The sequence below is a fragment of the Gossypium hirsutum genome, chromosome D10 (assembly GCF_007990345.1).
Source record: "Gossypium hirsutum isolate 1008001.06 chromosome D10, Gossypium_hirsutum_v2.1, whole genome shotgun sequence".
Lineage (NCBI taxonomy): Eukaryota > Viridiplantae > Streptophyta > Magnoliopsida > Malvales > Malvaceae > Gossypium > Gossypium hirsutum.
Window position 1 is genome coordinate 58,330,531 of NC_053446.1, and position 72,089 is coordinate 58,402,619.

At 31.7% G+C, this 72,089-nt stretch overlaps 5 protein-coding genes across 15 annotated transcripts in view; all 5 read left to right on the forward strand.

The window, feature by feature from the left end:
* Positions 1–6,949: 6,949 nt before the first annotated feature.
* Positions 6,950–8,697, forward strand: LOC107915746 (cytochrome P450 83B1). Its single transcript, XM_016844886.2, has 2 exons — positions 6,950–7,928; positions 8,020–8,697. Exons 1-2 carry the CDS (start codon positions 7,008–7,010, stop codon positions 8,629–8,631), a joined length of 1,533 nt encoding a protein of 510 aa, XP_016700375.2. The 5' UTR covers positions 6,950–7,007; the 3' UTR covers positions 8,632–8,697.
* Positions 8,698–12,060: 3,363 nt separating this feature from the next.
* On the forward strand, positions 12,061–17,756 carry LOC107915745 (glutamate--tRNA ligase, cytoplasmic). 2 transcript variants are annotated; one of them, XM_016844885.2, is made up of 7 exons: positions 12,061–13,462; positions 13,574–13,744; positions 13,874–13,970; positions 14,109–14,262; positions 14,568–15,670; positions 15,908–16,375; positions 17,356–17,756. In XM_016844885.2, exons 2-7 carry the CDS (start codon positions 13,599–13,601, stop codon positions 17,572–17,574), a joined length of 2,187 nt encoding a protein of 728 aa, XP_016700374.1. In that variant the 5' UTR covers positions 12,061–13,462; positions 13,574–13,598; the 3' UTR covers positions 17,575–17,756. The 2 variants fall into 2 exon arrangements, with proteins under 2 accessions (XP_016700374.1, XP_040959362.1); XM_041103428.1 differs by lacking the exons at positions 12,061–13,462; positions 13,874–13,970 and having other exon boundaries at positions 13,604–13,744.
* A 10,641-nt stretch (positions 17,757–28,397) lies between these two features.
* Positions 28,398–31,931, forward strand: LOC121222501 (uncharacterized). Of its 7 annotated transcripts, XR_005919815.1 has the most exons (5): positions 28,439–29,212; positions 29,548–29,684; positions 30,001–30,118; positions 30,276–30,409; positions 30,678–31,276. XR_005919815.1 is itself a non-coding variant. In XM_041103430.1 (4 exons), exons 2-4 carry the CDS (start codon positions 29,548–29,550, stop codon positions 30,340–30,342), a joined length of 306 nt encoding a protein of 101 aa, XP_040959364.1. In that variant the 5' UTR covers positions 28,439–29,212; the 3' UTR covers positions 30,343–30,871. The 7 variants fall into 7 exon arrangements, 3 of the variants coding, with proteins under 3 accessions (XP_040959364.1, XP_040959365.1, XP_040959363.1); XR_005919817.1 differs by having other exon boundaries at positions 28,398–29,684; positions 30,678–31,931; XR_005919814.1 differs by having other exon boundaries at positions 28,439–29,684; positions 30,292–30,409.
* Positions 31,932–35,859: 3,928 nt separating this feature from the next.
* On the forward strand, positions 35,860–40,525 carry LOC107915744 (ethylene-responsive transcription factor WRI1-like). Of its 2 annotated transcripts, NM_001399837.1 has the most exons (7): positions 35,860–36,297; positions 36,402–36,484; positions 36,714–36,722; positions 36,933–37,021; positions 37,095–37,219; positions 37,650–37,726; positions 39,643–40,393. In NM_001399837.1, exons 1-7 carry the CDS (start codon positions 36,047–36,049, stop codon positions 40,323–40,325), a joined length of 1,317 nt encoding a protein of 438 aa, NP_001386766.1. In that variant the 5' UTR covers positions 35,860–36,046; the 3' UTR covers positions 40,326–40,393. The 2 variants fall into 2 exon arrangements, with proteins under 2 accessions (NP_001386766.1, NP_001386767.1); NM_001399838.1 differs by lacking the exons at positions 35,860–36,297; positions 36,402–36,484; positions 36,714–36,722; ... (1 more) ...; positions 37,095–37,219; positions 37,650–37,726 and adding an exon at positions 38,965–39,462 and having other exon boundaries at positions 39,643–40,525.
* A 22,010-nt stretch (positions 40,526–62,535) lies between these two features.
* Positions 62,536–72,089, forward strand: part of LOC107915743 (ubiquitin carboxyl-terminal hydrolase 5) — a 13,017-nt gene continuing 3,463 nt past the window's right edge. The window contains exons 1-10 of one of the 3 annotated variants that reach the window (XM_016844881.2): positions 62,536–62,898; positions 63,025–63,297; positions 64,482–64,626; positions 64,726–64,797; positions 64,889–64,984; positions 65,703–66,119; positions 67,709–67,849; positions 67,935–68,105; positions 71,443–71,700; positions 71,790–71,938. In XM_016844881.2, the coding sequence (XP_016700370.1) occupies positions 62,729–62,898; positions 63,025–63,297; positions 64,482–64,626; positions 64,726–64,797; positions 64,889–64,984; positions 65,703–66,119; positions 67,709–67,849; positions 67,935–68,105; positions 71,443–71,700; positions 71,790–71,938 (1,892 nt within the window). In that variant the 5' untranslated portion in view covers positions 62,536–62,728. The remainder of the gene's footprint in view (positions 62,899–63,024; positions 63,298–64,481; positions 64,627–64,725; positions 64,798–64,888; positions 64,985–65,702; positions 66,120–67,708; positions 67,850–67,934; positions 68,106–71,442; positions 71,701–71,789; positions 71,939–72,089) is intronic. The other 2 variants (XM_016844882.2, XR_001689268.2) reach the window with 2 other exon arrangements.

The following is a 72,089-nucleotide window of genomic DNA, read 5'->3' on the forward strand; positions in this document are numbered from 1 at the left end:
GTTTGATTGTGAATTTATTGGTATGAAAGGTGAGAATTGGAGTAAATTGAAAAGTGATGGTCATATGTGTAATATATGCTCGTGTGAACTTATTTAAGGTTAGGATACGATTGGCATGCCCATAGGGTCTTGTACACGCTTGTACGGGATTGATTATAGATATTACCGAGGTGCAACATTTGTTGTGGATTACATATGACACAAGTTTAGCGCGGACGAGTAACCTGATATGTCGTTTTTAAGGTTTAGCCCGGATAGGTAACCTGACAAGTATAAATATATATATATTCAGCTCAAACGAGCAACTGGTGTGGTGTAGTTACCTGTGTATCTGAGTCTGTTTACTAAGGTTCAACCGGCGAAACAATTAAGGTGAAAATGAAAAATTGAAATGGGATGAAATGAACTTGTTGTTCAAAAGGAGAATGTTGAATTAAGCATGAACAATGTATTGGAATAACGTCTTGGACATGTATGCAATTATATTATCCCTTGATTGATTGAGCTTGAGATTAGTTATACAAAATAACATGAATTGCCTTGTAACATATTTGTGTAATCACAATAAGGATTCGATCAATGTATGCTAAGATTTAATTATATCAATTTACATTTTCATTATTCAAATGCCAATCTCACACACTAGCTCATTTAATAACCAACTGAAACATTCCCGTGTGGAAGTGCCCGTGTTCAAAAGGCTATGTAGAGGTCTACATGCCTGTGTGCAAGCTGCACACACCCGTGTGGAGGAGACACATGCCCGTGTGACCGAGTTACATGGCTGTGTGAGTAGTCCGTGTAACTCACTATCCAAAAGTGTCAAAATAAGGTGCAGAGCAGACACAACCATGTGGAAATCTCACACGACCGTGTGGCTAAGGGACACAACCGTGTGTCCCAGGCACACGCTCGTCTGAAAATTGAAAAAAATCCCCAAATCATAGCCACACGGTCGTGTGGTACCAAAAATTACCTAAAACCCTAATTCCCAAAGTCACACGGCTGTGTGCGGCACACGCCCATGTGGCCACGAAACCACACCGAAACAGACCATAAATCGTGAATTTGCATCAGCAAAGCAATCCCTAATTACTAAATGTTCAAAAATACACCTGATTTGCAATTCCAAACACAACAAATAATTGGAATGCCTCAATCCCACCAATTCTGAAAACTAGCAAACCAATCACACTCGGTTAACAACAATTTGAATCATTACAACGATCTAACTACGAATTAATCTAAAACTCAACATGAACCGTTAACCCACATTGAAACTTACCCAATTCAAAACCCTATTAGACGAAAATGCGAGGACAATGATATGTGGAAATGGAAGAAACAAGAAAAAACAAAAGTATAATGGTTCAAAAAAATAACAAAAAAACGAGAGAGAATAGATGAGGTAACAAAAAAAATAAATGTGCAAGAGAGGGAGAAGAGAACAGAGTAACGTTGAAAAGGATTTTGGGATAACTCCCTATTTCATATTAAAAAAATAAAATAAAATAAATAAGTATTGAAACTTTAAACAAAACTAAAATAAATTAACCCCTCTAAAACACTCACAAGGATTCAAACACAAGGCCCAGAGATGAATTTCCACACCCACAACCACCAAACTAGAAGGCTTATTGTAACACTAAAACATGACAATAAACCCAATTTCTCAATCTACTCACTGACCCTAACCACAAACCTCAAAACTTCTAACCCCAAATTTTAGGATGTTACACGAACAGTTGATCCAATTTCATTTTACAATCAATTCATATATCATAATCTCATTTCAATTCATCTTCACTTTATATATGTATGATATCACATAGCATGGTTCATGCCATATGCATATCACATATCATATATCAATTATATCACTATTTTATACTATATTCAATTTAGTCCAATTTTTAGACATTCAACTTCATTCAATACGAATAGTTTCATATGACAATATAAGCTTACCTCGATAGTTAACCATGCAATCAAAATGCAAATGTATGTATATAATAATCTCGAGTCATAAAAAAACAAACCGATAGGTTAACTACTCGTCAATGACTCTCAACTTTCCTTACTCTTGCGACAGCTTGACATCGTATTTAGCTACGTTCAATATTTCAATAAATAAAACAATATCAGTTTACACCCAATTCACATCTAAATACATACATACCCACTCATATTTTACATTTTATTCAATTTAGTCCCTATACTCAAATTATGCATATTTTTCGATAAATAGCATCAAATCAAAATATGATTTCACATTCTTTCATTAGGGACTCTATACTTTCTATTTACAACATAATCTCATGATAGTTTTCAATTTATTCAATTTAGTCCCTAATGTTTCAAAATTATCTAATAAGCTTAATTAGCTTTACAATTTAGTCCTTATCATGATTTAAGCTTATTAACTATCAAATCCAATCCCAATTCATCAATGTCTCTATAACGACAACTTGCAAAAAGCTTAAAAATTCAATAAATTGATACATGGGCTAGCTAAATCAAACTCTCATGATCATAAATCTATAAAAAATTGATGAAAATAACTTGATTACCTTGGTAATTTTGGTATGGTCGAATGAATGAAAAACTTTGAGTTTTTTTCTTCTTTTATTTCTTTCTTCATCTTCAACCTTCAATCAGGTCAATCCAACCCAGTTTAGACCCAATTTTATTAATCAACCATCTCCCAATATATACACAAAAAATTTAAAACATCAAGACATAAATAAAAATGGGTCTCATATCAATTGTTAGAAAATCTATAAAAATATTAGATACCTCTAATATTTTATATAAAATATAAACATACTCATATATATTAAAACATGAAAAATTAACTAAAAGTGGAATATAAATTTAATCTCTAGTCATCGATGTTTATTTTATGTACTCTTAACGACTCACTTTGATGGTATATGTTTTTACGAATTGCTAAGCATAGGGACCTTTTCATAGCTTTTATATATATGGGCATGTATATGCACATTTTCTCATAACAAAACGTATTGTATTCATACATTTTATGCTTATTTTAAGTGAAGCATTAACATCTTCAATAAATACATGAGTTATTGAATAAACTTAAGCATGATATGTTAATTTTGGTTACACCATACCATCATTAATAATGTTTTTTATTAACATAACTTAAATAAAAAATAAGGGTAACATTTGAGAGTTTTATATATACTTAACACTTAAAAAGAAGAAAAAAAACTTACAGCTTTTGGTAAATTTTGGGAAGTTATGGACTTAGGTACGGCAGCGGCCAACAATTACAGCGACGTTTATGGTGGATTTTCTGATAGTTGTTCTTTATGTATGAACAGTAGAGACATGAAAGAGATGAAGAGAGAAACAAATGGTGCTACCTCAATTATGGTGGTTGACCAGAAACTGAAAAAAAATAAGTTATAATTTATGGGTTTAGGAGCAATAGACATTCAAATAAAAATAAAAAAGGAGATGGACATGAAAAAGAGAGAAGGGTACATGAGAGAATGGAGAGGGAAAACAAAATGGATGATTGTATAATCATGATTTAATAATATTAATTTATACAATAATATTAATTATAAAAATTAAATAATTAATAATTATATATATTTTTTAAAAATTTAAACCTGTTCTTATAAATTATTTTTTAAAAAAATTACATCTAATTATTGTTCTTTTAAAAATAACATTTTTATTAGCTTTAAGAAATTATATAAATTAATATTATTTGTTTTGTTCCAAGGGTTAAAAAGATAATTTATAATTATTACTGAACTATTCCGTAACACGTATCAATCAAACAATAATTTATTATTCTTTATCTTACTAAACATAGTATTACCTATTACTTCTCTATTCTATTCTCACGTAATTCTTGTATCTTCTACAAATCCTCAAATTTTCATTTTTCTTCTCTTCCTATGATTTTTTTATGTTCCTTTTATAGCATATTTGGTTTGTAAGTTCTAAATTGATTTATCTACGTTTCCTATAATTGTCGATAAATATTGTTTGCGTTAAACACCAACAAAGTTCTTTTGGTATTTAGTTTATTTTTTTATACAATATTTAGAACTACTTATAATTTCTCTTCAAATTAAAAAAAAAAGAACAAACGTGCTTAAACCCATGGTCTCCTACACTGATAACATTGTTGATACCAACTAAGTTAGGACTCAATTGACCCACTTGGTTGACCTTATCAATGAATGATAAATTGGTTATCATTTGGCAATTCGCGTTTTTTTTTGTATTTTTCATATTCATTTTATTGTCTATGTTCGAGATTCATGATTATCTCTCTCAACAATGTTATCTTTAAGATCATGTGTTTCTTTTTTTCATCATATTTAAAATGTTATATCTATATAACTATATATAAAAGGAAGGTCCAAACACGTGTAAAGTCCCTTTTTTTTCATTTTATATGAAAATAATTAAATATCATTTTTATCCCTCTATTATACCTACAATTAAGATGTATATACAATTTGGTCCCTATATTCTTATAATGTTATTAATCAGTCTAAATAGTTAATATCATCAACTTTTTGATTAAAACATTACGCTGTTATATATAATTTGAATACATTAAGAGTCTTAGAAACTAACACGTGGTTTCCAATTTCTTTTAAGTTTGCGTACGTCTTACCTTTTCTTTATGCAGTTTTAGAAAAATGATTAAATTTCAATTTTGGTCTCACTCTTATGCCTAAATTTGAAATTTAACTTCTACACTTCAATTTCTAATGTAGTTTGATCATTGTATTTTTATATTGTTATTAATTAGTCCAAATAGTTAATATCATTAATTTTTCGATTAAAATATTACGTGGTTATATATAATTTGAATGCCCTAAGGGTCTTAGAGATAGATAAGTAGCTTTCTATTTCTTTTAGGTCTGCCTTGCTGTATTTATTTTACATTATAAGGCAATGATCAAACTTTAGTTTAAACCTTATATTATTCTGAAACTTTAGGTTTAATCTATATACTTTATTTTTTGACATAATTTGATCTTTTTTCTTTTATAATGTCATTAGTTAGTCAAATATTTAATATTATTAACTATTTCAATAAAATTGTTGACGCCAATTTTTCTTAGGAACAATATTCTAACACGAGTTCGAATGAATGTTTTTAAGAAAAAAAGTCCATATAAACATTTTCAATGTTATTTTTGTTGTTACATGATTACTAAGTGATTTTTATTTTATTTTAAAATGTCATATTAGTGTATTTAATAGAAGAACTTTAACCGAGGTAATAATTGGTTTTAAAATTTTTAAATCCAAAAAGTAGAAAATCTAAATTTCTGAAAAAGATTAGAATATATTTTATCATTCAATTTTGTTCTCCGTATTTTGACACAAATAAATAATCAACCTAACACGGAGCGAGGGAATGATACTGATATATATATATAAATAGATGCATTGTTAATTCCAGTAATTATATAGCTTTTGATATGTTTGTGTATACATTTCTCTGATGTTTTCAATTAAACAGATATATCTTAGTTTTTGAAGGGTTCGCACCATGTGTGGACCATTATTGTTTAGCTAGGTGATGGACATGTGAGATGTTTATGGTGGTTGAAAGATAATATGTCTTCAGGTCTATCTTGGCATGTGGTGTCTTCAGTTCCAAGCCAGCTCATGCTGTGCATTGTAATTATGTGTTTTATGGCTATGTTTCTATGCTCAGAGGTTCGGCTTTACTGCAGTTTGTAGGTTTGTGGTGATAAAAACACGTGACATGTGACATGTTTATGGTAGTTGAAAGGTCAGATGCCTTCTGGTTTATGCTGCTTAGCAAATTGCAAGTGAAAGACCAATTTATCATTGCTCAGAGGTTAGGCCTTACTTCGGCTTTTAGGGTTGTTGTGCTGATGAATATGTGAGATGTCTCCACATAAACCAAAGATGCAGGTGAATGCCTACAACACTAATAATTGCACACATTCACATATAACTTACATAAAATCCAAGAGTAAAGGTGATGACAAATGCCTGAATAAGACATCACTGCCAAACAATCCACCGGATGCTCCATTATACATCATGCACATTATCCTCTAACCCCCATCTACCATCGATGTCAACCTCTAAGAACTGAAAAGGGACATGATGACATAAAATCAATATGTATGCATGTACGACAAATGTCATCTTCAAACAAAATACAAAGCTACATACAAACACATGTTTCAATTTTCTTTTTTTATATGTATTGAAGGAGTAATATTGGCTTTTAAGTTGGTAATTTTGGTTTAATAATTTTTTTAATTTAAATTAGACTCTGAATTTAATAATTATTCCGTATTGAGATTAAACTTTTTTTTATTCAAGTTAGACTCTAAACTTAACAATTGTTCTCACATTGAGACATAAACTTTTTTTGTCCAAGTTAGTCCTTGGAAACCCTAAAAATTCAAGTCCCAATGTGAAAATAATTGCCAAGTTTAAAGGCTAACTTTGATAACAATAAAAAATTCAAACCCCAATGTGGGAACAGTTGCTTAGTTCAAACCTCAATGTGAGAATAATTGTCAAGTTCAAGCCTTATTCGGACAAAAATAGTTAAGTCTCAATGTGAGAAAAGCTGCCAAGTTCAAGCCTTTATGGTGATTTAATTTAATAATATTTGATGCATTATCGATGTATAATTTCTCAAGCACCATTAGTGAATAATAACATAACACATTATCATTAAATTAAAAAAAATAAATATTCTCAAATTTAGGGTTTGAATTTAAGGGTTTAAGATTTCAAATTTAAAATTTAAGATTTTAATATTTATTTAAATTAATTATTTTTTAATTATGTTTAAATTAAATTATCAGTATTTATTTATAAATTTATTTATTATTTATTATTTTATTTAATAATAAGATATCATTTATTATTTACTCATATTTTATGAGATTTATACAGTGCATCAAATATTTAAGAAATATAAAAAGTGTGGATAAAAGGACCTACTTTCTCTCATGTTTCAGAAAGAAGTTACAATGGCAATAGCACTGTTTGTGAGTATCTTTCTTCTAGCTCTTCCCTTCTTGTTGTTCGTTCTCCTAAAACATAGGATTAGCAACAATGGCAGTTTTAATCGTCTTCCCCCAAGCCCTCCAAGTCTTCCTTTGATTGGTCACTTGCATATGTTGATTTTTGATAACTCAGCCCCTCATCTTTTTCTTTATAAACTCTCCCAAAAATACGGTCCCCTCATGTTTCTGAGATTTGGATTTAGGCCAACCCTTGTGGTTTCTTCGGCAAAAATGGCTGAAGAGGTTATGAAAACCCATGACCTTGACTTCTGCAGCAGGCCTAATCTATGTGCTGCACGCAAATTATCTTACAATGCTTCTGACTTGTCTTTTTCACCATACAATCACTACTGGCGTGAGATGAGGAAAGTTTGTGTTGTACATCTCTTTAGCAGAGTGCAAAAGAATCGACATATCCGAGAAGACGAAGTTGCACGCCTTATTGAGAAAATATGCCAATTCTCCATTGATTCTAAGCCTATCAACTTGAGTGAGGCAATAATGTGCTTTTCCAGTTTAATAATTTGTAGAGTAGGCTTCGGCAAGAGGTATGACGAACAAGGAATTGAAAGAAGCAGGTTCCATAGGCTGCTTAAAGAAAGTCAAGCCATACTTTCAAGCTTTTGCTTTACTGACTATTTTCCTTTCATGGGTTGGGCGGATAGATTTATGGGTTTTCTTAATCGTCTTGAAACAACTTTTAAAGAATTCGATACCTTCTTTCAAGAACTCATTGATGAACATCTTGATTCAAATAAACTAAAATCAGAGCAAGAGGACATAGTTGATGTGTTACTACGGATAAGGACGGATCATAATTTTTCATTTGATCCTACCATAGATCACATAAAAGCTATTCTTATGGTCATTTCCTTTTCCCTCAAAACTTCTATCGTTAACTTCACAGTTTACGTATATACAACCTTATTTTCTTTTACTTTTCCTTTTTATGCAGGATATATTTATTGCTGGAACAGACACAGCTGCGGCCACTATGATCTGGGTCATGAGCTTCTTGATGAAAAACCCAAAGTGTTTGAAGAAAGCTCAAGTAGAAGTGAGGGATTTGGTTGGGGAAAAAGGGTTTGTAAATGAAGATGATGTTCAAGGTTTAATATACCTAAAAGCTGTAATAAAAGAAACATTCAGATTGCAACCAGTAGCTCCATTGTTACTACCACGAGAAACACGTCGAAAGTGCAGCATCGGTGGGTACGAAGTCCCTGCCAAAACCTTAGTTTATGTGAATGCATGGGCAATAGGAAGAGAGCCTGAAGCTTGGGAAAATCCACAAGACTTTCGTCCTGAAAGGTTTATCGGTAGCTCTATTGACTACAAAGGGCTAAACTTTGAGCTCATACCATTTGGTGCGGGTAGAAGGGTTTGCCCTGGAATGCACATGGGAGTTGCAGAAGTGGAGCTTGGCCTTGCTAATCTTTTGTACAAGTTTGATTGGGAAATGCCGAATGGGATGAACAGGGAAGACTTAGATTTTGATGCCGTACATGGTCTCACTACACACAAGAAAAATGCTCTTATCCTTCAGGCTAAGGAGATTAATGATTAATCCTATGATTTAGTCATTAAAATTTAACATTTTAATTTTATTTATTAAAAATTAATTTTTGTGGTAGATGGAATTTTAATTATTAAATCATTTTAAAATTCGTGGACATTTCTTCTCACAATAATAAAGAATGTTATATCTGGAACTCAAATATAAATTTTTTTATTACGGTATAATGTATTTTATCATTACACTCAATACATCTTGATATTAAAAGTTGCCAAGCCATGTAAACATTGTTAAGTCATTATTTATCCAAAAAAAATAAAACTGTATATAAATTTCAAAAAAATTAAGAAATTTTTTTATAATATAATAATTATATAAAATTTTAAAAATTATATCAAAATTAATATATATATAATATAAAATGGTTGATTAAGTTGATATCACAAATCAACTCGACACCAACTTAACTGTAAATTATTGAAATATCCTTATTTTAAAGGATAATCAATATTATTATAATGGTATTTTTGTCTTTTCATAATTTTATATAATATTCAAATAAAATAACTAAAAAAGATTATTTGGGAATCGAACACAAAACCAAAAAATTCATATGAAAATATCTTACCACTCCACCAATAATTATTTGTTAAAATAATTTTATAAATATTTTTAAAATAAAATATTTCATTCGCTCACATCGTAGGTGTGATAAATTCTAGTATAAATTTAAAAGAGTCCAAAAATTATTCAAACTAAATTAGATCGGCACTGACCAGTGATGACCGATATTGACTTGTGTTGATCAAGCATTAATCAAGCATTCATCAGTCAAAACCAATCAAATTAAAATATATTTTAATTTTTTAAAAATATATTTTTTGAACTATTTAAATTTATCTAATTATTTATTGTATATAATTCATATATTATAAAAAAGTAATTTTTTAATTATTTAATTTTAAATTATTAGAATTGGTAAATGGTTTTTTTTGTAATATTTTAGTTATCAACTATTATTTTTAATTTCAAAACCATATTTTTGTGTAAATATATTATATTTAAATATAAAATGTGATTTAATTAAATATTTTTCATATAGCATATAATCAATTTATGCACTACACAAATATGCAAACTAATTTTATTTTGGTACAATGGTATCAGACTAATTCTAAAAAAGATGAACACCTGATTAATAAAGTACAACGTAAGATTAATATGTAAACTAGTTTTATGTGTGTATAAATGAATGGGTGAGAAAATGATGATACACCAACTATATGGACAAAAGAAATAAAAGAAATAATATAAAATTGCATAAACAATAATATTTGAAAAAAAAATAATTAGTATTAGTTTATGGCATACCTATATTGCTAGTGAAAAAACTATATGTATAAAAATATTTTTATAATTTTTTTTATACCAAGTGAAGTTTTGGTTGAAATGGTGAAGTTAAACCGTTCATATGTACTAAGCTCAAATTTTATCTCAATATTATTTTATATTAAATTTGTTACTTTGTAAATTTAATGGTATTTTAATAATTTTTAAATTAAATTGGTGTTAAGTTGACTCGTGACAATAATTTAATCAAAAGCTTAATATAAGTATAGATAGATATAAATTCGTAAGGTAACGAAGAAAATATTGTTAATAATTTTATTAATAGTTAGGTTATATAAATTTGATTTATTTATAATTTGCTAATTGAGTTAGTGTCAAATTAAACTCAGTAAGAAATTTTATTATAATTAAATTATGTCACGCTCACAATATGAGTGAAAATAATTATATAATATATTTATTAAAAATTGGCATAAAAATTAAATTTCGCTTTGGTTGAAATAGTAAAGTTGGGAGTGTGTATGTTATAAATAAATCTTATTGTAGGCAAGTATTTTTATTATTATTGATTTTATATAAAAAAACAAAAAAATACTCACAAATTAATATTTATTACTTTATTATAATAAGCACATTTTGATAATTTAATGATTAAGTTGGGAAGTGGAAGTTAATCTGAAATTTGCATGTTCCTCAAAGGGTTCAGCAGTTCATTTGGCTTCTATTACACAACCGACTCCTCTCCAATTTGGAACGGTGCAGAAGGGGAATGGCTGATAGCCATTTTTGCGGCTTATATGGGAGTGGGGTTGAAACACTATTGCACGCCGTGAGAGATTGTTTGGTAGCTAGAAATGTTTGGGTAAAATTTGTACCACCAGACAAGTTGGATATTTTCTTTTCCATGAATTTAAAAGAATGGTTGATAACAAATCTTTTAGATTTCAACAAGGCTATTGTTTAAGGTGTCTGTTGGAACACTTTGTTTGGGATTATAGCTTGGAGAATATGGAAACGACGAAACTGCTCGCTCTTCAATGGAGAATTTGGTGAGGTTTCGATTGAGGTGGCTGGAATTATAGTCTTCGCGAAATTAGTCACATTGGCGAACAATAGGAGAAATCAACAGAATGACCCGGCAAGGTCTTTTAATTGTTGGCAGTCGCCACCCAACGACTAGTGCAAATTGAATATGGATGGATCAAGGCACTTGATAACTGGTCAAGCCTTTGCTGGAGGTTTGTTTTAGGATCATCAAGGTAAATGAGTTACTGGTTACGATCAGAACATAGGCGTTTGTTCTACACTTGATGCGGAACTATGGGAAATCATGGATGGATTGGGTATAGCTTGGAAAAGAGGTGTAAAGCAATTACTGGTGGAAAGTGATTGTTTAGTTGCAGTCAATATGCTTAATGGTCAGATAGATGAGACAGAAGGAAGTCTGGCACGAATCATCAGAAAACTGTTAGTAAGGGATTGACATGTGAAGGTGATATTTACTTCATATACAGTAAATATGGTTGTTGATTCCATGGCAACATTAGGAAGAAATGTTTCTCTTTATCTACCAAAAAAAATTAAGTTGAGATCTAATTATGGATGTCATCAACTCAATAAAAATATTTTTTATATGGTATAGATATAGATATAGACATAGATAACTAAAATTATAAAGAAAAAAGATACAGAATATAAAAGAAGATACATACTAGATTTGGCTCAAAACTCAGCATATTATTTGGTAACTCATTGAAAAAAAAGTAAATTTATTTGAAAATTAATATTTTTAATGATTTAACTTTTTAAGTATGTTTGATCTATAATAATAATAAACACATAGAATATTTTCAATGAAATAGTGTGAAAAATAATAAGTAAATAAGGAGTTATTTATCACTTAATGTAAAAACTTTTGGCATAATGCAAAAAATAATTCCTATGGTTTGACTGTTTCCTCACTTTGACCCTTTTATCTTTCTTTTTTTGAGCACTTTAACCCCTAATGCTTATTTTTTTTATCAAATTAATCTATTTTTAACGAACATGTTAATGTGCTAACGATGAACATTAACTGCTGATGTGGCAGTTTAAATTAAATACTATTTTGTCACCAAGCCAAACTGATGAACGGCCACATGTCTCAAACCCGGTTTCACATTTCTGTTCTTGTTCATCATCTTCTTCTTCATCACAGTGATTCATTCACAGTCCATACGCCACAATGAATGAACCCTTCTTCTCAACGTTAAGCAGCAAGTGGGCAATCCACCGTCCATTTCTTCATGGAACTCATCATCTTCGCCTTGTGATTGGCCGGAGATAACCTGCACCGTCGGTTCCGTCACCAAACTCTACCTCGGTGACAAAAACATCATGACAGCGATTCCGCCGTGGATATGTGACCTCAAAGACCTCACTTTCCTCGACCTTTCCTTGAATTTCATCCCTGGGGAATTCCCTATTACGCTTTACAATTGTTTAAAGCTTCAATACCTAAACATTTCTCAAAACTATTTTGTTGGTGAAATCCCCGATGATATTCACTGATTATCAACTCTTGTTTCCCTTGATATTAATAGTAATCATTTTTTTGGGAATATTCCACCCAGTCTTGGGAGATTACCACTGTTCCAAACGTTATATTTACACCAACAACTTTTCAATGGAACATTTCCTAAAGAAATGGGTGATTTGTCCAATCTTGAAATTCTGGGTCTGGTTTATAATGGCTTTTCCGCCATGGAAAAACCTTGGGAATTTAGTTTCTTAAAGAAATGGGTGTATTTATGGATGACGATAACCAATTTGATTGGTGAAATCCCGAAAAGTTTCGACAATCTTTTGAGTTTAGTGCATTTGGATTAGTCAACAAACAATTTGGCTTTTACGTTTTTTTTTTTAATTTTTTTTAATGAATAAAGTGTGAAGTTAAACGTTAGGGATTATTTTTGATATTATGCCAAAAAAATTCATTTATTTCAACAAACTTTTTTCATTTTTTATTCTTTTAACATAAATCCTTTAAATACTTAAAAAGTAAATTTATTAAACCGTGTAATTATATTTTGTAATGTATCAAATAACACTACATAATTTTTCAATTTATCGAACATAAAATTAAGGACTAAAGTAAAAACAATGGTATAGTTCAGGACTAAATTAAGCATTAAGCCTAAAAAATTTGAAAACCCTAATAGCTCTTCTTTTCTTCTCTTTCCCACCACTATTTTCTTCTCCATTCAGCGGCCGCTCCCTCCAAAAAGAAAAAACTCGTTGTCGCTACCGTCGCCACTGTCGTTTGTCTTTCCTTCTCCCTTCTTCTCCTTTCACCCCTTGTTTTTTCTTCTGTCGACGTTGCGGAAGCTACCGCCGTCGGTAAAGCCAGTCTGTCGGCGGCGACCTTGACCTACCCTTTCCCGCCATTCATTTGTTCGAGCTTCATTTGCACATCATTTTCCATTCAAGTTTCAGAAATTCAAGGGGTTTCGTGGGTTTTGAATTCCTTTTACCAGCAGTGTAATCTAACTTGGTAATTGCTTTTCTAAGATTCCATCGCTTTACTTGTAGCGTAGTTTTTTACAATTATGTACTCCATTTCTTTTCTACATAAATTGAAACTTTTGTTCTTAATTAATTGCAGATCCTGTCCTTCCCCTTCCTTGAATATGAAGGAAGCAGGGTTGAAACTATTATCATTTCCACCGGATAGCCCTCCACTTTCCATCATCTCCGCCGCTAAGATTGCGGGAATTGATTTACCTATTCAGACTTCATCCTCTGCGTCTTCACCCACTCTGTCTTTCTCTAATGGGTACTTTCTTTTAGCTTTCTTTTTAGTTTTCATTTCATTTTTAGGATTTTGGACTTGGGATTTAGGTTTTAAGTTTTTTGATTTTTGTTTTTAAAATTTTTATCCATTCTGTTCCTTTGCAATAATTAGGCTCAAGTTGCATGGAAATTATGTAATTCTTCGTTATATTGGTCGTCTGGCTCCCATTCCTAATTTCTATGGTGACAATGCTTTCCATGCTGCCCAAGTATGTTCCTTTAATTCGCTGCATATATTCTGTTTTCTCACTATTTTTCCTTTTAGGTTTTATAGATAAAATAGTGTTATTTTGAGTTTGTTTCTATGGCGTTTCTCTATAATAATATATTTTCATTTGTTTTCTCAGATTGATGAGTGGCTGGAGTACACTCCTACCATTTCGTGTGGTTCAGAATTTGACAATGCTTGTGGATACATGGAGGTATATTTGGAGAAACGTACCTTTTTCGTTTCTCATTATTTCTCCATTGCTGACATAGCTATATGGTCAGGGCTTGCTGGTAAAGTTAAAACTTCATCCTTCTTGTTATCTTACGTAGAGCTATTTTGTTAAACCTACTTTCGCCTTTTACAATGTATGCATTGTATCTTATTTTTCAATATATTCCCTGACCATTGACCAAAAATGACATGCCGCTTTTTTTTCTTATCATTTGCCTTTCTGAAAGTGGCTTAAACTAACTAGCCTGTAACTGATTCCATCTTCTATTCCTATATACTGGACTGCATTTTGCTCAAGGTAGTCTCTTAATGCTTTCCATCTAAACATGCCTAACAAATATGACAAATATTCTGTACTTTATAGGAACTGGGCAGAGATGGGAAAGCATAAGGAAGTCGAACAAGTACCCAAACCTTGTTCGTTGGTACAATTCTATTTCTGCAGAATACAGCAATCCCTTGATGGAAGTTATCGCTTTGTATGTTGGCAAAAAAGGATTGGGAAAACCAGTGGCAGCTAAATCGAAAGAGGTAAAGAATGTGACCGGGGATAGTTCTGATAAGGCTAAAGCCGGTAGCCGGTCATCCTCCGAAATAGATCTTCCTGATGCTGAGATGGGAAAGGTGCGATTGAGATTTGCTCCTGAACCAAGCGGTTTTCTTCATATAGGGCACGCTAAAGCAGCTCTGTTAAATCAATACTTTGCTCAAAGGTACCACGGTGAAGTAATCTTGCGCTTTGATGATACAAATCCCACAAAAGAAAGCAATGAGTTTGTAGAAAATCTTATAAAAGATGTTGAGACATTGGGTATCAAGTATCAAAAGATCACCTATACTTCAGATTACTTTTCAAAGTTAATGGCTTTGGCTGAAAAGTTGATAAAAGAGGGGAAAGCCTATGTGGATGATACCCCACGTGAGGAAATGCAGAAAGAAAGGATGGATGGCATTGAATCAAAATGTAGGAGCAACAGCATTGAGGAAAATCTGAAGTTGTGGAAGGAAATGATTGCTGGCTCTGAAAGGGGATTGCAATGCTGCCTTCGTGGGAAGTTAGATATGCAAGACCCAAATAAATCTCTTAGGGATCCCGTGTACTACCGCTGCAATCCGGTTCCCCACCATCGAATTGGATCCAAGTACAAAATATACCCAACTTATGATTTTGCTTGTCCGTTTGTTGATGCTGAAGAAGGTATAACACATGCACTCCGATCTAGTGAGTATCATGATCGCAATGCTCAATACCATAGGATTCAAGAGGATATGGGAATGCGAAAGGTACATATATATGAGTTTAGTCGATTGAACATGGTCTATACACTTCTCAGCAAGCGTAAACTACTCTGGTTTGTGCAAAACGGTAAAGTAGACGGATGGGATGATCCCCGTTTCCCAACTGTCCAAGGAATTGTTCGCCGAGGTCTGAAAATAGAGGCCTTGATTCAATTCATCTTGGAACAAGTAAGTTTGCATGGCTATTTTCTTGATACAAATCAAAGCCTTTGATTGATTATTTCCTTGTTATAGGCTTAGATTAGCCTTTGTTTCATCTTCTCATACAATTTTGAATCTGCATTCTTTCTCCTAATAGCTTCATTTGCATTGTGTGACTCAATGTTCTTTGGAGTGTCATAGTTTGCTTTAGAATATAAGCTTTGTTTCCAAGGAGTATTAATTTTTTTCATCCTTTTGTTCCAGGGGGCATCCAAAAATCTCAATCTTATGGAATGGGACAAACTTTGGACCCTTAATAAGAAGATCATTGATCCTGTTTGTCCTAGGCATACAGCAGTGATTGAAGAACGACGTTTGTTATTGACCTTAACTAATGGTCCTGATAAGCCATTTGTTCGCATTATCCCTAGGCATAAGAAATATGATGGTGCTGGAGAGAAGGCAACTACATACACAAAGAGGATATGGTTAGACTATGCTGATGCAGAGTGCATCTCAGTGGATGAGGAGGTAACCTTAATGGATTGGGGAAATGCCATCGTGAAAGAAATCATTAAGGGTCAGGATGGAAACATAACTCAGTTAGTAGGAGTTTTGCATCTTGAAGGATCTGTCAAGACAACAAAGTTAAAGCTCACGTGGCTAGCAGAAACAAATGAACTGGTTAACCTTTCCTTGGTGGAGTTTGACTATCTAATAACAAAGAAGAAGGTATTGTCTTGCATTTTTCTAAAGTTAATAATCTGTTGTTGCATCACATTGAATCGGCATTAAAATATAAATTCAATAACCCTTTCAATGTATTAGATAGAATTTACAAGCCCAAACTTAATTTTATTCAATAATATGAGGCAATAATGCTAGAGAATAAAAGTATATTTTTTTAGCCATTGGGTTAAGGCTATGAATGTATCAACGTATTACCCCCTATTTTGGATACATTCTAACAGTTTGTGAGTTTCAAAATTTTAGTTGAAAGGAGAGAAAAAACCCTCTAATACATAACTTGTATTGGATACCTCTACTGGGGTTCATGTAACATGGAATTGCACAAAGCTAAATACAGGAATATTGTTCCCATGTGTGTGTAGATTTCAAAAGTAGTAGTAATGATTGCTATTCTAACTTCCTCTCAGGGTTGTTTCTCTTCCAATTTTATGCCAAAAACCATAGATGTTAATGTTTATGCATGAACTGTAATCATGCATATGTACCTGTTTGTATATGTTACTTGGACTGTGGTAAGAGTGTCGAATAGGAAAATGTTTTTGACATGATTATATTCAATTTTTTAACAGTTTTCTATGTACTTTGAGGGTAGTTTGAGGGTCATATCTCCATATCAATATCTAGATATGGGCTGGACCTCAAGAAAAATGAAGAGTTGTAGCAACATAGCTGTTTGTAATCTCATATGCAATCAACATGGCTGCACTGTAAATCATTTGCGGAATTTGTAGAAACTAACCTTACGGTTAATGTTATTTGTTGACAATCATGTGCTAAAAGTTGAACCCAAATATTTATCGGAGTCTTTCTTCTGGATTGTGGGATATTCTCTGGGGTTTTGCATGGGTGGGGGTTTCATATACTGTAGTCCTTTGTCTGGCCAGGATGATTTGGTGCCTAGTCAAAGCTTATGGTGGTTAGTAAGAACTTCATGGATTTTGGTTTATCTGTTGTGAATGCAGCTGGAAGAAGGAGAGGATTTCCTAGATGCACTAAACCCATGTACGAAAAAGGAGATCGCAGCCATCGGAGATTCCAACATGCACAATTTAAAGCAAGGAGAGATATTGCAGCTGGAGAGGAAAGGCTACTACAGATGTGATGTGCCCTTTACTAGATCTTCAAAGCCTGTGGTTTTGTTTGCAATTCCTGATGGCAGGCAGCAAAGTGTGATGAAGTAAGCATTTTACACTATCTTTCATTTTGATCCTTAAAGTGACTCCAATAGAAGATTTGAGCCCTTGCTATTCTCTCACATTTTTGGCTAACATTTAGATTGTTCTTGTTTTATACTGTCATCATGAACAAAAAAGTGTGTTCTGAGTAATAATATTATTACATGACACTTCCCTTTTCAGTTCAACAGGTTCTGTGTAAAAGATTTTCTGATATATAGGCTTTACCTTGATTTTGTGTTGGTCTATAATTGGATTTTAGCAATCTTATCTGAATAATTGTTTGGTAATCGGTATATTGACAATACGAGCGAAATTAAAAAGTCCATTTTGTTTTACACTCTGAAAGTTACATGAATGAAGTTATTTTATATCTTTTCTTTTTTGAAAAGTCATTTCAGAGTGAAATTTGGTCGAAAATATTTATCAAAATATCAATTACCTAATAATATTTTTATCGATTATTGTTTTCGATACGCATGCACTAGTGCCTTGATTACGAGGAAAAAGTTTTTTTTTTATATATGTATTACAATAGTTAGATATAAAACAATTAAAATTAAAAAGATAAGTACAAATTCTTGTAAAAAAATAATTTTTTTTCAAAATAAGTGAAATTTTTTTCTTTTTGTTAAAAATAAGTCATGATAGGTTAAATATTATCAATTGAATTAGTTATAAATTAATTCCATGTGAAAAAAAAAAATATTCAGCACCAAACATAGCATTAGTGGCTATATTAAAAAGGTTTAATATAACTTTGGTAATTGAACTTCACAATTTTTCTTAATTTGGTACTTTATTTTTTTTAATTTGGTACTTTAACTTGATGCTGTTTTCTAATTTGGTACTTCAAATTTTTTTGAGTCCAATTTGATACTTGAATTTGACACTCTTTCTTAATTTTGTACTAAACTTGTTAAATGTTATATTTTAACAAATTACCCTTAAAATACTAACGGTGTTAAAGAATTTGTATAGAGTAATGCTTAACAAATTAATATGGAATAAGAAAAAAAAACTTAAAAATCCAAAATAAAAAAATTATTATTTTAAATTGATAAAATGAAATAAATAAATTAAACCAAAAGTAATTGAATATTTAAAATACGAAAATAAAATAGCATGTCATCTGCCACATCTAGATCATACACTGATTATTTTTCTACCTCACAAAAAATAACATTATTAATATATTAGAGTAACATGTATAACATTTGACAAGTTTAGATATCAAATTAGACAAAAAAAAAGAAAAAAAATTGAGTATCAAATTAAGAAAAAAAAAGTAAAATTCCAATCCTAAATTAACCCAAAATATATTAAGTAGCAAATGAAAAAAAAAAAAGTCAATTTCATTTATTAAATATTATATTAAACCTATTAAAAACAACAAATCATATTCAAAAAATGCGAAAATTATATTTATATAAATCAATTATGTCACACTTAAAAATATTATGAAGTATAGTAAGAAAAAAGAATTATTATCTAATTTGATATTCTTAAAATAGAAAAATTTTCATTTAGGCCTTTTATAAATTATAAAATTTTAAAGTAATAATGATAAAATTACACTTTGACCCTCTTAAAAAATTAATTTAATTCTTTTAAAATTATAAATATATAAACTATTAAAATAATAAAATTATATTTTTATTATCGTAAAAATATATAATTTAATTCCGACCCCTAAAAGAAATTTTCTACCTCCGCTACTAGAAACAATTATTACTTTTATCATGCAACAAAATCATCACCATTTTTCAACGCAATCAAATTGTATAATGACAATAACAATGATTGTAATAAGAGTAACAACATACCAAAAATACTTACATTTTAAATATTTGAATTAAATTGAAATTATTTTTATTATTTAATTAAAAGGGCTTTGGTTTAAGGTTTTTGTAATGTTTGGATAATATTATATTAAATATAATATATATATCTTTTCTAAATGTCAAATTAAGGTATTTTGTGTTAGAAAAATGGGCATTAGAAATTTGAGATTATCTTGAAAATAGATGTGGAGTCTATTTGAAATTTAAAGTTTTTGGGTTATTGTAATGTTTTTTAGTTTAAGGTTTAAGATTTTTAGTCAATCTCAATATCGTGTCAAGATCATTATAATGTCATCTATGTAAGCTTTAAGATTTTCCAGTTGATATAGTATTTTGGCTAGACATCTACGTGTTGGAGAATAATTTAGAAAAAAAAGTCATATTTGACATAGCAGATTTTTTTTTTCTAAAGAAATTTTTATCATGATATCTAAAGTAATAAATTTGATCAAATTAAGTATATGTGTTTCAATGCTCGTGAGAGTGTTCAGAACGCAAAGGGGTTCTAAGAGATGCTTGGATTTTTTATCAACTCGAATTAAAGACTAAAATCTTCAAGCTTTCAATTGAATGATCTTATTTACTATTCTCAAACTTTCAAATGCTTAAAAAGTTAGTTTTAACTTAACCAACCAAACATTGGATGAAAACTAAGACTTCCGAGAGGGTATGTCTATGCCAAACCGAAAATTTAACTTCTAGACTTGAATTATAATTATTGAGGGAGTATAATCTATAATCAAAACTCAAGAAAATTAATCAAATAAAATTTTCACTATATTTTCATAGAGTTTTCTCAAGTACTTCTTTTTATATTCTTCAATTTCGACTACAGCATCGTACTTATAGAAGGATATATGCTAGAGTTATATTCTTATTTGAAGTAGCATTAATTAAATAATTTGGTAGAGTTCAAGTCAAGCTAAGACTACTTAGGACACAAAGGTGGTGACTCCACAAGGGATGAGCTCCCTATCTTGCGACACACACTACCCCTAATGGATTTATTAGGCTAACTTAGTTATATGAGTTTACTTATCTTAATTTTTTTTTTAAGATGAAAATATTAATTGACATTAAACAATTAAAAATGTACAATCATTTTCCTTCTCATTTAATACTGTTTTGTTTCATACTTGCTTTTTTTTTTTTTAAAGTCAAATCTTCATTCAAGTAAGAAAGGTAAACTAAACCTCAGCCATCAGGCTTATCTCATGCACCGAGCCTAAAGCTCCTCCACATCAGAGTTAAGCATACCTTCAGAATGTAAACCATCGGAAATACATGCTGGAATAGTAGAATAGACGAATTCGCATGAAACAAGGCTCGTGCAGGCTTGTGAGCGGCCCGATTGGAAGACCGTCGAAGCTAGCAAACGTGAGACTTTGAAAATACGTCTGCAAGAAATGACAATCCTCTAAAAGAACTCCAAATTCTGAAAAGTTTGGCGAAGCCGTACAAAGAGCAGAAAATATCTCCAGACAATCACCTTCAAGAATCACTTGCAAATAGCCCTCCGATTTGAGCCAAGATAGAGCCTCCCGAACCGTAAACTCCTCAGCTAGCCGAGGGTACAATAACGCTGGACAGGAAACCAAGAAAGCCTTGACAAATGACCCTTGAGCATCCCGCAACACATTAGCAAACTCAGTCTGCTGTTGAGCAGAATCGACATTACATTTAAAGGCTCTCGCTAGAGGTGGTGACCATGAACCGATCGACAGCATCTTGCCGCAAGGAGGGCGGCAATTGCACTTGACCGTGACCCACATGTGAAGCATGTCAGTCGGATCAAAACCGAGTGGCAAAGGCGAGGACTTGAGGGCCATCCGTAACCGCATTCTTCCAAAGGACCAAGTTTCGAAAATACCACGAACTCCACCAGATGATAGCAACATTTTCAATATAGCCGCTGTTGGAACCATGTACCAAAGCAGAAAGCCACTGAATAACCCCCGAAACAGGCAAAACAACACCCGCCAACCCCCAAATAGCCACCACTATCGGACAAGAAAGAAAAACATGGTCAACATTCTCTTGCCCTCCACAACGCACACAACTAGTCAGAACCATGCAGCCCCTTTCGGCTAATCGACAACGAGGCGGCAAGGCCACAAAGACAGCGCCAAACTAAATCTTTGACTTTGGAGGGAGGGTAGAATTCCATAATTTAAGCCATGGCCCATCGACGACAACATAACGGGTACTCTCAAACATATTAAAGGCGAGACGGTAGGCAGACTTAACGGTGTAAATACCATGCTTCTCATAATGCCAAATAAGCCTATCACGAGTGTGGAATAAACTAACCGGTATTTGAAGAGTACGAATGATGTCTGATGGAACCATCAAGCCGTCGATAATATCAACGTCCCAAGCAGAACCAATCAGTTGAAGAAGGTCGGTCACACGCAACGACTCCAAACCAGGAAGTGAACTCGATGCGACATAAAAATTATCATCATCATCATCAAGCTAAGGATCATGGTAAACTGAGATGTCGTTGCCATCACCCACTTGCCACCTAAAGCCACGAGCGAGCAAACCCTTGGCCGCACAAATACTCCTCCATACAAACGAGGGATTATGACCCTCCCACAAAGACCAAAAATCACCCATTGGAAACTATCTACTCTTGAAAATCCTACTAGGGAGAGAGTCCGGGTTGAAAATCAGACGCCAACCTTGCTTACCTAGAAAAGCCAAATTAAAACAGTGAAGGTCCCTTGTAACTCCCCGAATTTCCAAAATTTCGGGCAACTATCGCAAGGTTTACTGAAAATTAAAATTTTTGAAATGAGAATTTTTATACTGGAAATTTATTATTATTACTATTTATTTTCCGAAGTTTAGAAATTATCGGATATTAATTTGAACCAATGATTGTTTTGAGAGATGAGAAATTAGAAGTTTCAATAGTTTAAGCTCTAATAATGATGAAAGAATTAGGAAGGGTCTAAGTTGTGATTAACCCAAGGGGGCCAATGGTCAATTACCCTAACCCCAATTTGTAGTAAAATCACGTTCTCTAAAACTACAAGTCCTTCCCACCAAAATTTTCCATTTACTTCTTTTCTCTCTTTCTCTCCATTCTGCCTCCAACCTCTTTCTTCCAATCCAAAGCCTCGCTGCCATTCATTCATTGCACCATTGATGATGCTTTTAATTGTTCTCTTTTTCTTTTATTATTATTTTCTTTCTTTATTTTTGTTTTCAATCGCGATGTTGAAGCAGGCCCTTTTTACAAAATAATAAATCAAACTCTTTTAAAAAACTTATAAAATATAATATAATAAAATAATTCATTCAAATAATAACATTAAGTGAATAATAGATGTTTCTAACAAAATTAAGAAGCTTATATTTTTCATTCAATCTACTCCTATATTATCAACTACAAAAACACACCAAAAAAATTTGAGATGCAAAATCATTAATGATAACATTAACATTAATGTTTTCCGAGAAATCCTTCCCAATTTTTTATTTTAAAATTAGTTACTACTAATAAAAGGGACAAAACTTAAAATTGCGCTTGAATTTTGGCCTAATGTATAATGTTATACATGAAATATCATATTAGTGAACTTATTAGAAAAATTGGACAGAGTTAACAATTGAATCCGAATTTTAAAACATGAAATATAAAAGGATTAAATTTCAAATAAACAAAAAATATAAAGATTTAAAGTCATATTTTAAGCTATTATATATGTAGTATCTATTTTAGTTACACATAGGTCACCGTTGTACAAATCTCGTAAATTAGATTCTTTTCTTTTCTTTTTTTAGATTTTTTATATAAAAAAACTAATTATAAGTGGATATGGCATGATGGTTATCACAATAAATCATAATTTTCGATTTTAATGTGTCGAAAAATATAAATTTTGTATTCAAGTAAGAAAAAAATATCTATTCATACTATTACTATTTAAGAATTTTACTTAATGATGAATTAATCCAACCTCAATTTAATTATGAATTTATTTAAAAAGTAATTATTTTATATATTGTTACAGGAGTAAATTTTTTTTGTATAGATTGAAGCCATTTGTTTTTAGAGTATAATAAAATAATAATTAAAAAAATACTTGGCATTAGTTTAGGAGAAATGATTGTATGAGACAGAGATATTATCCATTTCTAATAGTTTTATGCCACATTAGTAATTTTATCCTGAATTTCAAGATTTTAATTTGAATTTGATTTTTTTCAGGATGAAAAATACTGATGTGGCATAAATTTACTGGAAAATAGATACAGATGACATGGCGTCACTATTTCATACAATCATTTCCCTTAGTTTAGATCTGCTTGTTGAATTTTTTACTCCATTAATATTGGACGAAATAACCACCCTATTAAAAATCTATTATTTATACCAAACAACAAATAATATTTAAGAATCTTTTTATCTGAAATAAATATTATTTTAAATATATTTTTATCTCTTGAATTCTTTTTATCATTAACGAAATAAACATTATTTGAGCCCTAAGCGATTACACCTCAAACCAGCCGCCAAGGGCCAGTACTGTTTGATTTCGATGGATACGTTGATTAATTGTTTTAATTATTATTTATTTGTTTAATTCATATTTTTTTAATTACTTATAAGTGACAGACTAAATTTATTTATGTTATAAGTGTTAGCATCGGTGAGAGATTTTAATGGAATTATTTACAATATTTCAATTCACGCTGATGTTAAATTAGTTCAAATCTTTTGATTTGTTTTTATAATTAATTTGATTTAGAATAATTAAAATGTGTAATTTTAAGATTAAAATTAATTATTTGTTATGAAATTGATAATCTAGAGTTATTTTTATTAGATTTGTTATATTGATGCGAAAAAGTTGGACAATTTTTCGAGAATGAAATTTGTTGTAGATTAATTGTTTTTAAGCAGCGAACATTTAAAAATTCGGTTTGTGATCTTTACGTTTTAAATTATTAAATGTTGTAGTTAAATTATAGTTTAGTGATTCATTATATTTGGATTTTACCTCATTATTTTCTGAAAATTATTGTTAATTTATCAATTTAATAATTAATTAAATGCTCGGTAAAGCTAGTTGGAAATTCTTCGGATATAGCCTACATGCTGTAGACAGTAGGGGCCTCCATCGTTGCTTATTGTTTATTGTGTGTATTGCTTTGAGCGTTCGGAAGTATTGTCATTGTTACACTTTGCGCATTTGATAAAGTCATGTTTATTGCGCAATGGGGCATTGTCATTGTTGGCACTTGCGCTTTTTTCATCGATCGTTTGGTGTTTCGGTTCGACACTCATATGTCCGAATGTTTTTCCTCGTGTTAATTGGACAAAATGAACCTTGAGAATTTAATCTAAACACTATCATTATTTATCAAATGTCTTGAAAGTGTTTCATTGTTATTTTGAATATTATTTTGTGACTGTTCCATGCATTTATTGTGTCTATGAAGATTGCTATATATTGAGTGTGACTTCCATTACTCGAATTATTGAATAAATATATACTATATATGTTTGTATCTGATTAGAATGTTTTTATTTTAACTATGTGTATTGGTAATTGAAAATGTATTGGATCACTATTGAGCCGTAAAAAGCTCAGCGCTTGGATTTTTAATTTCATGCATAGGTTACCGATGGTTCGTAGGTTCATGATTGAGCAATATCGCCAAAGAGTCTTCGCAATTCTTTTTCGTAAATATCTTTTAATTAGTAAAGTTTAGCATGTATTTAGAGTTTGTTAAATTGGTGTTTTTTTTTTTGAACTTATTGAAGTATTCGAATCACTTTGACAACAACAATGACAGTTTGGATAAAGTTTTGAGATGTTACATGCCACCAAACTTTTTGGCCAAACATAACCTATCCCATGAAGCCTAATGCAAACTATATAGCAAAATTACTAGACGAGTTCATCATTCATTGAAGGGCCTCACAAGTATTCAGAGGAAGCAGGAAAACACCCATGTAAGCAAACTGGCAGAGCTTGAGTGATAGTTAAGCACAACCTCCTTCCCTGGGTGAGAAAGTAAGCGATTCTTCCAAAGCTAACAAAGCTTGTCTCGGATATAAGAAAAAACTTGTCTCTTGTTATGATTGATGAGTGAAGGGAGACCCAACTTTCAACCCGTAGAAAAAGAAGCATCCACCCCTAAAACTGACAGTGCCATAAGCTTATTTGCTAGCAAAGTATTAGAGCTAAACACGATCCCCGACTTACTCACATTAACAACTCGATCCGAAGCTAACTCATATGTCGACAAAAATCTGCTTCACCAACCGACACTCATATTCTTCCGTCCTAAAGAAAAGAACGCTGTCATCGGAAAACAACAGATGAGACACTGAAGAGCTATTACGGCACACCCCGAGCCCCCACTAGGTCGCACAAAGAATAAATATGTAAAGCGAAAGTGGATCACCCTGTTGTAACCCCCGAGAAGGCAATACCGGCCGGAGATGAAATATTTAACAGTGTTAACGCACAATACCAACCAATCAACCTAACGCAAATCAAACCCGAACTTAACCAGAATGAAGCAAAGATAATTAATCATTATATTCTTTGTCTTCATATTCAAAATTCATCATTCTAAGAGTTCATCCCCATCCTTTACCCGAAAATCTATTAATAAGCTTAAGTCTCCCTCTTTCAATTTCTTCTAAACCTTTTTTATTTTATTACTTTCAATTTCTGACTTTTTATTCTTACTTGTTACTATTTAGGGTTTAGTGAAATGTGTTAAGGTTTTCCCAATGCTATCAAGCAATAGCGTAACTAGGGCCGGCATCATCCCGATCCCTCTAAAATAAAAAGCCCTTAAAATTTTTAAAATTTTAAATTAATAAAAGTAAAATAATACTTTGCCCTTCAAAAACGATAAAAATTTAATTTATTTTTTTAAATATAAAAATATAAGCTATTAAAATAATAAAATTGTATTTTTACAATCGTAAACCTCCCTAAAAAAATTTTCTAATTACACCATGTTACCAAGACAAACAAAAACATGATTAGCAATGGAAGACTCGAGATATAAGGTTTAAACAGCATTATTAGCTCAAATTGTTTTTAACATGATTTAGGGAATTAAGTATTGTGTTATTGAATTTTACTACTAAATTTGAAGTTTTAATTGTAATGATTTGAAAATATAATTTAATAAGAAAATTTCTTTCAAATATTTTATTTTTATATTTAAAACTAATTTAATTTATAAATATTAAAAATTAATAAATTAAAATTTAATTTGTACTTAATGAAATAAAAACTTGAAAATAAAAATACATATATACTAAAAGAAAAAAAATAAGTTTATTTTTATAAAATCAACACTTTTTATTTGATTTTAATATTATATTAATTAACTTATTATTGTTAAATATTAAAGTAAAATAAAAAATTATTAAATTTTGTCTTCAATGTAGTTTGAATTAAAATTTAGTAGCAATATTCGGCAAATTTCAATCAAATAAAAGTAAAGCAATAAAATTCAACGTAAAGTTAAAGTATAGTGGTAAATTTATCTTTGGAAAATATCAATCAAAGTGAAGTATAGTAGCAATTTTCAATTTCCACTTAAAATATAGTGGTAAATCTGCATATTAATCGTGAATTTGATTACAAGACATTGAGTTGCTCGATCATCTAATGTTGTATCGTTTTGAAATAGACTTTAAGGTGAAAATGGGATTAATGGTTATTGATTCGATGGAAAGGGTGGAAATGGTGTTGGATGGATAACTTGCACGGAATGGACACTTGGAAATGAAAGATCGTGACCCGATTTCTATAAAGTGAAATAACAAACAAATCTTTGATGAAGAAAAAAAAGTAAATTGTGACCCACTATTTAGCAAAATAGAAACCAGCAGTATGTTAGAACGCCACACTTCAGAACAAAGAAAGAAAGGAAGTGATAAGTTCAAAAGAAAAAGGTTTGACGCTACAAGGAATACCTTGATAAGTCTAAGTAAGTTCTTTCAAGAACAATGTGATAGAATTCTCACAATAACTCAAAAATATTCATTCAACATTTATTCATCATAGTCTTCCCTTAACATTGTCCTTTTACAAGCTATTTATAGGCACTAATATGACTATTCAAATTCGACATTCATACCAGCTACTATCAAAATATTAAAATTCGGTTATAACTCTTGATGGCAGCCAAAGAGGCATGACTTTTCAGCTATGCATGAACCCTTTCAAAATATATTTTTTGAACAATCTCATTATAGGTTTTGATAATCCCTAACCCATAAATAGGAGGATAATACGTTTCAGCGCACTTGAACCTACATCCTCTTGCATTGACAACAATGCCCATGCCAATCGAGCTAAGACTCAATTGGCAATTCAAAATATGATATGATAACATATTTGTAACTTTAAACATTTTATTAAAAAAAAAGTATAGTATTTTAATCTCTCTCTTTTTTAATACATTGTTTTAATTTGTTTTAAAATATTTTAATTTTAAAATCCATTTTAGAGTTATATTTCATTTTCCACATGATTTTAGATTAGTTTTAAAAATATTTTTTTAATTTAATATTTAAATATGATTATAGTATTTTAACCGTATATAATTTTTTTTCATTTCGAATCTTCTTTTAGCAGATTTAATTATTTTAAACAGTTTTTAAATATTTTTATTAAATGATTGCAATTTGTGGCTTGTTTAAAACATTATTTAATTTATAATTTATATGGTTTGAAATTTTAATAATATCTCAAAATTGTTTATAAATTATAATTTCAAAAAAAAATTATAGTTTTTATAACAGTTTAAATACATTTAAAAAATATTCTGGTAACGTAAAAAACACATTGTTTTGATTTGTTTTTAAATGTTTTAATTTTAAAATCTGTTTTAGAGTTATATTTCATTTTGTATATGATTTTAGGTTAATTTTAAAATATCATTTCATTTAATATTTAAATATATTATGTTTAGTAGTCTATTTCTATTTTTTATGACAAATTTAATTGTTTAAAACAGTTTTAAATATGTTTATTTCTATTCTAAAGGGCTTGCTATTTCTTTGTAACCCACCCTAGTGGATAACCGTCTTTATTAAATTTTAGGATGCATTACATGATTTTTTTACATCAATGTCTTGGGGAATTTAATTTTTTAATATATAATGGAATATATGTTAATGGGGAAATTATGTTGCGGGTTCTTTCTACCACATCATTCATGGTTCTTTCCAGTTATTTAATGATATTTTAGTAATTTTTTTATGTCATTGACATATTATTTTGGTAATTTTTTTAATTCAGGGTTTGAGTTGTTCAATATTCAGAATTCGAGGTTTAAGGTTTTGGGTTTGAAGTTCAGGATCAGGGTTTAAAGATCTAGGGTTCATGGTTTTAGGTAAGGGTCTGTTTGATTGTGGGAATTGATTTTCCGAAAATTGTTTTCCAACTTTTCCAGTGTTTGTTTGCCGGAAAACATTTTCCATTTGGAAAATGAACTCCAAAACACGGGAAAATGCCTTACATTTTTAGGGAAAATATCTTACCCTTTCAATTTCCGTAAGACATTTTCAAAGCTCTCCTCTCTATCGATTTTCCAGTCTCTCCTCCTTCATTTCTTCATTTCTGTTAGAAAACTTCCCTGAGATTATCGAATTTCCAGTAATCCCCCACTCTCCTCGTTCATTTCTTCATTCCTTCATTCCTCTCTGTCGATTATCGCCGTGGTTTTCTGTGGGTTTGAACTCGTATTGGAACCTGGACGAATAGATATCGCAGCTGCTGCAGTGCAAGCCTTTATCGGAGCAGTAGGTACATATATTTTCTTCCCCCAACGTAACGGATTTGTTTCAGATTTCTTCATTTGCGGTTTGATCTGCGGCTTTTGCCTCTGATCCATTTTTTGTTTAGTATTTTCTCTATATGGGGTCAGATCCATTTTATTTTATCGAAGACTCTGAAGGGAAAACAAAAGCAAGATAAGATCTTTGTTGAATTATGTTTTTGTTCCACTTGCTTTCACTTATATTGATTCGTTTTGTTTGTTCATTTTCTGGCTTTGTTCCATTTCTCAAGGAAAAAAGTATATATTCTTCCTGGAATTAAATGTGTTGATTGTTTTCACTGATATTGATATGGACGAGAAGATGGTGGAAGACTTGGGATTTGATATGACTAATGTTGTTGAGGAAGTCAAGGATGATGCTGGAATTGATTTTAAGGGCTACAAGACTGTGCAAACTGCTTGTATCAATTTTGGAAAGGATCGATTTGATATATTGAGGTTTGTATGTTAGCTATGTTATTTGGTTTATAATGATTGGCATTGTATGTATAATGAAATGATCCTGTTTAGTTATTGTAGTGCTATGTTGCATAGAGATAAGTTTACTTGAATTCGAGTTTGGTTTGGAAGATTATTAACATAAATATATACTTGTTACAATTTAATGTTGGTCCCTCTTTAGCAGTCTTCTGCTTCTTTGGCTGAATTAATATGTTCAATTTATGAAAAAATTGTTCATGGAAGGACTTATTTTGAACCACTTGTTTTGATTAGTGTTAGTTTGCTTGGCTTTGAAATAGAAAGTTGATTTCAGGTCATTGTCGAGACAGGATATTCAAATTTTGGTTGGTTTTGGATGCCCGAATGCTAACAAGAGGGTGGTTTTCTCTGCAAAACTCTTGAGGAAAAGTGTCCACCTTGATGAAGGAGATGTAAGTACTGATTCTTTTACTCCTTTGTTGTTTACTAATATATAATGTTGCTTTCTTTTTGGTGTTCTTCATATTTCAATTTTGCGGCTTTTTTATGCAGAAGATTGCCATTCTTTCTTTCTGTTTTTGATAGTGATAAATTGTTTTGTGAATCAAGTTTGTAGTTCCTGCAGTTTGAGGAATTCTTGCGAGAGAGGATACCTTCTGACGAACAAAGAGGATGAGGCGCGAACTATTGATGTTATGCGTGTCCTAGTGGCCTATGGTTTTGATTACGTGAATGGTTCAATGGTAAATGAATTTGTTCTGAAAAAGAAGTCTGTAAAAACTGTCGCCCGTAAGTTGCTTTATGAGGTTGTAAAGTTGAGTGATGTTCCTATAGATCCAAATTATTATGAATAGTGAACATTTGTAGAGGTCCAAATCTCAATTTTTCATATGGACGATGCACCATTGTATACATTTGATCCGTGGCCTACATGTATCAATTAGCTATACTTCAAAGGATTCAAAATTCTAAAGATAACTTGTATAACCTTTTTGCGAATAATGACTGCAGGTTCATCTGATTGAGGGCATAATTGATCAAGTTGAGGGAACAATTCATGTCTCTTTGATACGAGCCAAAGAGGTGACACTCAAGGGGTTGTTTTTCCTTGTGGTCCAATCACTCGAAGCAAGGCACGACATTTAAAATCAAAGATGAATGCTTTTGTCCAAGACTTTGTTGCTACAAATTTAAGTCATCATGTTCGTGACGTTGACAAATACGGGAATTCAATTCACTGGACCAATCTTGGAATAGTGAAAGCCCATAAATTGGTGGATTAATCTTTTATGTATCTTATTATTATTATTTACTTAATTCTCATTGGTTGGGACACATCACTTATGAGTTAAGTAATTTTATTGGTTAGGTTATTATTTATTTTATTTTCTTAGATAATTTTAAAGAGTTTTATTAGGATTCAATTACTCTTGAAAGAGTTTTATTAGGATTCAATTACTCTTGTAATTTGCCTATAAATAGGCTTGCTTTCTACATATTGGAGAGGGATATAAAAAAGAGAGTATTTGTTTTCTTCCAAATTTGAGTGAGGCAAATTTTTGAGAGTAGAGTGATTCTTCTCTTGCTATTTAGTTTGGAGTTTGTTACTTTCGAGGGTATTTCGGAGTTACAAATATTCAAATTTCTTTCTCGTTCATCGGTGTTTCTAGAGGTTCTTCTTCTAGGGGTTTCGTAGGGAGCCGCTCAATCATTGGCGTTTTTGGTTGCAAGTTAACCAAGGGTTCCATAGGGCAAATCTATCCTTTTATTATTATTATTTAACTAATTTTATTTATTCTCGTTTTTATTTCTAATTTGTGTTTCTCTTGTGTCTAGATCCGGGGTTCCGCATCACTCTTGGGTGCAGCCAAGAGTTTTAGGGATTCCACAGATCAAATCCTTGCGTGACTGGTTGGATAATTGGATGGGAAAAGTACATAATGCTTGGTTATCAATTGACGCTGAAACACCTGATCTCGTTGTATCATAAATTTTTTTCTCCAGTTCCTTTCTGCCATTGTAACAATTTTGTTATTTGAAAAAGGCAAGAAAAAGGGAAAATGAAATGATGAGCAATGAGGATAGAGATAAGCGTTTGTCATTTGTGGGTAGAGCCATCTTTGTATGATTCCTTTAGTAGGTATTGCTTGATCCTTAAATCTTTGTTCTGAAAGGAGCGGCTCATGTACTAAACTTTTAACTTTTTGGCATTTGTTGGATCTACAATGGCACTGGAATACCTAAGGATATGGTTAACATTGCAAACACCAACCTTATCTTTCATTTTATATTGGGATTTTTCATTAGATACAATCAGATATGATCCACTTTTGTGGATGAAAGTGCAATTTCATTTCAGATTAGATATTTTTCTACATGATCTATATATTGTTTGGCTTCAATACGTTACTAGACGAGCTGCTGCTACTTAGTTATTTCACTACAAATATGTTGATTAGTTTTTACCATTTACATGTGATGTGAATGAATCTTATAGGATGATTGCCAATCATGAACAATTAAACCATTTGATTGATATATTTAATTTGATTTATCTATTTATAAATAAATCATTGCAATATATGTATAAACAATTTAAAATATAAAAATTTATTAATATGTATATAAATTTATTAATATATGTAAAAACAACAGAAAACATTTTACACAGATTCATCCAAACACCAGAAAATATTTTCAGTGAATCATTTTTCAGAAAAGTAAATCATTTTCCAGAAATCATTTTTCGGAAAACATTTTACTGGCAAACAAACAGACCCTAAAAGAAATTATCAAAATTATGTGACAATAACATGGAAAAAATTTGTTGAAATGTCATTAAATAATTGAAAAATGATCATGAATGATGTGGTGAGGAAGGGACCATAAAACAATTTCTCAACGTAACGGTGTTATATAATTTGTTGTTTTTAATATGTGATGTGATGTAAATTAAATTATTTCGAATAATATTTTTTAATTTATTATTTGTAGAATGTGATAAGATAATATAAATGAGATATTAATAAAAAATAATTTAAATTGGTTAGTCACATTTCTCCTATGTTTTGATATAGTTGATTGAATGAATTTATTAAATATTATCAAAATTAAATAAATTATAAAGAAAAGAAAAGGGAAGGATGGAAGTTGAACCACCTGAAAGAACAACATTCCAATGCCCAAAAACGTTGAAGTTGCCTTATGAAAAACCGCAAATCTTATAACATATTTCTCAAACAACAATATTTCAAAAAACAATTAAAATAAATTTCTCAAACAATAACACAAAAAGTATTTTATACATACATATATATATACCCGTAAAAGCAACGTAAATAGAAAAGTTTAGGTGAAAAGATTTATTCGGTCCCTCTCAATTTTGATATTGAGCAAATTGGTCCCTCTTTAAAAACTTAAACAATCTAATCTCTATTAATTTCAAAAGTGAGTATTTAAGGACAAGTAATCACAACATTAATATTTTTTCCTCAATTTTGCATAAATTTTGTTAGTATGATAACAAATATAGTTCTTAAAGTTTACACATTCTATCTATCTATCTATCTATATGTCTATATTTTTGAGGTTAGACCTAATTAGGGTTGTAAAACTCGCACAGAAAGTGGAAAGATTTAGACAAAAATATAGGCTCGAAAAATGGGCTTGGATAAAAAAATAAAGCTCGTTTAGAAAACGGGTCAAGCCTTAAGTAGGACATTTTTTGCTCAGGCCCGACACAACCCAAATTTGACAAAAAAAATTGTTATTGTTTTGTTACTATTATGTTGTTGTTTTGCTACCATTTCGTTATTATATTGCTATTATTTTGTTGTTATTGTTTGGATATTATATAATTTTTGTTTTAGTACTGTTACTATTTTAGAGGCATTTGGTTATTAAGTTGTAACTATGTTATTGTTATTTAATTATAAAAACTTTTTTTACATGTATTTTCAATTTGTTGGAAAATATTTATTTTAATATTTTTAGTCTATTTGATGCATTATATTTTTTAAATTTATTTTTATATAAAAATAATCTAAAAACAATTAATCCGGATGGGTCGGGCTCGAGTTTAACATTTTTTATCCAAGTCAGACTTGGACAAAATTTTAGACCCATTTTTTAAGTCGGGTCAGGCCCGAGCCTAGAAAACGGACTTGATTTTTTTACACTGGCCTAACCCATGATCATTTCTATTTGAGTTGAAGTTTTTTATATATCAATAAAAATGATGTACAATTAAGTAAAAATATTAATTGTGTTTTATTGTTTATATTTATTCATTTTCGAAATTGACAAAAATTAAATTATTCTAATTTGTTTTAAAAAATCGATTTGCTTAATATCGAAATTGAAAGACACTAGAATCTCATGTGTTGGCCTAATGGTCAGGGTGTTCACCGTTTCAAGTATGACCTAATTTTGAGTCGCGCTAATCGCGTTACTATTAAGATTTTGCCCTTCTCTTGTAATTAATTTTTTTTTTGAAAGACACCTGTTTTTAGGAAATTAATTAAATAACATTAATTAGTTTTCTTTTATTAGGATCTAATTATCTCTATTTTTGGGAAAATAATAATTACTTCGAAATTTTAATAAATCAGTTTTGTACATACAAGTGATAAATTTATTAGATTAAGAAAAATATACTCAAAAGGTCAAAAAATTTAAAAATCAATAAATTTATATTAAAATTTACTGTTATTAATTTTTTATATATCTATTTTTTAAATATTTTATTATATCTTATAAAACATTTGTCATCATCTTTGTGGAATCTAAAAATTTTACTGTGTACCAAATATTTTGTTATAATTTATAGTTTTTAATATTTATAATATTTTATTGATCAAAATTTATTTAGAATTTTTTAAATTTCACAAATGAAATTAAGAAATAAAAATATATAACACAATGATTTCTCAATTCGCGTCTATTAATATATTAAATGATAATCCATTTAATTTGAGATTAGAATTTAGCGCATTGACATTGTATTTTTTGAACTCCACAATTAGAGTTAAAAATTCGTCACTTGTCTCATTTCTTTTATATATTTATTTTTAATGTTTTATTATGCTCTATAGGATACTTGTAATTACCCCGGTTTAAAAACTATCAGTGTACCAAATATTTTCCTCTTAACTTTAAGGAAAATTATCTTATACACAACTCGTGGAGTTTTTTTTTATTCCACGAGTGAGTTAAAGCTGTAATAAATATCAAATGTATTTTTTAATTATTTTATTATGATTTTATTAGACCCTAAAAATAAATAACATCAACCCAAACCCACTTCCCAAAACTTTTTACTCTATTAACTGTGTATGTGATAATTATACATTAAAAAATAATATGTAAATAAAACATATTTTTAAACATATCTATAAAAATCCAAAATTTAGGTATAAATAAATAACTTAATTATAGTAACAAACTTTTCATAAATCACAATAAATTTATAGGTGGCCCATTTTATCCTAACAAATTATTATATAAATAAAAATATAAATATTTTTTGAACATATTTATGTAAATACCTTTCAAAAAATTATAGGGCAAATTTTCAAAATTTAACTTTTTTTAAAAAAGAAAAATAATTTATAAAATATAAAATTTTCACACTCATAATAATATATACTAAAAAAATCTTTACCCTCAATTACGATATAAATCCTTTTTAATTTTTATCTCTAAATATACTTGACTACTTATGTCATTTTCAGATTTCAAATTAATTAGTTTAACATCGATTGAGTTTTAACTCAATTGACATGAGTATTATTATTAATACAGGACGACCTAGGTTTGAGTACGCTGGAACATATTATCCTCCTATTTATGAGTTGGGGAGGGATTATATAGATAATTCTAGATATTATATTAAAAAAATAGATATGATTATAATAAAATTATTTTAAAAAATTAATTAAACAAAAACTTTAAAAGGGAAAAACTTGAAGAAAGGTGAGATTCTTTGAAACCATAATAATACTAAAAATTGCCAGCCTAGGTAAAGAAATCTCATTGGCAGCATGGCTGCACACACAAGCCAAGTGTTAGGGGTTTAGGTCCATTTTTTCTAACTCAAACAGTTAAAATTTAACCCAACCCCACCAAACCCCTCTCCCTTTTTTAACCCCATTCAATGGTTTGCTCCATTTTTTCCTTCTTTTAAAACCTCTCCCAATTTTCTTTTCTTCTTCCACTCTACCCTCTTTTGGTAAACAACTCTTAGCCACCCCCTCCCCCCATTCACCTAAGCTCACCATCTTCCATCATTACTTATATATATACATATAGAAAGAAAAGGGTTCTTATTTATGTTGCCAAATTAGCCATTTTTATATACTTAGTGGGGAGAAGAAAAAAAAATGAAGAGGTCACCGAGTTGTTCTTCTTCTTCTAATTCATGCTTTGCATTGCCATCACCATCATCATCATCATTATCAGCATCACCATCTTCATCATCATCATCATCTTCATGTGAGAACCCTCATGATCAATCAGAGAAACCCAAGGCTAAAAGGGCTAGAAAACATCAAAACACTGATAATAATGCTTGTTTGAACAATGCTAACAACAATGGCGGTAGAAGGAGCTCTATTTACAGAGGAGTCACCAGGTTTTCTTTCTTTTTTTTTAATGAATTTTGATTTTGGGTTCATTTGCATTGCATGTATGAATAATTTAATCACATTGATTAGTATTTTTTTCTTTTAAAAAAAGGCATAGATGGACTGGGAGATTTGAGGCTCACCTTTGGGACAAGAGTTCTTGGAATAATATTCAGAACAAGAAAGGAAGACAAGGTTAATTTTTTTATTTTATTTTTTAATTTTCAGGGGAAAAAATAATCAAAAAAAGGGAAATTCAAGTAGATCTATACAGTTTTTTTTAAAAAAGTATTTTAATTTTTATATTTTCTTTATTTGTTTGAATTTATATTCTGTGTGAACTGACTGTGTTTGTCCTTTTTTCAATATTGCAATCTCTGGTCAATCTCAACCTTTATTTACGCTTTCGTTGCCGCCTCCATAGTTTATTTAGGTAAGTCCTTCAAATCTCTACATATTTCTTTTTCTTTTTTTTTATATCTAAATTTTTTAAAAAAAAATAGGCCTTGATACAGTTCGCAAAATCTAGCCTGCCTGGCTCGGTTTCGAGTCAGGTAATTTATCGGACATGCATTTGTATTTGTACTTGAAAATTGTACTGTGTTAAATATATTAAAATTGAATTTTTTTTTATGGAAAACAGGGGCTTATGATAGTGAGGAGGCAGCGGCTCGAACCTATGATCTAGCGGCTCTCAAATATTGGGGGGCGGAAACGATACTGAACTTCCCGGTATGTAATATAAAAAAATAAATAATTAATTAAAAAAATGGTGGATTTGTGATATAATATGATGATGATGCAGAAAGAAAGATATGAAAAAGAGATGGAAGAAATGAAGAAAGTGACAAAGGAAGAGTACTTGGCGTCTCTACGACGTCGCAGCAGTGGGTTTTCTAGAGGAGTTTCTAAGTATCGTGGGGTAGCTAGGTAGGTAATTTTAATTGATTTTATATTTGTGTAAAATGGACCATTTTATGTGATTCAATGAAATAAAAAAAATTAGTCTTTATGTTGGTTGTGTTAAATCCTAAATCCCACGTGGGTTAGCTAAAATCAATTAATTTCCTCTTCTGCATTTTAGGGTTTAGGAATAAGAGAGGCCTTTAATTAAAATCGAGATTATAGATTTTGATTATATTTTTTTATAAATAAAAATAATAATATGTTTTAATGGATTCAAACTCTTGCCCTCTTGTATTTGGTAATAATATCCCTGCTAAGCGAGAGATATGATTTTAAATGAGTGGAAAAATGTGCTAAAATGAAACAGATATTAATATATTATAATATTATTAGGGAAGTGAAAGAAGTTATTATTAAATTGTGTTTTGACTAATATTTATTTGGTTAATGGCAGGCATCACCACAATGGGAGGTGGGAAGCCCGAATTGGTCGAGTTTTTGGAAACAAATATCTCTATTTAGGGACCTATAGTAAGCTCTTTCTTTCTCTCTCTTAAAAACTTCAAAATTTAGGTAGTGAGACTAAAACTAGGTGCCCCCTCCCCTGGCCAAATGGCCAAATTGTTCTTTAGTCCTTCCAAAAATTTAAAAGTTTCAATTTTGTCCTTTTCACCTTTGATTAGATGGAAAATTTGAAATTTTAGACCTTTTTCAACAGTTAATAATTTAATTTAAGCCTTTTCAAATACAAAAATTTTAACTCTGACCTTCAAATTTTATAATCTTTTCTTTTTCCTAAACAAAACTTCTAGTTTCACCCCGAATTCGAACATGGGCTTTCACTCAAGCCTTTATTAAACACGTTCACATTCACACACACACTCTCTCTTTACATGTTTCGATTCGAACTTTTTGTCTAATGTTACAGTGTTGTTACAATATTTAATCTTGATTGTCTTAAAATGATTTTTTTTGGTTTGCATCCATAATCTTGGCATTTAATATAGAGTCCTAACTTTTTTTAATATTAGGGTCCAATGTCATTAATCACAAGACACCATGAGCCATTTTGATATAACTGCTATGTATTCAATTGATATGATTTAATATTTTCTTTATTTCTAATTTGGGAAGGGCATTTCTGTGATTACATAATGTATATGTTTTTTTATTTTTAAAATTGCATGAAAAATAATGGCAGAATGGGCACGTGACCATTACTCTCCCATTAAGAGATTCTGTTGCCTTTTATATAATTATATATTATATTTTGCTGAGTAAGAGGCAGCAGAGATCACGTGCCATTGTGATAAGCTTAGATTGTGGCTTGCTTTAGGTCACCTAATTGCCTAACCCCTTTAGGTTTGCTAGCTGGCTATTAGTGATTAGTATAATTGTGGGAAGATTTGCTCCAACTTGCTTAACTTGGATTTTTATATTTTTTTTAATAAAATTAGGTTAATAGATTTTCTCTTTTTAAATTTTAATAAATTATTATTTTTTAAAATTACTCGTAAACATTAGATTCAAAATCCGAATCTTTCTTGTGTTTGATAAATTTAGATTGGTTGAGATTTTGTTCACTAATTCTTTTTTGAGTTGTTATGAAATGAAGTTGGACCTTCCCCCCCCCCCTTTTTTTAATCAACTTTTCAACTACTAAAAAGCTAGGGTTGAAAGAAAGACAAGGAACCCATGTGTCTCCTTTGTTTTTTCCCCCCTAAAGGTGTCTACATTCTCCCTGTTAACAATGGGGAAATCTAGGTTTACTTAATTTGTACAGCTTGACAACGTCATTGAGCAGTTAGGATTCAGGGTTTCATTTGAGAGTACAACTGGACGTACCTCTCACCATGTTTTGAAACATGGAGTGGGGTTGATCCGGTTGATGCGAAGCGGAAGGCCTTGGCCTCTCTGCCCCAAGTTTATAATAGTACAATTGCATTTTGACGCTTCGCCTTTGGCCTTATGTGGTCAAGTTCCTTGTATCATGCTCCCCAATGCTGGTATTAGGTCACCAACCATATCAACAAAATCGTTCATTGAGATGGTTACGTTTTCTGTAACAAAACATGATCTTTGCACTCTCCCCTGCAATTATGCCAACAAGTTGCCTCTTAAAAAATTGTCTGGATTTGGATGATACATATTCAAACTCGAGGTTGAACATCGGATCATGTGTCGAACACGGATACTTTAGGGGTAAAAAGGAAAGGAGTGCAGACAATGTTTTCATATTTTAGTCTGGAAAAAGCTTAATACAAATTGTCAGTACAGTAACTAATTAAGATCTAATGTCAGCATGTGAATCCCTAATCTTATCTTTTCACCTGCAATACTTTAAAAGTTTGATCTACTTTATTTAATTTATTGTTAAATGGTAAAGTTTCTTTGTTCCCTCAGAATTTGTTTATTTATGCTCTGTTGTATTCATTTATTTATTGAAGATACACAAGAGGAAGCAGCAGCAGCATATGATATGGCAGCTTTGGAGTATAGGGGGGCCAATGCCGTGACCAATTTCGATATTAGCCATTACATTGAACGCTTGAAGCAGAAAGGAATTTTGTTAGTAGATCGAACGGAAGAACAAATTCCCAACCCTGATGAAGCTCGACGAGTAGAATCCGAAGAAAATGGACCACAGCCGCTGCAGGAGCAGCAAGAACGGCAGGAAAAACAGGAACAAGAATTGAACCAAGAAGAGGCCGAAAAATCTCAACATTTTCAATACATGCAAATGCAGCTTCCTCTATGCATTGATAGTCCGATGACAACAATGGCCGGTATTGAGCCTACTGATAGTAATGAACTAGCATGGAGTTTCTGCATGGATTCCGGATTGACATCGTTTTTGGTCCCGGACATCCCTCTCGATGGCACCGCTGAATTGCCAAACTTGTTTGATCATGATACGGGATTTGAGGATAACTTCGACTTGATATTCGACGTAGGGCCGCCTAACAAAGAAGAGGCTAATCGGAAATGCGTGATGGATGATGATGTGATTGGAGTCGGTGTTTCCATGAGCATGGAAGACAATAATAGGAAGGAGAGATTGTCATCACCGTCTTCAGACTCTCCATGTTCATCATCGACAACCTCGGTTTCTTGTAACTACTCTGTTTAATGGTTGATGTTTCGGGTTAAGAGTTTCTGATAATTCGGAGTTTGTTGTTGGAAATATGTTGTGGGGTGGATGGATGCCAAAGATTTAAAATATCTTTGGTTTTTGTTGTTTGTTTTTGTTGTTTTTAATGCATTTTCTTTTGTTTAATTATATTGAAAAAAGGAAAAGACTTAACCTGTTTTTGTTTGATCCCATAATCCAATCAAATACATTTTGATACATTTGCAATGTCCTTAAACTTGTGAAGGAATTAAACAATATATTACATAAAACGAAATTAAAAGGGTCTCTTCTACCTTAACCATTCTTATCTTGAGTACGGAGCAGTTTTAAAACTCGTGATTAATTATCTATCTCTTTAATAAATTTACAAAATACGAAAAATTAATTACAAGGCCCGCTTCGATGGATACCTTTAAGAAATATGAAAAAAATTGCAATTACAATTAATGTATTCAATTAATGTACAATGTACTAATAATTGAAATATATTTGGACTATTAGTGTTGGTATATTCCAGTTGCACCATATGTTACTTAGCATAATCTTTTTTGCTTTTTTAAATAGGATTTTCCTCACTTAATGGATAAGCATTTGCTACTAATGGGGGATTTTTTTTTTCATTTTAAATTTCAAGATTGGATTTGTGCCAATGAAAACCATAAATTTCATACACAATAGAAAGATACGGTAGATCTATCTTTTTTAGATAGTGAACGGACGAATCCCATTCTATTCAGGACTTTGGATATGAATGTTGGACACAATGAAGATCCAAATGTAGAACTTGTCAAGTCTCGAAAATTCGGACATGAGGATGTTGTCCGAAACTAGACACAAATACTTAGATTTTAGTGTGAATTATTTATAAAAATTAATTGGTCCAAGCATCCCCAAATTATGATTTTCATTTTAAATTGATTTTTAAATTTTAAAATGTTTTAATTATATCCCTAAACTATCAATGTTATATCAATCAAATCCTTCCATTATTGAAATTGTTAATTTAACTATTAAATGACACGTAAAATCTTATATGATATAATTTAAAATTAAAACTTTAAATTAACTTTTAAAATTAAAAGCTAAAGAAAAAATAAACTGTAAAAAATAAAGGGAACGATAATTTTTAAAAGTTTTGAAAACCTCTAAACCAAGATTTTTACAACTTCCATTTTTACAATATTCATTTTTCTTTAAATTTTTTTTATTTTAAATCAGTCGCGTAAGATTTGACGTCTCATTTAATGGTTAACGATTTTAGTAACAAAATGATCTTATTGATATAACATTGATAGTTTGAAGATATAATTAGAATATTTTAAAGTTTGAGGACTAATTTAAAATGAAGGTCATAGTTTAGGGGTGTTTGATGCAATTAACTCTATTTATAATGCCAACTTTTAATGAAAAATGTTGGAATCATGATATTAAATGATTGGGTAATCTACCTAGTTGGTCACCCAATTTTTAGAATGTTTTTTTTTGGTCACCCAAAATAAAATATTTGCAATTTCGTTACCCAACATTTAAGGCGCTTTATTTTAGTCATCTAAGTATTAACTCTCTAATGGCGGTTGACTGTACACAGCATATCATACTTATACTTTCATTTTGCTCACTTAACTTCCCCAAAAAAGTATAAAAAAAAAGTGAAGGGTTAACGTGAAAAGGTGCTAGAAACTAAAATAATGCATTAAAATTTTGTCAAATTATACTTGTTTATCCCATTTCCAAAAATTCTAATTGTTTTTCAATATTGAAATTTTAAATTCCAAAACATCAAAATCAGTTAAATAAATTATTGGATTTTTTATCTCTTAATATTGTATGTTGATGTGTTACTATAATATTAAAATTAATTAATTTAACCTCCTTAAAATTTTAAAATTTTATTTTATATTTTCAAATTAAAATCAACTCACATAATTCATATTTAACAACTATCTACAAAACCCAAAATTTTTTTATTATATGATCTTGAATATTCCATGCTAAGCTAGAAGTAAAGAAAATTCCTTACAATTAATTTAATTAATTAATTTTATCTTCCATTCCAAACAAACCTAAGATTAAATCAATTAATTTAATTAATTTTAATATTATAGTACTAAATCGACTGACACTATTAGGGGATGACAAATTTTCAATAATTTATTTAATTGATTTTGATGTTTTGAATTTTAAAATTTCAATTATATAAAAAAAATAGAAATTTCAGCAATGGGATAAACAAGTACAATTTGACAAATTTTTAATGCATTATTTTAGTTTTTACTGCTTTTTCACTTTAACCTTAATATTTTTTTTTACCTTGATCAATACTTACAAAATGATATTTTTTGTTTGACCAAAATGAAAGTGTAAACATGATGTGGTGTGTATAGTCAATCGACATCAGAGATTTAACACTTGGGTAACTAAAATGAAAGAGCCTTAAAAGTTGGATGATAAAATTGCAAAAATTTCATTTTGAGTGTTCAAACTAGAAGCAGCCTAAAAGTTAGGTGACCAATTAGGTAGTTTACTGTAAACAATTTTCAATGATTTTAGTGTGGATTTTTTTATAGTACCAACTCTTTCTTTTAATGATTTATACATATATATATTATTCTCCATGTCCGTTTTACCATCCATATTTGAGATTCATTGTCATCTCCCTCGATAATGTCATCTCAAGGTCCGAACTTGCATTCTCTTATTGGGAGTACAATATATTTTATAATTAACATCTAGAATGATCCTGGACAAATTGATGTCTAGATTCACTAAATCTAGACATCCTTTTACCTAGATTCATCTTGGACATGAAACAATTCTCATAATTTTTCATAAAATTAAGATTTTTAAAGATTTTTGAGATTTTTTTATTAATACATGCTAAATGTCATAATTTTGGATTGTCACGTGTTATCGTATTATTAGTTGTCAATGCCATTATAACGATCCGAAAATTAGTGGTGTCGGAAGCGGTGGTTTCAAACTCTATTTTTCATATTCGATTCTATAACGAGTATAAAGTTTAATTAAAATTTTGTCTTCTAATTTTGTCAATCTGATAGTTAATTAAGGTACAAGTGTTTCGACCCTAAAGTTAGTAGTGTTGGAAAATGAGATATTGAGACCTTGTTCCCGTTAACTAAGCTCGTATTAAACATTTACAGAGTTATTATATAGGTAAATTAAAGTTTAGATAGGAAATTTCATTAAATTAATGACTAATTGAGGTATAAGGATTAAATAGTAAAAAGATTAAAATGACTTATATAGTAATTAAACAAGGTTTGAAGTGACAAATTAACCTGTTTACCAAATTAGTGGACTGTTTGGTGGATAGATAGAATATTATAACTTTTTTAATTAAACTAATAATATATGTATAAAACATAAATGGAAAAAGGTGGTCATCCATGCATTTTACTTTTTTTCTCCACCGAAATTAAAGAAGGGAGCCATTGTTTGAAGCTTTAAAGGTTTGGTCCTATGCATGGTAAGTTTAATTTGGTTCGTTTCTCGTAAATTTTACGTTTTTAAGATTGTAAAAGCTCGATTTAGCTAACCCGAGCATAAGTTTTCAAAACTGTTAAAGTTTCTAAAAGTTGTCGTTGATGAATGCTTGATAAAATTGATGTTAAATTATTAGATTTTAAGCTTAGATATGAAAAGGACTAATTTGTAAAGAGAAAATTATTAGTTTTGAATATAATGATTAAAATATAAATATTTTAAAATTGACATGAAATTGCTATAATTATTGATAATAAAGGGTTGTTGAAGAATGAAATTGAAATCAGATTGTAAATCGAAGCTCAAATTTGACTCCAATCATCATATACTATACTTTTAATGACTTCGAATCCAAAGTTCAATCAATGTCTTATAGATGACTCTCAATATGAACAGTATACATGCAAGAGTCAGCATAGAACTCACCTGATTCTCACCTAATGCAGTTCAAAGCTCTAGATCCAAATATCCATCACGAATCAACAGCAATCACCTAATGCAAAGTAACTACTAATCATAAAAGAACCTTAGCTTGTAGATCATCGAGGTGGGATACATTCAGATTTAAGGAAGGTTTCAGTATATACTACTTAAGGAAAAGGAAGAAGAAGAAAGAAAGACCCCTTTCAGAACACATTCTCACATATAAATATGACTCATCTTGCTTAGTGGAATTTAACAAGTGTCATGCGTATTAGAACTTGCATTCTTATTGGCCTACAGTTTTTGAGAAAAATATAAATAAGTTCCCTTCATCAAACTTACCAGGCTAAACTATAAAGTTGGTTTCTAACCAGATTACTTAAAATCTAATTAGCACAATATTTCATACAATCTAGGCATACTATACTTTTGGCGAATACTCATCCCATATTTCTCTTTTATCCCTTAACACAGATGTTTCTTTAATACATGGTAAAATATTAGAAAATCAAATTCTTACTTACTTTAGTGGCTCTTATTACATGCCCACTCATATACGCCAAAATAATCTTTTAGGCGGATAATGCTATGTCTAACAAACTATTTACTACTAGTCATTGAAATTTTAGATTCGCCAGATCTAGGATGTTACATTAATATTGTATTGAGGTTACCAGATTAGGCTAAAGTAACAGTACATATAAACTGAGAATCCATAACAAATGTTGGATCTCATATAACTATGTAAATCCCTAATTATTTCCATATTTGACTCTAATGGTATGTGTAACACCCCGTACCCGAGTCCGTCGCCGGAGTCGGACACGAGGGGTTTGCAGACTTAAATCACTTCTTTGCACAATCCATTTTAAAATTTTCCAGGCAAGCTGGCTAACTGCGTCACTGTCACCTTAAAAATCATATCTTGAGTTTCACAACTCGAAAATCAGCTTCGTGATTTTTCCCTGAAACTAGACTCATATATGCATCTACAAATTTTTTTATAGAATTTTTGGTCAGGCCAATTAGTACAGTTTATTAGTCAAAGTCTCCCATGTTACAGGGATCGACTACACTGACCTTTGCGTATTACGACTTGGATATCTCCCTGTACAGGGCTTCAATACTGATGTCGTTTGTTTCTATAGAAACTAGACTCAAAAAGGAATCTATTCATATATGGCATGACTTCTAATTATCTCTGGTTAATTTATAATGAATTTCCAAATTCGGAACAGGGAATCCAGAAACCGTTCTGGCCCTGTCTCACGAAAACTTTAGCATCTCATAATATACTGTTCATATGAACGTTTCGTTAATTTCCTATGAAAATAGATTCATCAAGGTTCGTTTGCCTAATTTATTCACTATCTAATTCCATTCCTACTATTTTTAGTGATTTTCCAAATCTACATCACTGCTGCTGTCAGCATCTGCCTTTAAGGTAGACTTTACCTATTTCATAGTTTCCATGATTCAACTAGCCCTTTTAGCATAAATAGCACAAATTATGATAGTGATTAACCATTCCCATGGCCAATCCTTGTTAAGCATATCCATACCAAATGAGTATAACATTATGCTCAAACATATATAAGCCATTTTCGCATGGCTATCCAAAATTATACAAATCCAAAGGGTCCATGACCCACAACAAAAAGGGTAGTCCTATACATGCCATTTCGAAGTTCAACCAAAATTGTACCAAAAGGGGGCTTTGATAGTGTGGGCGACTTCGACTTCAAAATCCCGAGTCCGATAGCTGAAGAACCAAAATCTATAAAACAGAGAATCAAAGAAACGGAGTAAGCATTAAATGCTTAGTAAGTTTGAGCAAAGAATTTAGACACAACCAAAGTATAGCATTCATGTAGCTAAACGGATAATTTCATATGCACAAATTTTCAATATCATACTTACTTCACATTACCAACCCTTTTATTCATACACAAAGATCAACTTAGCCAAAGGCTGGTAGCTCATTTATCAACTGAGCGAATACTTATTTGTAAGGGCTCAACTAATTCAAAGCACATACGAAACATACCTCAATGTTGGGATGTTACAAGCGTATTAACTGAAATTTTTACAGCAAGATCATTCATTCCCAAATCACGTACCTTCGGAATTTAACCGGATATAGCTACTCGTTCAAATGCCTTCGGGACATAGCCCGGTTATAGTAACTCGCACAAATGCCTTCGGGACTTAACCCGGATTTAGTAACTCGCACAAATGCCTTCGGGACTTAACCCGGATTTAGTAACTCGCACCAATGCCTTCGGGCTTAGCCCGGAATTAGTATCTCGCACAAATGCCTTCGGATCTTAGTCCGGATATGGTCACTTAGCACAAAGCCTTCGGGACTTAGCCCGGACATCATTTGAATAACCATGCACATTTAACAATAAATCATGACACATTCATATTTCATTTTCATTAGCAAAACTCAAACACAAGACACTTATCACTCTTGCCATTTCGGCTCAATAGCCACACACAAAGAGCACGATTTTGATTTGCTTAAAACATGATCTAATCAAATAATAATTTAAGCTCTATTACTCAAGAACTTACCTCGGATGTTGTCGAACGGTTTCGACGGCTATTCGACCACTTTTTCCTTCCCTTTATCGGATTTAGTTCTCCTTTGCTCTTGAGCTTAATTCAAACAAATTTAACTCATTAAAGTCTCATTTTGCTAGCTTATGGCCGAATATGACAAGGAGTTTGATAGGTCATATGGCCACCTTTTAGCTCAAATACACAATGGTCATATGCATTTTTAATCACATCAAGCAATTTAATACAATTCATTCGAACATCAAAAGAGAAGCTCAAGGTACTTAGCCCATATATACATTAGACACTAGAGTCACATATGTACGAAATCACGAATCGAATTCAACATACTAGCTAATATTTCCCCTTAGCCGAATTTTCTAAGTCAAGCTAAAGCCATCAATAGGCTACCTATGGCCAAACATACACATAACTTATGTACTTATTCATGTGGCCGAACATACATGTCTATGTTGGGGCCGATTGCATCACAACACCATACCATTTCAATTTTTGGTCATGGTTAAACAAAGAACTTAATGTCTCACTCAAAAATGCTAAAAAGAAGATTCAAGAATCATCAATCCACCATCACATGCACCATTACAAAGCTTCACTTTTAGCATGCAAATGATATCAACACCAATCCACCTTGGCCGAATATCATCTCCATGACATAGTAAAGATTTGAACCATGGGCTATTTAGAACTCAAGCTAACTACTAAAACATGCATGCATCTCATGGAACATCATCAAACATACCTTAGTCTATCAAACCACCATAGCCGATTTCCTCAAAACTCTTTTTCCTTCTTTTTCTTTCTCCTATTCGGCCAAGAACAACATGAGAGCTTTTCTCTTCTTTTCTCTTTTTTTTTCTTTTTTTTTTGGTCATGCATGAGAATGATGAACACATTTTTTTCTCTTTGTTTTCTTCCTTCAATTTCTTATTAGTTTATTGCCCATGCTTCTTATTTTATTCTTCCATTAACACAACATGTTTCATGACATGTTTTGCCCATGCTTCTTATTTTATTCTTCCATTAACACAACATGAAACATGTTTCATGACATGTTTTGCCCATGCTTCTTATTTTATTTTTCCATTAACACAACATGTTTCATGACATGTTTTGCCCATCATCCCTTGTCATGGCCGGCCACTAGTACTTAAATGGGGGGAAATTGACATGCAAGTCCACCCCTTTGATTACATGCACTATTAGGCCACTTGCATTTGCCTAGCACATTTCTAAATTTTCTCACATAAGTCCTATCAACTAAATTCACATGCAATTAACTAAATCGAAGCTTAAAACTTTCACACATTTATATTCACATATTTTAGGCAATAATTATCACATTCAAATAATTTGGTGACTCGGTCTAGCGGTCCCGAGACCGCTTTCCGACTAGGGTCACTTTAGGGCTGTCACAGTATGCTATACGTATCCTAATCTTTTACTAAGTTCACACGGGTATTATTACTATAATCATACCATTTCAATCCTTGTAACAGCATATACATGTCATACCAATCTTATAAGCATTCCATTTCCATTTTGGTACCTTGTACCTATTCATAAATAACATACTTTTTTCATACTTTGCAAGTTTAGCCAATTTGATGCCAAAAATCACCAAATTCACATTTATATAAACTAATAAACAAAATGAATACAATTCATTCATAACATGAAACAAAATAATGAGTTCCATACAAACTTACCTTGTAACACCCCTTACCCAATACCGTTTCCGGAGTCGAGCATGAGGCGTTACTTGACTTAACTTAAAAGTTCGGGGCATAAAAATTTACTTTCAAATTTAATTTCATCATTCATAATAAAGCTGTCCACCTGTACAGCAGTCACTAAAATAATTATAATTCAAGCTACAAAACTCGAAATTTAGATCCATAAATTTTCCCTGAAACTAGACTCATATATCTATTCACCATAAAATTTTCAGAATTTTTTCTTTAGCCAATTAGTACAGTTTATTAGTTGAAGTCTCCCCTGTTTCACTAATCGACTATCCTGACCACTCATCACTAAAATTTAATTATCTCTTATTAAAGGTTTCATATGGTGATTAAACTTATTTCTACTGAAAATAGACTCATTAAGGAATCTATACATATAAATTATAACTCATAATTCCTTCTGTACAATTTTTAATGAATTTCTAAAGTCAGAACAGGGGACTTCAAAAAATTCTTGCCCTGTTTCACTAAAATTCAAATATCTAAAAGTATATAATTCTTTTGCTTACTCCACTTCTTTCATATGAAAGTAGACTCTTTCAGCTTTAATTTAATATCTCACTCAACTTCTAATTCTATTTCCACTATTTTTTGTGATTTTTAAAAGTTACATCAATGCTGCTGTCCAAGAACTGCTCCATTGCAATTTTTTTAAAAAATTCAATATAACCCCTTTATAATTGTCTAACCTTCCCTGCAAATTTCAAATCACAACCAATTCCAGTATTTCATCTACTTCATTTAAATACTAATGAAGTTCAACCAATCAACCATTTCAAACTAAAAACATGTATATATTTCGATATCTAACGCAACCATAACATTCAAATTTACTTTTTACTTCAATTCCCTATACATGCCATATAAATCCAAAAAGTTGCTTAACATAATCTACCGGAGTATATCTGGATAGTGTGATTCTTGATGTAGATCCGATCATCCGAATGTATAAATACGTTAATCTGGGTCGATTTGCAGAATTTGCAAAAGTTCAGGGACTAATCAACTACTTTTTCTTTTCCTCGGCTTGCTTCGGGTTCTCGATATGATTCAAATATATGAAAAACCAGCTTGTTTCAGACCTCCTATGGCGTTTTTGCTGATAAATTGTGAAGAGATCTCTAGATTTTTCACTTTTGTCTTTGTTTTAAATGTTTAATTTGTTAAGTTTCCAATTTTGCCCCTATTTCTACTTACATTCTGCTGATTTTTCTTACCCAACCGTCCAGCCCATAAAATTTGGGCCTAATTGCCTTTTAAATCCCTCCTCATTAGTCACTTAAGCTATTTAATCACAATTTAACAAATTTTACACTATTTTCAATTTAGTCCTTTTTAGTTAATTAACTATCCAAACGTTAAAATTTTCTAACGAAACTTTAATACCAACTCAATGACACTCTATAAATATTTCTAAAAATATTTATGGCTCGGTTTAAAATCTTCGAGGTCTCGATACCTCGTTTTTTATTTTAATTATTTTAATATTTATTCCTAGTACACTATTCACTATTTCAAAAATTTTTCTAACTTCACATTTAACTTATACTTACTAAATTTATAATATTTTCTACTCGTTTGTCAGATTTAGTGATCTCGAATCTCCATCCCGACACCACTGAATATTCAGGCTATTACATACCTAGCAAAACAACAAACAAACAAGTCTTTAAGGACTAATCAACAATTTTGCATTTTCCTTGATTATCTTCGGTTTGGTTCAATTCCCGATCTATACAAAAATTCTATTCAAGTTATTAATTCCAAACATTTTGTATCATCCTATTACATGTATGAATCAGTCCAATTTTATTTTTTGAATGCCCCTAAAGTTTTGCATTTTATTCAATTTAGTCCCTAAAGTTGAAATTATCATAACTTTCAATATCGATCTCAATTACATCCTTCTAAGACCCTTTATTATCTATTATTGTATAAATTTTACATTAATTTTGAAATCTATACACTTTAGTCCTTATGTTCAAAAACTAACAATTAAACATTACAATCTAGTCCTTTTTCACATCTAGGCTCAAAATATATCAATTTAATATCAAAATATTCAAGAAAGAAAATACAGAAACTTTTAAAAACTTTAACAATTTTGCAAATTGGTACATGGGCTAGCTAAATCAAGCTCTCACGATCTTAAAAACATAAAAATTACAAGAAAATGACTTGAAATCACATGCCAATCAAGGCCAAAAGTTGAGAAATAATTTCCTAGGTTTTATTTCATTCTTGTACGATGGAGAAGGAAAAAATTAGAGAAGCTGAATATATTTTTTAACTTATATAGCTTAATTAAAACCTTAATTAACCGAAGTTAATTAATTAAACCTTAATTAAGTATATACTAATCATAATTAACAAAATATAGTGGATGATAACATCATCCCTCACTATTGAATAAAAAGATGGTTTAATTACCATTTTTAGCTTTTAGCAACTTAAAAATCTATAGCGATTGGACTTCTATAATTTAGTCTCTGTACCTTAATTAACTATCAATTCGACAAAATTATTGAACCAAAATTTAATATATTTCTATGATAACCTCATAAATATTAAATATTAACACTTATAAACTCAAGTTATGAAAATGGGGTTCCGAGACCATATTTTTCGGTACCACTAGAAATCGGGTTGTTACAATAGATTTCAAGTTTAAATAGCAGTTAGGTCTAAAAAATTTTCAAGTTCTAATTAAGTACAAGTATTCAAGTTTAGGGGCAAAGCCTACATTAATTCTTCTATAAAATTTCAAATGGTGACTGATCTTTGTTTATTTCATGCCTTACAGAAGTTCAATTAGAGTGCAATTACTAAGACATATTTCGTTCAATCTAGCTTGAAGATTTCTGTGATAGCCCGAAATAGGGCCTAATCGGAATAATGGTTTCGTAACCACAAATCCGAAGTGAAATAGTTTAATTTTATAAATTTTTATTAGTTACTGATTGATTGAAATATTGTGTGAAAATATGGATAGGAAATTTTAATGCTTTAGTGCTTAATTGAATCTTTAGGACTAAATTGAGAAAAATGCAAAGTGTGTCTAATTAGTGATTAAATGACTTAATTGAATTATTGCATGAAATTGGAAGTGTTTATGTGGCAATTAGACCATAAATTAGTGTTATGGACACAAAAGGGTATTTCTAGAAAAATATCTAAGTAATGGGTCAAGGGCATTTTTGTCCAAATTGAATAAAAGACAAAATAAAGATGAAAACAAGTGTCCATCTTCTTAAAATCAGACGTTTGCTGCCAAAAAAATTCATGTCACCATAGCTAGGGTTCTTGATTTTCCTAAGCTCAATTGTAAGTGATTTCTTGCCCCGTTTTTAATTATTTTCGTATTTTTATGCTTATTGAAGCTTGAATTTCATGTTTCTACCATTTAATTTAAATGAAATTAAAGTTTAAAAAATTGACCCCTTCATGATATAATTGTAAATTGATTAGTGATGTTAGATAATGAATGTTTGAAGTGTTAATTACAAGTTTTACTAGATGAATTTCAATGAAAATGTTGAAAAAGGGCTAAATTGTGAAAGATGGTAAAGTGTGCATAAAGTTGTGATTTTGTGAAATTGAGGGCTGTTATGAGCATGAAATATGATTTAGTGAAGTTTGAAATTTAAGAAATTTAGTAAATTTGATTTCTACGAGCTTAGGGACAAAAGTGGAATTTTTGAAAAGTTATGGGGAAAAATGTAAATGTGTCAAAATGTTGTGTATGAATTGTATTTGAATGGAATATTGATAAAATGTATTAAATTGTGTTAATATAGATCAAGAAAGAAGAAATAGTGCAAGTGATCGGGGAAAAGAGAAAGTTATCGACTAAATTACAAAAATAGTCGTTTTGCATCCGAGGTAAGTTATATGTAAATAATAGTTATATTTGTATAAATTGTGAATTGTATTTGATATGTGAATTAATATTGAATGTGGAAGGAAAATTGTTCATGAATTATTCAAGTGATAAAGTGTTGAAAATAAAGTGTTAAGTGTAAATTCCCGGTTGAACTTAGGAATAGAATTGGATACAAGTGACATGTCACTAGAGACCAGTGTTACAGTGTTACAGTGAGTCCCGAGTGCTGGGTGATCTAGCATGTGTTGCAGACACCTGACAGCTTGTGTGAACAGGCCCGTGGACATTTCCAGTGTTATTGATCAGTGGTAGCTTCGGCTACATTTCAGTGGTAGCTACGGCTACATATCAGTGGTAGCTTCGGCTACATATCAATGTGGCACTTATGTGCTAAATCTCTACGTATCCGTATATATTCCAAGTGTTCAACGGGATTAATAATTAATTAAAGTGAATATGAAATGTTAAGTGTGAAAATGTATATGCAAGTGAATTGGTAAGATTGTGCATGTGTAAGTGATTGAAATTGCTAAGAAATGTTTTGATTAGTTATATGTTAAACGTGTTAATTATTAAATGAGTAATTATTGTTTACATGTAACTTACTAAGCTATTTATAGCTTACACATCTCTTTCTTTCCTTTGTTTTATAGTGATTTGAACTTGATCGAATAGTGGACCGTCGGAGCTCGTATCACACTATCATAGCCATCTCGGTATTATGTGCTTTTCAAAATGTTTAAACTATGGCATGTATAGAGTCTTAATCATTTTGAGCATGTTCAAATGATATGGCTAATGTTAGCTATTGAAGTAGTTATTAAAGAATATGTTTTGGTGTTATGTATGTTTAAATGGTAACTAATTCAAAGAAGCAGTTTCTTTGACAACAGCAGTGACGTGAATGTGAAAAATTACCATAAATAGTAGAAATGGAATTAGAGGGTGAATGATATATAGAATTAAATCTTATCAAGTCTATTTTTACATGAAAGAAACGGTGTAGGCAAATGAATTTTATATTTTGAGATATTTGAATTTTAGTGAGACAGGGTCAGAATGGTTTTTGAAGTCCCCTGTTCTGACTTTAGAAAGTCATTATAAATTGTATAGAAATAATTATAGGTCATAATTTATATGTGTAGATTCCTTAGTGAGTATATTTTCAAAATAAATAGACTATAACCTTATATGAATTCTGTACAATGATATAATTGATTTTTAGTGGCAAGAGGTCAGATCTGTCGAGCTGTGAAACAGGGGATACTTTAATGAATAAACTGTACTAATTGGATAAGTCAAAAATTCTGAAAATTATATGGTAAGTGGGAATATGAGTCTAGTTTTAGGGAAAATTTACGGATTTAAATTTCGAGTTCTATAACACGAGCTATAATTAAATTAGTGACAGTCACGCAGGTGGACAGTTTTGTTGTGAATAGTGAATTTAATTTTAAAAGCAAATTTTTATGCTCCGAATTGGTAAGTTAAATTGGATGACATCTCGTACTCGATTCCGGCGACGGTCTCGGGTAAGGGGTGTTACATTTAGTGGTATCAGAGCTACGGTTTAGTCGATTCTCGGACTAACGTAGCGAGTGTAATAGACTATCTATACATGCCATAATTGAATAATGATAGTGTGACGACTCCTGACATCTTAAAATGTTTTTTTTATAGTAATGGATTCTAACCGAGATACAGCTGATGATGCTCAAAGTAATGTGCCTGTTGAAAGTCGATTCGAGACTCAGGGTCAAGGAGATGAGGCTCGAGAAGCTTTTCTCCAAATGATGAACAATTGGTACACTGAGTTTGTTAGAACTAATCCTAATGCTCAACCTCCTCCGCCCCCTCCTATTCCTCAAGCTGTTCCCATAGCTCCTCAACAAACTGAAGTGTTAAAATTGTCAAAGCCTCCAGTGGACAAAATTCGAGAGTATGGAGCCGAAGAGTTCCGAGCTAATGTAAATGATGATCCTGAAAGAGCAGAGTTCTGGCTTGATAATACTATCAGAGTGTTGGATGAATTATCTTGTACTCCAGAAGAAAGTCTCAAATGTGCTATCTCATTGCTGAGGGATTCGGCTTATAATTGGTGGAAAACTTTAGTGTCAGTGGTGTCTAAAGAGAAAGTTACATGGGACTTCTTTCAAGAAGAATTCCGGAAGAAGTATGTGAGTCAGCGTTTCATTGATCAAAAGAGAAAAGAGTTTCTTGAATTGAAACAAGGGCGCATGACGGTAGCCGAATATGAGCGAGAATTTGTCAAATTAAGCAAGTATGCCCAAGAGTGTGTATCTAATGAAGCTACATTGTGTAAAAGGTTTGAAGATGGATTAAACGAGGATATCCGATTGCTAGTGGGAATTCTTGAAATTAAAGAGTTAGTGGTACTAGTTGAAAGAGCTATCAAGGCTGAAGAATTGAGCAAAGAGAAAAGAAAGGTGGAAAGTGAAGCAAGAGATGAAAGAAAAAGATCAATGGGCAAGCCATTTCAGTCTCAAGCGAAGAAGTTTAAAAAAATGAATACTCGATTGAATGTTTCTAGTGTGAATTTTCAAAGAGATCGAGGAAGACAATATTCAGGTTCTAAAGCTCAGGCAACTTCTATGGCAAGTACAGGTAGTGTTAAACCTACTAGACCGGAATGTCAACATTGTGGAAAACGACATTTGGGGGAATGTTATTTAATCAGCCGAGCTTGTTTTAAATGTGGATCTCAAGATCATTTTGTGAAAGATTGTCCGGAAACAGAAGAGATAGAAAAGTTTCAGAATGTGAGATCGAGCAGTGTGACTTCTAGAGGAAGACCACAGAGAAATGTGGGGATTGGAACTAGTGGTAGAGGCGTAACAAAAGACACGACTGTAAGATCTGAAGTGGGAGCTCCAGCAAGAGCTTATGCCATCCAAGCTAGAGAGGAAGCATCTTCTCCTGATGTGATCACTGGTATATTTTCTCTTTACGACACTAATGTTCTTGCATTGATTGATCCTGGTTCTACTCACTCGTATGTATGCATGAATTTAGTGTCTGATAAGAATTTGTGTGTTGAATTGACTGAGTATGTGGTTAAAGTGTCGAATCCTTTAGGCAAGCATGTGATAGTCGATAAAATATGCAAAAATTATCCTTTGATTATACAAGGTCAGTGTTTCCCTGCCAACTTAATGTTGTTGCCATTTGATGAATTTGATGTTATTTTGGGAATGGATTGGTTGACATTACATAAGGCCAAGATAGATTGCAGTCAGAAAATTCTTGAGTTGAAGTGTGGTAGTGGTACAGTTCTTCGGGTTGAAACAGATAAGTCAAATGTGATGCCAATTGTGATTTCTGCCATGTCTGCTTAGAAATGTTTGAAAAATGGTTGTGAAGCATATCTTGCTTATGTGTTGAACACAAAAGTGTCTGAAATAAAGATCGAATCAGTGCCAGTGGTATGTGAATATGTAGATGTGTTCCCAGAAGAGTTGCCAGGTTTGCCTCCGATTAGAGAAGTAGAGTTTGGTATTGAAGTAATGCCAGGTACTGCTCCAATATCGATTGCTCCCTACAGAATGACACCAAATGAATTAAAAGAATTAAAAGTGCAATTACAAGAGCTGACAGATAAAGGATTTGTAAGACCAAGTTACTCTCCGTGGGGTGCTCCTGTGCTATTTGTGAAGAAAAAGGATGGGACATTGAGATTGTGTATCGATTATCGTCAACTTAACAAAGTGACAGTGAAGAATAAGTATCCATTGCCCCGAATAGATGACTTGTTTGATCAGTTAAAGGATTCCACAGTGTTTTCCAAAATTGATTTGAGATCCGGATATTACCAATTGAGGGTTAAAGAGTCAGATGTGCCAAAGACTGCTTTCAGAACCCGGTATGGCCACTATGAATTTCTTGTAATGCCTTTTGGTCTGACTAATGCTCCAGCTATTTTTATGGATTTGATGAATCGAATTTTCCGGCCCTATTTGGATATATTTGTTGTGGTGTTTATAGATGATATTCTTATTTATTCCCGAAGTGAAGCCGAGCATGCTGAACATTTAAGAATTGTGCTACAAACGCTGCGAGAAAAGAAATTGTTTGCTAAATTTAGCAAAAGTGAATTTTGGCTTAGTGAAGTTGGATTTTTGGGGCATATTGTCTCGGGAGATGGCATTCGAGTGGATCCGAATAAGATATCGGCAATAGTTGAGTGGAAGCCTCCAAGAAATGTATCTGAAGTTAGGAGTTTTCTGGGCTTAGCCGGATATTATCGTCGATTTGTAGAAGGTTTTTCGATGATAGCTTCACCGATGACAAAATTGTTGCAAAAAGATGTTAAGTTCGAATGGACCGAGGAGTGTCAACAAAGTTTTGAGAAATTAAAGAAGTGTTTAACTGAGGCACCAGTGTTAGTGCAACCTGAGTCAGGAAAGGAATTTGTTGTTTATAGTGACGCGTCACTAAATGGGCTTGGATGTGTATTGATGCAAGAAGGAAAAGTGATAGCGTATGCTTCTCGACAATTGAAACCGCATGAACGAAATTATCCTACCCATGATTTAGAGTTGGCTGCTATTGTCTTTGCTTTGAAGATTTGGCGTCATTATTTATATGGTGAGAAATGTCGTGTTTTTACAGATCATAAAAGTTTGAAATATGTTATGACACAAAAAGATCTGAATTTGCGGCAAAGAAGATGGTTGGAATTGTTGAAAGATTATGAACTTGTGATAGATTATCATCCGGGAAAAGCTAATATAGTTGCTGATGCTTTGAGCAGAAAGTCTCTCTTTGCTTTGAGAGCTTTGAATACGAGATTAACATTGACTGAAGATGGATCATTGTTTGCAAAGTTAAAAGCTAGACCATTGTTTCTTCAAGAAATTTGTGAGGCTCAGAAAGTGGATAATGAATTGCAAAGAAGAAAGACTCAGTGTGCAGTGGACAATAATTCTGATTTTCAGATTGATTCAGATGGATGTTTAATGTTTCGTGATAGAATATGTGTTCCGAAAAATGTTGATTTAATTCAGAAAATTTTGCAAGAAGCACATGATAGTCATTTGGCAGTTCACCCCGGTAGTGTAAAAATGTACAATGATTTGAAGAAATTATATTGGTGGTCGGGTATGAAACGGGATATCTCCGAGTATGTGACAAAGTGTTTAGTGTGCCAACAAGTAAAAGCTGAACACCAAGTACCTTCAGGATTACTTCAACCTATTATGGTGCCCGAGTGGAAGTGGGATAGAATTACTATGGATTTTGTTTCTGGATTGCCATTGTCACCGAAAAAGAAAGACTCAATTTGGGTTATAGTTGATCGATTGACTAAGTCGGCTCATTTCATTCCTGTGCGAATGAGTTTTTCACTTGACAAGTTAGCTGAATTGTATATTGCTGAGATAGTCCGATTACATGGTGTATCTATGTCTATTATATCTGATAGAGATCCACGATTTACTTCAAGGTTTTGGAAGAAATTACAAGAGGCATTGGGTACTAAATTGAATTTTAGTACAGCATTCCATCCCCAAACCGATGGACAGTCTGAAAGAGTAATTCAAATACTCGAAGACATGTTGAGATGTTGTGTATTGGAATTTGAAGGTAATTGGGAAAGATATTTACCTTTGGTGGAATTTGCTTATAATAATAGTTATCAGTCAAGCATAAAAATGGCACCTTATGAAGCGTTGTATGGACGAAAGTGTCGGACTCCATTATATTGGACTGAACTTAATGAAAATCAGTTACATGGAGTTGATTTGGTAAAAGAAACCGAAGAAAAAGTGAAGATAATCCGTGATTGTTTGAAAGCTGCATCAGATCGACAAAAGTCGTATGCGGATTTGAAAAGAAAAGAGATTGAGTTTGAAGTGGGTGATAAAGTATTTCTGAAAGTGTCTCCATGGAAGAAAATTCTGAGATTTGGCCGTAAAGGTAAATTAAGTCCAAGATTTATTGGTCCGTATGAAGTGATAGAAAGAATTGGTCCAGTGGCTTATCGATTGTCTTTACCACCGGAATTGGAAAGAATTCATAATGTGTTTCATGTTTCTATGTTGAGGCGATATCGATCGAACCCATCACATGTGATTTCACCGACTGAAGTGGAAATTCGATCGGATATGACATACGAAGAAGAACCGATTCGAATCTTGGCACGAGAAGTGAAACAGTTGAGAAACAAAGAAATTGCTTTAGTGAAAGTGTTATGGCAACGACATGGGGTGGAAGAGGCAACATGGGAAACCGATGAGGCTATGAGGAAACAGTATCCCAACTTATTCACTGGTAAGATTTTCGGGGATGAAAATCCCTAAGGGGGGAGAATTGTGATAGCCCGAAATAGGGCCTAATCGGAATAGTGGTTTCGTAACCACAAATCCGAAGTGAAATAGTTTAATTTTATAAATTTTTATTAGTTACTGATTGATTGAAATATTGTGTGAAAATATGGATAAGAAATTTTAATGCTTTAGTGCTTAATTGAATTTTTAGGACTAAATTGAGAAAATTGCAAAGTGTGTCTAATTAGTGATTAAATGACTTAATTGAATTATTGCATGAAATTGGAAGTGTTTATGTGGAATTAGACCATAAATTAGTGTTATGGACACAAAAGGGTATTTCTAGAAAAATATCTAAGTAATGGGTCAAGGGCATTTTTGTCCAAATTGAATAAAAGACAAAATAAAGATGAAAACAAGTGTTCATCTTCTTAAAATCAGACGTTTGCTGCCAAAAAAATTCATGTCACCATAGCTAGGGTTCTTGAACTTCCTAAGCTCAATTGTAAGTGATTTCTTGCCCCGTTTTTAATTATTTTCGTATTTTTATGCTTATTGAAGCTTGAATTTCATGTTTCTACCATTTAATTTAAATGAAATTAAAGTTTAAAAAATTGACCCATTCATGATATAATTGTAAATTGATTAGTGATGTTAGATAATGAATGTTTGAAGTGTTAATTACAAGTTTTACTAGATGAATTTCAATGAAAATGTTGAAAAAGGGCTAAATTGTGAAAGATGGTAAAGTGTGCATAAAGTTGTGATTTTGTGAAATTGAGGGCTGTTATGAGCATGAAATATGATTTAGTGAAGTTTGAAATTTAAGAAATTTAGTGAATTTGATTTTTACGAGCTTAGGAACAAAAGTGGAATTTTTGAATAGTTATGGGGAAAAATGTAAATGTGTCAAAATGTTGTGTATGAATTGTATTTGAATGGAATATTGATAAAATGTATTAAATTGTGTTAATATAGATCAAGAAAGAAGAAATAGTGCAAGTGATCGGGGAAAAGAGAAAGTTATCGACTAAATTACAAAAATAGTCGTTTTGCATCCGAGGTAAGTTATATGTAAATAATAGTTATATTTGTATAAATTGTGAATTGTATTTGATATGTGAATTAATATTGAATGTGGAAGGAAAATTGTTCATGAATTATTCAAGTGATAAAGTGTTGAAAATAAAGTGTTAAGTGTAAATTCCCGGTTGAACTTAGGAATAGAATTGGATACAAGTGACATGTCACTAGAGACCAGTGTTACAGTGTTACAGTGTTACAGTGTTACAGTGAGTCCCGAGTGTTGGGTGATCTAGCATGTGTTGCAGACACCTGACAGCTTGTGTGAGCAGGCCCGTGGACATTTCCAGTGTTATTGATCAGTGGTAGCTTCGGCTACATTTCAGTGGTAGCTACGGCTACATATCAGTGGTAGCTTCGGCTACATATCAATGTGGCACTTATGTGCTAAATCTCTACGTATCCGTATATACTCCAAGTGTTCAACGGGATTAATAATTAATTAAAGTGAATATGAAATGTTAAGTGTGAAAATGTATATGCAAGTGAATTGGTAAGATTGTGCATGTGTAAGTGATTGAAATTGCTAAGAAATGTTTTGATTAGTTATATGTTAAAAGTGTTAATTATTAAATGAGTAATTATTGTTTACATGTAACTTACTAAGCTATTTATAGCTTACACATCTCTTTCTTTCCTTTGTTTTATAGTGATTTGAACTTGATCGAATAGTGGACCGTCGGAGCTCGTATCACACTATCATAGCCATCTCGGTATTATGTGCTTTTCAAAATGTTTAAACTATGGCATGTATAGAGTCTTAATCATTTTGAGCATGTTCAAATGATATGGCTAATGTTAGCTATTGAAGTAGTTATTAAAGAATATGTTTTGGTGTTATGTATGTTTAAATGGTAACTAATTCAAAGAAGCAGTTTCTTTGACAACAGCAGTGACGTGAATGTGAAAAATCACCATAAATAGTAGAAATGGAATTAGAGGGTGAATGATATATAGAATTAAATCTTATCAAGTCTATTTTTACATGAAAGAAACGGTGTAGGCAAATGAATTTTATATTTTGAGATATTTGAATTTTAGTGAGACAGGGTCAGAATGGTTTTTGAAGTCCCCTGTTCTGACTTTAGAAAATCATTATAAATTGTATAGAAATAATTATAGGTCATAATTTATATGTGTAGATTCCTTAGTGAGTCTATTTTCAAAATAAATAGACTATAACCTTATATGAATTCTGTACAATGAGATAATTGATTTTTAGTGGCAAGAGGTCAGATCTATCGAGCTGTGAAACAGGGGATACTTTAATGAATAAACTGTACTAATTGGCTAAGTAAAAAATTCTTAAAATTATATGGTAAGTGGGAATATGAGTCTAGTTTCAGGGAAAATTTACGGATTTAAATTTCGAGTTCTGTAACACGAGCTATAATTAAATTAGTGACAGTCATGCAGGTGGACAGTTTTGTTGTGAATAGTAAATTTAATTTTAAAAGCAAATTTTTATGCTCCGAATTGGTAAGTTAAATTGGATGACATCTTGTACTCGATTCCGGCGACGGTCTCGGGTAAGGGGTGTTACAATTTCAAGCCTACAACTGTTTATTTAAAAAAAAGGACTTGTTTGTGTGTTTATAAATGAATTAGGGAGAGCACATTTTTTATCGTTGGAGGAACTTGTATTAAGTGCAAATTGATTGCAAACAATTTGTTTTTCATGTTCAGTTCGTAATTAAAGTTTTAAGGAGAAAGCTTTTGAAGGAGAGTGATCTTAGTTGAAGTATAAGAGTGAGGTTTGAAACTTGATGAGTGAGTTGAGAATAAATCATGGCCTATACTATTGATTAACAATACATTACTCTTTAGGTAAAGCCAAAGTAAGAAAGAATTTCGAATTATGTAACTAATTTTTGTATCCATCTTTACTATTTTACTCTTCTAGTTGTTACTATGGATGCAACTTAACTTACAATTGATAATCAACTCAACATTAACACTGACCTAGGCCATAAAAAACCCGGATATGACCTACATATTATTTGAGAAGACTTTAGAAGACTATAGACTTGATGATATCATGCATGACATTAACACAATGCTAAAAAAACAATTAAAATAGTCGATAAGGCCTTGGCTTAATGACATGATTAAGGTTATGAGAATTTGGGGTTCTTAGAATTTAGGGTTTTTAGGTCCGAGCCTCACTTTATGTAAATGATATGTGAATTCTTAATCTATATTTTATTATGATTTAGGTTTCACCATCCACTTGTAACTTAAAAAATAAATAATAATTTCATATAAATAAAATAGGAATGGATGACCCATTTTATTTGGTTATTAAAAATAATAAAAAATTTATTCTGAATTGAATTTAAGTTATTTCTGAAGAAGGTAGACACCCGATCAACTGGCAACAATTCGAAGTTCAAATCGGTCGAGGAAGAATATGTGGAGCCCAAGTGTCCATCTTTTAACTTTGTTTATAATAAAATTCGAAAAAATAATAAAAATTGTATACACATTAAATTTTTTTACAAATAAAAAGGTGAAATAATAAATCTATTTTTCAAAAAAATAAGCTGGCCCAAAGTTGGGATACCTTCTTTGAACTGAAATAATTTAGTTGGGCTTGAAGCCTTGCAATAAAAATTCTTCTACAGGTTTAGTTGGACCGGGCCGAATATTTTAGACAGGTAAATAGAGGAACATATTTAAGGGGGAAAGAGAAAAAAATGCCCGGTTTATATTCGAAGTTCAGGCAGTTTAAGCTAAGGGGGAAAAAGAAAAACCAGTTCTTCGGCTTAGAACAAAAAGAAAAAAACAGAGGTTTGTTCGTTGGGTGGTAGGGGGCTAACCCCACAGTCTGAAATTTGAAAATTTTCGCTAAATAATTGAAGATCTGCTGTGCGAATTGATAAATACTAGACAGTGATGACGGAGGTGGAGACGGCGTCGGCGGCAGCGACGGGGATAGCCATGGCGACCGAGAAGGCGGCTAAAGAACTGAGTCCCGAAGAAGAGAGGGTTTTAATTAGAGACATTGCCCTTACTGCTGAAGCTAACACCAAAGAAGGCGATTCTTTTTTCCTCATCACTCAAAAGTTAATATCCTTTTGTTTTTTTTCCTCGAATTTCTTCTTATGACTTCATTTTTAAGCTATTTTTACTATTTTGTTAACTTTCTCTCTCTCTCTCTCTCTCTCTTATTTTTTTTTTTTGAAAAATAGATGGTGGCAACATTGGATTGATTATGTGAACCAGGATCAGCAGCCTAACAACAGCAACAACAATGAAGGAAGCTCTTCTTTGTCAGGGAACTCAGATTCAAATGGTGTGGGTATTTCAAAAAGGCCTTCTGGAATTGATAATTCTGATTTAATATCTGATGGGCCGGCGGAGGACGCGAACTCTGATGATGGTGTGGAGATTCATGATACTTTATTAGAAGGCCGTGACTATGTTTTGCTCCCTCAACAAGTTTGGAACCTACTTTATTCATGGTTAGTTGGATAATTTGGAATATTTTGGGTTCTGTAAGAATTATTTGCATGTAGAAAACTTATTGGTAAGTCTCTGTAGGCAAGTTGTATCAAGTTAAGAATGGAATGATGCTATATTGAAATCCTTGTTAACTATTAAATTTCATGTTCAAAGTATTTAGACAGGCCCGTGGAGGTTTCAACCTTAATTGTAGGTATAGATAATGAACATTTTTGTGAATTAAAATTGACATTGAGCTAGACAAGCTCCCTGGAATTGTGATAAGTATATGAATCTGTTTGTGGAGTTCTTAAGCTCTAATGCTTTACAAGATAATGATCATTTTATGGATTCATATCAGCTTCAGCACTAAGCTAAGCAAATTTCTCTGTGCTGGATGCCCTGGTTTTAGCAACTAAGGTGAAGCGTCAATTACAAAAAAGGTTCATTTATGCACTGTTTTTGCCCCAAGTTTGTTGTTATAGATACCAAAGACAGCTTTGGATGGTTGTCTTGGCTCTTGAGGAGTATCTGTAGCCGTAATTTTCATAAAACATCATTTTTTGATGCTAAAATGATGTGTTTTCATTTATACATTCTTATTATGAGGTACCTATGCATAAGAAAACTTTGAACTTTTCATCATTTTTGGAGTTCCAATATATTCTTTCGTACATGAGAAATTGTTAGTATACCTAGCTATACAGAGGTTCTGAACCTATGACTTAACTTCATATCCAAGGTTCAAGTTGATTAATGCATTTGTTAGACAAATTTATACATTCCTGTGTCCACTTATTCTTGTCATTTTATATTTTCTTGTTGTCAACCAAGCAGAAACTTTTCTGGAACCCTTGATTAATTGTATGTTTTAGGTGTGTTTATTTGTGTGGATAGGTCAAAGTTTTGGTACGGGGTTAAGGATTAAGCAGATACATGCAATACACCAAAATCCTCTCAACCATCATTCTTTCCATTCATCTGAATTTGGACAACTTGGATATCACAAAATGATCTGTCATTGAAACTTTTGGATTGTATATACTATTATTGTATAGTATATTTATATAGGACATAATTGTGGAAATAAATCTAATTTTCACTGTCCTTGGTATTGCTATATATATATGTATTCTAATTTATGAAAGTTGTACTGTACATTTTCTTATGTATTGAGTAATCAATTAAGCACATATGTTTTCAGGTATGGTGGTGGTCCAGCATTGTCACGAAAAGTAATTAATTCAGGTCTTTCTCAGACAGAGTTTGCTGTGGAGGTTTATCCACTGCGTTTGCAGCTTCTTGTGACACCAAAAGGCGATCGCTCTACTATAAGAATAAGTAAGAAGGTAAAATTTGAAACTTGGTTTATTTATGTCAGCTGTGCTGCTCTCTTTGTACTTTTTTTTATAGTAACTGATTTCTGAAGATTGAATTATCTTGGACAGGAAACCATAGGTGAGCTTCACCGACGAGCCTGTGAGATTTTTCATCTCAACTTGGAGCAAGTAATTTCAGATGCAAGATTATTTCCTTTTCTGTTTTTTGTTTTCCTCAAATTTCTCTTTTCATTTCAAGTTATTTACTGTTTCTGTTTCCTTATATTTTCAGGTTTGTATTTGGGACTATTACGGTCATCGGAAGCATGCTTTGATGAATGACATGGATAAAACTCTTGATGATGCCAACATACAGATGGATCAGGATGTGGGTCTTTTTTGTTGCAACACTTATTATGATTAGTGTGTCTGTTATAAAGAAACCAGTTCAGCGTCTGAAATTGGATCCTGCATCTTATGCTTCTGCCCATTGTACAACTGTAAAATGGATAGAAGTTTGAGTAAAAAAGTTTCATAATTTTATTAATATGTTACTTGATTAAGATTTCTGTCAACTATGCTAAAAGCAATGAGAAATTATTTCAAAATCAATGATTCTCCTGCATGTTACCATCCTTTAATATGAAGGGTTTGCTGTTTGTGTCCTTTCCTGCTGTGGTATTTGTCTACAGCCTAAGGTGGATAGCCTCTTTGATATGTTTTCTTGGTGACCACAGAATAATAACAATTATCTACTTCATATATGCGTATCCACATTCCACCCTTTTGGTTGTCATCTATTTCCTTCGGCAATATCTGTCTCAGTGACGTACAAAATTATGTGTGTATTTTATTTATTAAAAAAAGCGCCTTTTAACTCGACTGGTAAAAACATTTTCTTCTCTTTATATCCATGCACAAATAATATGTATGCTCACATTTCTTAGGGACATGAATATGCAGATACATATTGGATAGAGCTGAGAAAAAAAAACATATTGGAAGTACAGAAATGGATGTGCATTTAGGGATTTTTCTTGTTTTAGCATTAGTTATCAATCAATTTTTGTTCTAACCTATTATTTTCTTTTCATCAATTTAAACAGATTCTGGTCGAGGTTCTTAACAATGTTAATGATACTGTAGTAACCGATGGTACAAGTATTATAGACAACGGATTTGCAGATAAGGAAGCCACTTCTGTTCTTCTAGAGCCGTCTAAATCAAGCTTATCAATTGCAGGAGGTCTGTCTGCAAACAAGATTGCATCCAAAGGCTATAGTGCAGAGCAATTGCAAAATCAAACCTTGGGCTATCCTAGTAAAGAATCGGATAACAATTTTGGGAACAGTGGTGTTAGTACTAGGGGCACTTTTGGTGGTTTAACTGGGCTGTTGAATCTTGGGAATACTTGCTTCATGAATAGTGCAATACAGTGCCTTGTTCATACACCAGAGTTTGCTAGATACTTTCGGGAAGACTATCATCAGGAGATAAATTGGCAAAACCCTTTGGGCATGGTTGTAAGTTTCTAACCCTCAAAAATAGATGTGGTTTTGAACTATCCTTTCATAGTCATGATTCCTTGGAGAAGTTTTCACTTGTGAATAGTGTAATACAGTGTTTTCCCCCTTCCTTTAATCTTTTTTTTTGGGTGCATTATTAGGTCTAGTGGTACTTGTTTGTGTAAAAGGTATATGCATCAAGCAAATTTTATATGTGGATCTTCACTTTCAAGCACACTGCTAGCTTCTAACTAAAACTTAACATGTCAAGAATTGGTGTTTTAAAACACTTGAAAAGAACTACGTTTTCTTCGTTCTTGTTACTTGTATGGATGAGACAAGAGAACATTCTTGCGGAAAGAACTTGTTGGTGCCATACATTTTTGATGATGAGTTTACATGTAATCATCTACATAGATTCTGCATGATCTATGGTTAATATAGTTAAATGCACACGTACTCTTTTCAGAGCCTCTATGCACATTATTAGATTGTGAGCATGTAGAGCCAAGTGCATTGTCTAGATCATAGATGTTTTTGAGTATGACACTTGTGTGTCAATGCCATAACCTATCTATAGCCCATTATTAGTAGGTGTATAGCATGCATATTTTGGTAATGTTCGTAGGTTGCTGTAACCCAATTTTCTAGCTAACATTTTTCTTATGAGGACTGTGCTTGTTCTAGATTGGATCCAATTCAGTCAAGGGCATAAGTTACAAGAATGTGTAAAAAGAGTTTGTGCTTAAGAAAGCAAGGCTCTAATTTCTAAAATGGAAAAAGAAAAGGATGTAAACACACAGATAAATACTAGTTCAAGATGTTTGTGTGTGTTTGTACTTGTTATATCTAATAAATTTAAAATCAAATGCCCATTGAATTTTCTACTGTATAATGTATTATAAAGGTCAAGGATTATCCTAAGTCATTATTGGTCTCTAGCTCTAGCTTTCCTTCAATTTTCATATCCTCTATATGGGTATTCTTTAGTGTCCTTTTTGTAGTTTGATTGTGAAGTTCTTGGAACCACTCTTTGTTTGCTATTGAGGGGTTCTTTCTCCTTTTGAAAAGGGTACTCCCTGAAATCTAGGGCATGCTCCTCTCTAAGGATTGCGTCACTTCTACTGATTATTTGAGCTTACCATGCTTTTTTCCATGTGGTTTATTCTAAAGTGGTTATTGCAGGTCGTTATGATCACTTTGTGCTGAAATGAACATGGCACATATTTGTAGGCATCTAACCTAACTGCTAAAAACATTTTGTCCCGTATACTGATTACAGAGATAGTATGTAGTAGCTATTTGAAGTGTAATGTTCTAGGATTAAATATGATCGAATGCCTGCTTTATGAACTCGTTATGGGCCCCCAAAAGAAGGTTGACTGTGTTATTTTATGGAATTGTCCTTTTGTATTATTCCTCTCTTTATCACACACGATAGAAAATAATATTTAGTTAGAATTTTGGAATATAGGTGCATTCTCATTTTGCTGATATGTCTCAACTTTGATGTTAGTGGGCTATTTGTTATTCGAATCTTGTGCATTTTTTTGAGAGTTGAGTTCGGTTGTATAACTAATATGTTAAGCTGATCTCTTCTTGTGTAGGGTGAACTTGCTCTAGCATTTGGTGAGTTGCTAAGAAAGCTGTGGGCACCTGGGCGAACTCCAGTTGCCCCTCGGCCTTTTAAAGCAAAGCTTGCCCGCTTTGCCCCCCAATTTAGTGGATACAATCAACATGACTCTCAGGTTTGTAATTAATATTAAAGTCTTGCTATTCCTTGCTTTGCGTATAGTTCTACAGGCTTATTCATTTAAAATTATTTTTCCCCAGGAGCTTTTAGCATTTCTGCTTGATGGTCTTCATGAAGATCTGAACCGTGTCAAACACAAACCTTATGTAAACTCTAGAGATGCAGATGGCCGCCCAGATGAAGAAGTTGCTGATGAGTATTGGGCAAATCATATTGCTCGTAATGATTCGATAATTGTTGATGTGTGCCAGGTAAGAACATGTCTTCTACATTTTAATGTTGATACGCCTAACAGTTGCGGTGGTGTCTTGCATGTTAATGGTAAATCTCATAACATGGATGTTTATCTGGAGATTTAAGACTGCACTTTCTTTAGTATTGTCCTCGAAGAGGATATATGATGATGCAAGATATAATTTGTTTTGATGATGTTTTGAACTCTACTTTTAATCTCTGTTGAGAATGTTTGGTTGTAAAGTTTTTGATGCACTTAACTCGTTGGATACCAAGTTTCATTAACTTAGAAGAATTGGAGATTTGCCCCGATGATGACCAATTTACTTCAAGAATTTTAAAATGAAACATGTGAATAGTTTATGTTAGTGAGCCTTATTATTTCTCTAAAAGTTTTTGTTTTTGAATAACTTTATCATTTCTTGATAGATGTAAGAGTTAAGGACCTTCCAATACCCCTCACCCCCATGACCCAATCAACAACAACAAGAAATGGGAAGAATTTCGTTTTTGTGATTGTGTACTTTCAAAGTGCTGAAATTTAGTTCTTGCATCCTGTTTCCTAAGCTTTTAAGAAATGGAATTATAAAACCATACCTTCTAGAATTGCTTTTTCTTGAATGCTTAATTATCTGTTCCTTTTATGCCATTATGCCAATTAAAAAATTGTCTATCTTTTTTCTTGTTTTTTTCTTTGTCTGGTATCAAATTATTTAGTAGTTTATATGGTTCATGACTTCATTTATAGGATATATAATTTCCATAGGACTGGTGAACTGTAACTTTGAAATCATTTATAAGAACTCTTATCAAGGTTGCACTTATTGGAAGTATTCTGATTTCAAATTTATCCATGTAATGTTTTACATGCATTTCAAAGCTGTGATAATAAAGAATGGTGCAAATTAAAAAAATATACTTGAGTTGATGTCCAATAGCTGGGTGATTAGGGTGTGAGGTCTGTTTTTAGGGAAACTTGACGGCAAAGCAGGTAGAGAAATTCCCTGAATAATTAGGGTTTGAATTGATTTGAAGCTAAGTACAGAAATCTAGGATCTAGATAGCCACTTAGGTTGCCTTTGGATGTTTCACTCTTAAGAATGATCTCATTTCCAATTAGGACTTCAAATTTTTAAAATGCAATTACCTGGTTTGACTTAGGAAAAATAGTAGATGTTACATTGGGTATAAGTATTATTTTTTCAACATGTCTTAGGGTGCCTTTGGATTCACCATACCATCAATGAAGCAGAGTTTAACACAAACAATTTACTTAATTTCAAACGCCCTGAAATTTTTGTTTGGATGTATGCTTATTTTTCGCTGATCCCTGATTTTTAATTGGAGGGGAAGAGGTCCAGTTGATAACTGAACCTCCGGTGGGACTCTTGAAATTATTGTTTTAACGTTCAATTTATTTTATTTTATTTTCTAACTTTGAACCATGTTAATTTCATTTGTCTTTTTAAACATATCATAAATTAATTGTGTTTAATTTTTTTCCTCTAGTTAATTTATTTTAAATTCTTTTATTTAAAAGTTTAAGGTTTATTTAAAATAATAAATAGATTTATGATATAAATAGTTGATTAATTAAAATATTTAAATAAAATATTTTATAATTTAAATTGTTAAAAATATATAAAAATAATGTAATGATACATCTTTTGAGTAATGTCCTTAATTGTCATTTTCTATTCTCATCTCACTGCCACCGTTGCGTTTGAATTTAAACACATATCCCACTTCAAGTTTTAATCTTACCGTTACAAATAACTAATCTCACAGCCATCGCTGTTTTTAATCCCACTCTCTACCCAAAGGGAGTCTTAGTATATGAGTTAGCATTTAACTAATTTCAATTGGTAATAGTTATCGTTTGGTGAGGGCTCAAATTTTAAAATTTGAAAAGTACAATGACTAAAAATGACCAAATTAAAGTATAAGGACTAAATCCACAACTTTTGTAAAGTACAAGGACTAATAGCAAATTTAGCCTTTATTTTTTACAGAAGTATCACTCATCCTTCTAATTTCAAGTTTAAGTTTGTATTAACTATTTTTTATTTTATCTTTAACTATTTTAAGACATGTATTATATAAAAAATTTTCTAGTATTATTACATTAGTAACCAAATGAAGCATAAAGCATTTGAAGTGGATGTTTTAAAGGTCTAAAGTACACAGTTGAAGTATGACCCCACGATGTCAAATTTCCCAAATGCTTCATTCTTCAAGCTAATCAACAAAGGGTTATGGTATTATGGCCAAAAAGAAAGGACTTAGGACTGCAAGAGAAAATAACATATTGCTGTGTTCTAACATCCCGATTACATTTCAAGTCTACCATCTGTTTTCATGATTGATGCTACCTTGTTTGTTCTCTATCAAGTTCTGTAACACCCAATTCTTTATAAGTCACTTTCTCTCCATTTTGTCTGGTGATGTTTCCAGCAAATCTATTTCCTGCTCCCTCTCTCTGTTTCTCTCAAGCATGACCATTGAGTTTTGCTTTTTGGCTTGACTAAAGCTCAAGTATGGAGGCTAGAGAGAAGGATGTCAATGGAGAGGATGATTTGGTGGTTGTATTATGGGCAGTGGGATGTGAGTCTGCAGTGGTGTGAGTAGTGGCTGCAATGGAGTTTGGTGTTTAGGAATTTTTCTCTATTACAACTTTTAGATGACTCCGAGATGAGAACAATAATTAGAAGAAACATACAGGAAATTATTTTTCATATCTGTGAGCTGAATTTTGAGTTGCTTAATTTAAACGGATGGTAGATATAACTTCTTAATGAAAGTTGCAGAAATCTAGTAAACAGAAGAAAAGGAAATTCTAGGCTTCATAGTTTTATGTTTTCTACAATTTACTTTTAGAAGTTTATTGCTTCACACAATTACAAGATCCATAGTGCTGGAAAATCCCCAACTAGAAGTTGTCTCACAATAGAAATACCATAGTGATGCGGACCCCTAGTGCTAATGGTCCAGTATGAACTTCAGTAGAAAAGACTACAATTTTTATACATGTGGATGCAAATTTATCTTCTATAAAATCTTAGGGCTTTTTCTTTTGTTTTATTTAATTTTCTGATAAAGTAACTTTTAATCAATCATAATTGTGGTTCCGTCTGTTATTGCTTTGTTACTGATTTTATGTTACTGTTTAGCAAGAATGGGTGAATATCATAAAAGCTATGTGAATTAATTTTTAAATCAACTCTGTAATTTTTTATCTTAGTCCTATGGTTATCATATGTAAATAGACTAAGCTGAACTTGTAAAAAATGTTATGTCGTATTCATTTTTACTGTCATTATTATGCATCTGATAAATGTCTACTCCATTGTGTAGGGTCAATACAAATCAACACTTGTTTGTCCAGTGTGCAATAAAGTTTCTGTAACATTTGATCCCTTCATGTACCTTTCCTTGCCACTGCAATTCGCCACTACTCGGTCTATGACAATAACAATTTTTACTTGTGATGGAAGTGCTCTACCATCAACATGCACCATAACTGTTCCGAAGCAGGGGCGTTACAGGGACCTGATCCAAGCAGTTAGCAATTGTTGTTCCTTGAAGCAGACTGAGGAGATTAAGCTTGTTGAGGCATGTTCTGTTAAGCATTCTGATTTCCTGTTCATGGAATTACATGTGTGCTAAAATTTTGCTAAGCTGTGTGAAATTATTTCTTGCAGATACGGAATCATTTGATTCATAGGTTTTTAGATGATTCTTTTGTATCATTGTCCACAATCAAAGATGATGATCATCTTGCTGCATACAAGATTCAAAAGTCAGCAAAGGGCAATGTTTTGCTTCAGTTGATACATCGCCGTCAAGAACAGTATGTAATATTTGGCTACCCTCGTACTTTTCTTTACATAGCAATGTTTGGATGTAAGCATGGCACCAAAAGGTTTACCATTGGCTGCCAGTCGAACTGGAAGTGGTTTTAGTTAGTTATTTTAACTGCTAGATTGGCATCTGAAGCGGTT

What these genes read in the sequence shown, in the direction of transcription:
- LOC107915746 (XM_016844886.2), top strand. Translation starts at nt 7,008, where the DNA reads ATGTTTCAGAAAGAAGTTACAATGGCAATAGCACTGTTTGTGAGTATC. An exon ending in ACATAAAAGCTATTCTTATG is followed by an intron (nt 7,929 to 8,019) that starts GTCATTTCCTTT and finishes CTTTTTATGCAG; the next exon opens with GATATATTTATTGCTGGAAC.
- LOC107915745 (XM_016844885.2), top strand. Translation starts at nt 13,599, where the DNA reads ATGAAGGAAGCAGGGTTGAAACTATTATCATTTCCACCGGATAGCCCT. An exon ending in ACTCTGTCTTTCTCTAATGG is followed by an intron (nt 13,745 to 13,873) that starts GTACTTTCTTTT and finishes TGCAATAATTAG; the next exon opens with GCTCAAGTTGCATGGAAATT. An exon ending in ATCTAATAACAAAGAAGAAG is followed by an intron (nt 16,376 to 17,355) that starts GTATTGTCTTGC and finishes TTGTGAATGCAG; the next exon opens with CTGGAAGAAGGAGAGGATTT.
- LOC121222501 (XM_041103429.1), top strand. Translation starts at nt 29,536, where the DNA reads ATGGACGAGAAGATGGTGGAAGACTTGGGATTTGATATGACTAATGTT. An exon ending in GATCGATTTGATATATTGAG is followed by an intron (nt 29,685 to 30,000) that starts GTTTGTATGTTA and finishes AGTTGATTTCAG; the next exon opens with GTCATTGTCGAGACAGGATA. An exon ending in TCCACCTTGATGAAGGAGAT is followed by an intron (nt 30,119 to 30,291) that starts GTAAGTACTGAT and finishes TAGTTCCTGCAG; the next exon opens with TTTGAGGAATTCTTGCGAGA.
- LOC107915744 (NM_001399837.1), top strand. Translation starts at nt 36,047, where the DNA reads ATGAAGAGGTCACCGAGTTGTTCTTCTTCTTCTAATTCATGCTTTGCA. An exon ending in ATTTACAGAGGAGTCACCAG is followed by an intron (nt 36,298 to 36,401) that starts GTTTTCTTTCTT and finishes TTTTAAAAAAAG; the next exon opens with GCATAGATGGACTGGGAGAT. An exon ending in AAACGATACTGAACTTCCCG is followed by an intron (nt 37,022 to 37,094) that starts GTATGTAATATA and finishes ATGATGATGCAG; the next exon opens with AAAGAAAGATATGAAAAAGA.